Genomic DNA, 54088 nt, shown 5'->3' with positions numbered 1-54088 from the left:
TCCAGCGAAGGGGATCCCACCACCTCCCTAGGCAGTCGGTTCCATTGCCGAACCGCCCTTACTGTCAAGAAGTTCCTTCTAATGTCCAATCTGAATCTACGCTCCTGCAACTTAAAACCATTAGACCTAGTCCTACCCTCTGGGGCAGCAGAGAACAAATCTGTACCCTCCTCTATGTGACAGCCCTTCAGGTACTTAAAGAGTGCAATCATGTCACCCCTCAGCCTTCTCTTCACCAGACTGAACATGCCAAGTTCCTTCAACCTTTTCTCATAAGACTTGTTCTCCATACCGGCTATCATCCTCATCGCCCTCTTCTGAACCCGCTCTAACTTGTCTATATCTTTCTTAAAATGAGGCGCCCAGAACTGAACGCAGTATTCCAGATGAGGCCTGACCAATGCAGAATATAGTGGGACTATTACTTCCCTTGACCTGGAAACTATAGCTCTGTTTATGCAGCCCAAAACCGCATTTGCCTTTTTTGCCGCAGCATCACACTGCTGGGTCATGTTCAACTTGCGATCCACTACAATTCCAAGGTCCTTTTCACACGCACTACTGCTAAGCCGGGTATTTCCCACCCTGTACCCGTGCATTTTGTTTTTGTGGCCTAAATGCAGAATCCTGCATTTGTCTTTATTGAATGTCATTTTATTAATTTCAGCCCAATTTTCTAGTCTATCCAGGTCCCTTTGGATTTTATTCCTGTCTTCCATTGTGTTAGCTATCCCTCCCAGTTTCGTATCATCCGCAAACTTCATAAGGCTTCCCTCCACCCCATCGTCTAAGTCATTGATAAAAATGTTGAAGGGTATCCGCCCCAGGACAGAACCCTGCGGCACTCCACTCGAGACCTCCTTCCAGTCAGAGCCACCAACGACCACTCTTTGAGTACAGTTTTCCAATCAGTTGTGAATCCACCTGACAGTATTTTCATGTAGTCCGCATTTGACTAGTTTGCTAATCAAAAGGTCGTGGGGGACTTTGTCAAACGCTTTGCTGAAATCTAGATAGATGACATCTACAGCATTTCCACCATCTACTAAGCTAGTGAGCCGATCAAAAAAAGAGATGAGATTAGTTTGACAGGATTTTTTCTTGACCAACCCATGCTGGCTCCTTCTAATCACAGCATTGTCATCTAGATAGTTGCCAATGGACTCTTTTATTATCCGTTCTAATATCTTTCCCGGTATTGAAGTCAGACTGACCGGCCTGTAATTCCCTGGATCTTCTTTTTTACCCTTTTTAAAGAGCGGGATGACGTTTGCCCGTCTCCAATCCTCTGGCACCTCTCCCGTTCTCCAGGATTTCTCAAAGATGATGGCAAGAGGTTCCGAGAGTACATCCGCTAGTTCCTTCAATACTCTGGGATGCAGTTCATCAGGCCCTGGAGATTTGAACTCATTTAGGTTAACTAGGTATTTCCTGACTATCTCCTTATCAATCTCGAACTGCAGTCCCGACCCCTTACTGAGATTGCTACCGATGCAAGGTTGCACACTGTTCCCTTTTTGGGAGAAAACGGAGGCAAAATAGGAGTTGAGCAGTTCTGCTTTTTCCTCGTTATCTGTCAACATTTCACCATCCTCATTGAGCAGCAATCCCACTGTTTCCTTGGTCTTTCTCTTGCTTCGAACATATCTGAAAAACCCCTTTTTGTTGTTCCTCGCTTCCCTCGCCAGCCTCAGCTCATTCTGCGTTTTAACTTTCCTTACGCTATTCCTGCAAGCCCGAGCCGCTCGTCGGTACTCTTCCTTGGTGATGCATCCTTCCTTCCATTCTTTATACATGCTCTTTTTTACTTTTACCTCCTCCACCAGTCTTCCGTGTAGCTACATTGGCTTTTTCCGATGTCTTCCATTTTTCTTCCTCTTTGGAATTGTTTGCGATTGCGCTTTTTGTAATACCTTTTTCATGAACTCCCACGCGTCTTGGGCTCCTTTTTTCTTTAGTCTATCTAGCCACAGGATCCTACCCAGCATTTCCCTGAGCTTGCTAAAATCGGCTTTCCTGAAATCCAAGGTCCATGTTTGACTATATTCTTCTTTGGCTTTCCCCAGAATCATGAATTCCAGCATTACGTGGTCACTTTCCCCCAAGGTACCGACCGCTTTAATTCCCGTGACCAATTCGTCCCTGTTAGTTAAGATCAGGTCCAGGATTGCCGATCCCCTTGTTCCTCCTTCTACTTTTTGAAAGAGGAAATTATCAGCAAGGCCCATCAGGAATTTGTTGGAGGCTTTGTGCTTCGCAGAGTTTGTCTCCCAATAGATTAGTAATCCTTCCAAACATATACAAAATGGTTGAAGCATCAATGTAATTGACATCACGAAGCGGTGTTATGTGTATACAGGTGTTTTTCTCTAGGTATGTAATAAGAAGGTGGGGCTAAAAGACAAAATGTACAATCGCAGAAGTTATATAACAGAGCCTTCGCAAATATTACAGTTGAAGAAGAGGGAAAATAAAAAACCAGCACAGTAAAGCTTAATGGTATTAGGAATGAAGACATGTGGTAATAGCTTGTTAGTGAATTAGCACATGCAACTGACCACAAACTTGTTCTTGATTCTACAACTTCTGTTTTCTGTAGCCTGACCATTTTGTAACTATGGGCACATCCCAGTGGGAAATTCTCCTGTACACACTCCACTTAAATGGATGGGAGCTGCTCAAGAGCACCATTGTGCTGCTGCCCACTGTGCAGTTTCTATTGGTCTCAAGGGGACCTGGTGCAGGAAAGCCTCCCAGTGGGTGTTCTCCTGAATTTCTTGGTTAATGTCCAGAAGGAAGTGGTAATTCTTACTTTTATCGGATGCTTCCACAGAAATAAGCTGCATACGTCCTGGTTCCCAAATTGCCAAGTTTTGGCAGAAAGTCTTAATGTTACAAAAGATATTACTGGTTACAACATCCCAAAAATCCTTAACATGATATTGGGCAGTATTCAGTGCAATGACTTTTAGCTGTGCAATGTAACTTCCCTACCCTCTCCTCTCTGAACCCTCCAGAGCAGATGTAGGGGTCATGTGGGGGGTGTACAGGGAGGGGAGAGGGCAGGGAAGCTACATTGTACAACTAGAAGTCATTGCACTAGCGTAACTATTCAGTTTAATACTGCTCACTATTTGGATAGATCTGGATTCACGATGAAGATGTAAAAATTTATTTATTTATTATCTGATTTATATCTCGCCCTTCCTCTCAGCAGGAGCCCAGGGGGGCAAACAAAAGCACTAAAAACACTTTAAAATATCATAAAAACAGACCTTAAAATACATTAAAACAAAACAACTTTAAAAACATTTTTTTAAAAAAAGCTTTTTAAAAAAATAGCAACTGCTTTCCTGCATGTGACTTGTTATCACCCTAAAGTGGAAATCCTCTAAGATGCTAGATACGCTCCAATGGTCCAAAAAAAGGGGGGGGAAGGGCTTTCTTAACAAAGCTCACTTATATTATAGAAGACACAGAGAAAGGCATGGCCCTAATAAATTTATAGAAAGGTAAGACCCTTTTTACAAACCATTGGAATACACAATTTCAAGATACAGTAATGTCCACTCTCAACTTTATTTTCACTAATATTTGTTTATTTTTATTTATTTATGAGAGTTATATCCTGCCCTTCCTGTCAGTATGAGCTCAGGGCAGCGATATGACTATATAGAACCTGATCTGTTCATAGAATTCCCTGGCTTATTGGTAAAATTATAAATATATCTCTAAGGAAATTGTATTTTAAGCTTGTGTGGGTATTCTTTTTTGGTAAAAAAATGAGGTACTGGTACTCATATATTGATAAAAGTGTCATGATAAAATAGCTGCTGTGAGCACCAAAAAGAGAGGTGGCTGTGTGTGTGTGTTCTCTTTTTCTTTTCTCTGTTTTCTTCTTTCTCTTTTAATGCTTTTTGAAATATTACACTTTTAAAAATATGTATATATTTTATAATGGCATATTACAGTATATTTTCTACAGAATAATATTTATCTTGTTTATTCTCTTGTTTGTAATGTTGAAAAAGACAAAAGTCTCTACTTGAAAAACTAACACATGAAAGGATAGGAATGATATTCAACAACCCTGCAGGAAAGAAAATGAAAGGGAACAAAGTATGAATTAAAATTATGTTAATTTCACTATGGATAATCAAAATGTAATCTTTACAAGCAATATGATTATGATCTACATAGTGTAATATTTTGGGTTTATTTTGTTGATTATGTTTATATTTTGTTTATTTTGAAAATTAAAAAAAATAAGAAAAAGCAAAAAAGAAAAATAGGAATGAAGCATTTTGCCAGCTTTTTAAAATGCAATTTTTATTTGTCTAGTTGTTTACATGCTCAGCCTAAATTAATTTACTGTGTATGATCAGCTTGCTATCATACTTGTTCTACCTTAACTCTGACCATGCTTTCCATAGTGGATGCTCCAAAATGTGGACCAGTTTAAATCCTGAATATAAACTTGTCCTAATTTTAAACCAGGGATCTTTTTTATAACAAATCTTAACTATTATTGCAGAAATGGCTAACCATATTAACAAGCATGATGGAGGATTTTGGGAAGCAAACATAGTATCTTCTGTGACTCCTGAACCAAAGCAAGAGTAGCACAGTAATTACTATGACAGTATTATGGTGAAATGTCCAAATTCTCTGTTGAAGATATAATTTATAGTCAAGAGTTGGATGGCCTGCTTGGGAGAAATTTGAACTGGTGTTGAAGTGCTGACTGATATCCTGGTGAGAGGCACAAGGTGCAGGAGGTGGATGGGGTTCATACAAGCAAACTATAAAATTTGATGGCAGGCCCTTAGAAATGAATCTTAGCGTGTTTGTTTCTGGTGAACCTGTGCTAAACAAAAGGAAGCAAGTCTTATATATACAGAAATAAAGGGTGTTGCCCAGAGACTGTAAACTAAATTGGAGCATACTCATGAGCCCAAGTCCTAGTGTGATGATATCAGGAGTTGTGGTCCACCCATATAGACAGTGTGGTCACAGCAGTACTCAAATATCAAGGATTCAAACCAAGAACCTCATGGTCTGATGCTGGGAGGGATATTGTCTAGTGCAGCCTTCCTCAACCTGATGCTGTCCAGGTTTTTTTTGGACTACAATGTTCATCAGCCCCAGCCAGCATGACCAATGGTAAAGGATGATGGGAGTTGTAGTTTGAAATATCTAGAGGGCATCAGATCGAGAAAAGCTGGCCAAGTGTGTTGTGTGGTACTGGCACAGAAGGGAACAAGGGTGTAAAGCAAGAGCCCCTGCAACTGGCAGTTGAAGCCTCTGGATTGGCTAGACTTCTTGTATATACTAAGCACCTGGCCTTCCGCCTTTGCCTGGGCGGTCAACAACCGGATGGTCTGCTTATTGTATTTCTTGCTCAAGTCATCAATAGTCACTCCCAGCCTCCAGCTCCAGTAACTGACCTCAGAGACACAGGCCCCATCTTAGCAGAGCTTGGAAAAGTTACTTTTTTTGAACTACAACTCCCATGAGCCCCAGCCATCATGGCCACTGTATTGGGCTGATGGGAGTTGTAGTTCAAAAAAAGTAACTTTTCCAAGCTCTGCATCTTAGGGTTGCCATATGGCCTGGTTAGCTGGGTTTTACCCAGATTCTAGTCATGCTACCTGGTGCCCACTTAGCCCATTAGGTGGTCCAGATTCCTAGCTTTCATTTTTTTTAAAAAAGTCTCTTATGGATCCAGAGATGCAAGGCAAAATGTGGAGGCAGTTTTCTGCCCATTTTGTGAGGAATCAGACTACTCCTGCCTTGCATTGTTCTTAGCCAATGGGGGACACCACAGCTGTCCTGGGAAAATCAAGAATTTTCGTCTGCCTGTCTGTTGCATATGCAGAATCTAGGTAGTTTAGAAAACTGCACGTGCTCACTTGATCAACAGGTGCAGCTCCATCCATTTTCCATAGACTTTTTGGTTGAGTCAGCAAGGAGAAGCAGCCTTCATCTCAATTGCCTCTGTGTCTCAGGGTATGGGTCTTACGTGGTGAATGCAATGGGAGGGTCTGCCTGCCATCATAGAGAATGAAATAAAAGGGTTTGAATTCACCAAACGCTCCCTCCCCTGAACAAATGCAAGATATAACAACAAACCTTTCTGAGTCTGTAGAAAAAGGCTGAGGTATTAGTTTGCATTTTTCAGCCCTGCCCCCACTATATTCAGTGCAGTGAGAGGTGTTACCTTCCCCCCTTAAGACCAATAGAAATGGAACAGCTGTCTTGTCTAATGCTAGCACAGCATGCCACGTCTCTAGAATTCACTGCATTTAAAAAAGATGCGCCAGCACTCAATTCTCCATCAAGTTCCAGCCTTTATCACTGAAGGCTGTGTTTCCCCTCTCCCTGATCTGGTATGTGAGAATCAGTATACTAAAGACACTTCTCACATGCTCAGACACTACTCTCTTTAGATAAGATGATTAATTGAACTCATAATATTGAAATCTTGATTTCTATCTGCATTACAATTTGTAGTGGTGTGTTCATTTCACATTTCCTAATTGTTGATACAGGCAACCTCTTGATCACAATATTAGTTTTAATTGATACTTTGCTGGCTTTTTGTTTTATGCTGGATTTTTATACTGCTGCACTGATTTATTTTACGTTGTTTCTATGTTGTGATTTTATTATGTTTTTACATTGATTATGCATTTTAATTGTTTTATTAATAAATAAATAAATATTTCATAGTGTTGGAAATCTCTAGGCATTTAAGGCTGAAAATGTGATTTTTTAAAAAAATTCCTCACAGCCTAACATCCCAGTTTTTGTGATAATAACTAGGCACAAAGACAACTGGATAATGCAACCTTTAATATGCTTAATTTGCATAATATGCAAATTAGCCTGTCTGGATTTGTGGAAATGAAATATGGCAACCCTACCCCATCTGTACTCTACATTTAAAGTAGTGTTACCACTTTAAACAGAAATGGCTTCCTCCAAAGCATTCTGTATGGAATGCTTTAAAAGAAATGGGGGTGCCACAGCATCTGATTGTCCTCATGTGCAACCTATAATCTGGACAAGAGGCCAATGTAAGGACAAAATATGGAGAAACCGACTGGTTCCCAATCGGAAAGGGTGTGAGACAGCAGTGTATTTTGTCACCCTATTTGTTTAATCTATACATAGAACATATCATATGGAAAGCAGGATTGGGCCAAGACGAAGGAGGTGTGAAAATTGAAGGGAGAAATATCAATTATTTAAGATATGGAGAGGCGCATGCGCGAGAGCGAGAAGTCGGAAGCCTAACGGTAAGCTCCATCCCCTCCCAGATAATTATCAAACTTTTGCGTTCGTCTAAGGCGCTAAATTTACAGTGTAAAAGAATAATACTGTTTGTGATGCTCCCTAGTACATTGGGCGGAAAAAAATACGGAATTACAACTTTCTTTAAACCTATTTCTGAGCGATGTCGAAACAGTACTGTAACTTACGACACACCTACAATGGCAACGGCGAAAAATGCTAAGACAACTACAACTATAAAAGATCAAACTTCTAATGCAGAACCTCTAACAGACCCTGTGGCATCCCAGATAGCAGCTTTACAAGCTAACTTGTTAAAAAATGGGATGATAGTTTTAAACTACTCGAGGAAAATATTACCACTTTAACGGGGAAGGTGAACGAGATAAGCAAGACAGCAAACGAGGGTTTGGAGATCAGTATCCAAACCACAGACATGAGTCGACATTTAGTAAAAAGCCAAAGAGAGTTGCAGGACAGACTGGATTACCAGGAAAATCGTGGGTGTAGAAGAAATCTTCGCATTCGAGGTATGAAGGAATGGTCAGATAATATAAATATTGCGCAACTCTTAATAGACTGGTGGAAAGAGCTCGCCCCAGATTTAGATGTATCTACAGCTGATATTGAAAGGGGCGCATAGAAGTCTTCGCCCTAGATCAAAGGACAACAACCCACCAAGAGATATTATTGTTGCTTTTTATAATACAGCTAAAAAGGATGCCCTTGTTAAAGTCTTGCAAGAGAAAGGTTCAGTGGAATATGAAGGACAGTCCATTTTATTCTTGCAAGATCTTAGTACAGAAACATTAAGGTGCCGCAAATCCTTTAAGCCTGCTACAGACTTATTGAGAGAAGCCAGAGTTAAATATAGATGGGGCTTCCCCTTTGCACTGATAGTTGAGACAGATGGAGAACAACACAGAGCAATTAATAAGGAAGAAGCTACTTGAATTCTGGCACTATTTAACATCGCCTCTCCATGGGATGAAGAAGAGCTGGAGTCGGAGGACTTAACCTCTACGGTATCAGCTGGAGGGGGCTGGAAAAAGTTTCCACAAGAGACTAGACGTCGACGTCATATACGTATGGAAACAGCACAACCTAGTGGCTTGACAACATGACAAACTCGATCAGCTGCTGCAAAGAAGAAATAGTGCTAAAGCTTTAATATTAAAATGTTTATGTTTTGCAATTACAGTTTAATTTTATGAGGTTTAATGGTTTATTATGACGTTGCAAAAGTAAATTATGAAGGAGTTCTTAATGGGAGGGGTGGAAGCTGGCTGTTAGTGGATTGCAGTTATTCTTCAGGGATGGTTGTACTCTGGTTATATATGGTTATATTCAACATTATATTCTTAGCTGGCTTAATAGCTCCCTTATGGTTCAACCCTTATAGAAGCAGATGGATGGTAGGATTCACCTGCAAGATTGGGATACATTCCCAATGTTTTCATATTGGGTACATTGGGTTAGGGTGGTATATGGAGGGGGAAGGTATAGGGAAGGTAGCGGGGATCACAGAGGACTACTTATTTTATCTGAGCTGGTTAATAAATTAGTGTCATTGGTTGAAGAGATGTGTTTCTACTTTTCTTGTAATACTTTGGATATAAATATATATATGCAGATAGCTCTATATCTTTAGCTCGCTAAGTTTTAATGCTGGGTCTTAGTATTATGACTCTTAATGTGAGAGTTATAGGAGATGTGATTAAACGTCGTAGGGTTTCCGATTATATTCGTACTCGTAAGCCATCTATTGTTTTTTTTACAAGAGATATATAAAGCAGGAATTAATGGACGTCTCCTTCCTCATTCATATTTTGGAACACAATATATTGCCTCTGGAACATTCCACTCAAGAGAAGTTGGAATAGTGTTGGCAAATCATATGGATTTTAAAGTACATAAAGTTCTCAAAGATAAAGATGGCAGGTTTATATTTATCTCTGGTCTCTTGGCTAACTGTCAAATGACCTTAGCATCAATATATTTGCCAAATTCTGGCCAAAGGAGTTTTTTAATTAGAACATTGAAAAGACTTACTAAGTTTGCAACAGGGGATATTATTTTGAGGGGAGATTTAAATGCGGTATGTAATATAGATTTGAACAAGAGTACTGTTAGACCTTTGGGTTTATTTCAAGGAAAAAGTGGAATAACAGATATTTTATCCCAGTTTAATGTAATAGATGCTTGGCGTAAGGTGAACATATGGATTAAAGATTTTACATATTTTTGCCCCGTTTTTATTCATTTTCCAGATTAGATTATGTACTCATGTCACCTACTTTAATATCTGCAATTACTCGCGATCCACCAGGTGGCGACCATCGGAGCAACAGGGTAGGCTGTGAGTTCTGCTAACCCTGCAGCCTTTTCTTTGAAAAAAGGCTTGACACAAATTACAAAACTCCTCTTAAAAATATCTGACGGAACCAGGAATACCTCCTGCAGAGTTAGATCAACAGCAGTACTTCTCATCTTGACAAAACAACCTCTCACTGGACACATCGTGAATCAAAGCAACCCGAAAACATTAAAATGGTGGTGAAAACATCAACATCATCAAAAAGTGAGTTAATGCAGCCCTTAATCCCTGATTCACAGCAAGACCCAGCTACAAGCCTCCTCTCTATGCAAATTGCCTCCTTACAAAGTTCACTGTTTCAAAAATGGGACAATAGCTTTAAGATCTTAGATGAAAAAATCTCATCCATGGCAACCAAAATGGCCGACGTTGCTAAAACTGCAGATGAGGCCTTAGATTTAGGCACTCAACACACAGAGGTGATCAAACACATTATTCTCAATCAAAAAGAAATATTAACCCACGTCGATGACCAGGAAAATTGAAGTCATCAACAGAATTTAAGAGTGCGTGGGATTAAGGAATGGACTGATAATAAAAATATTATTCAGGTTTTAATATCTTGGTGGTCAGCAACCATGCCAGAAGCAGGCATTATTGCATCAGACATAGAACGCGCACACAGAAGTCTGGGTCCTCGCCCCAAAAATAATGCCCCTCCTAGAGACATTATAATTGCATTTTATAATTTTGCAAAAAAAGAAGAACTGCTACAGAACTACTAAGAAAAGAAGGCATCAAATATCGGTGGGGCTTCCCATTTGCTCTAATAACAGAAATTGATGGCATTCAACATAAAGCATCAACTAAAAAAGACATGCTAAATTTACTGGCACTATTCAACATCAACTCTCCGTGGGACGAAGAAGAAACAGAATCAGATGAGCTGTTCAATATGTTACTTGACTGTGACAACTGGAAATCCTTCCCTCATACCATGAGACGCAGAAGACGTCCAAGAGTGGACACAGTCAGCAACTCAATGACTACTCAAAGAGCACTAAGATCCACATCTACAAGAAAGAAATGAACATTCACGGATGGATCACTATAAGAATCAACATACAAACAGATTTCTCAAGGACTGAATCACAAATTTCTAATACGCACAAAGGCTAAGTTGGTGCAATTTATCACAGGCCAGGGTTGGCAGAAACATAATGAGCTATTTAGTTAAAAGTTTTATCTATTTGCTACTATTCAAATTTATACTATCTTATTCTTCTCAGAGGTAATAAACCTCAGAAATTCGACCGACTAATATAACACCTGTAAGCAGAGTAAGCTTACTCTGTCTTTTATTAGTCAGGTACGGGGGTTACATGTTGGGGGGGAAGTTATGTTTTACTTGGGGTTCTCAGAGCTACACATTCAATATATGTTATAATATATGGTTAAATACAGAAATGTTAAGATGGAAATGGTACAAAGATAAAGGATATTGGTATATTCAGGTGATCAAAACAATCAATGTACTTATCTCTAATGGTTGAACTTAAAATACTAACTCTAAATGTAAGGGGCATGGGAGACGTAATCAAAAGACAGAGAGTTTTGGACTACATCAAAAGTCAACAACCCTCAATTATATTTCTTCAAGAAATATATAAACCAAAACCTAACTATCATCTTCTTCCACATAAATATTTTGGTAAGCAATTCTTAGCTACGGGAGGAAATCACTCAAGAGGAGTAGGAATTATTTTTGCTAAAACATTAGATTTTCAGGTTCAAAAACAACAAATAGACCCAGAGGGCAGATATATATTCCTTTCAGGATTACTACAAAATCATAATTACACCCTAGCTTCAATTTCCTAATACTAATCAGCTAAATTTTCTATCTAAAACACTCAAAAAACTTCAGAAATTCGCCTCAGGTGAAGTCCTTATAGGCGGGGATTTAAACATATGCAGTGACCCTATACTAGACAAAAGCATACGACTACCAAAATCGCTTGCAAAAACGTCATCTCCCATACAGTCTCTACTACGAAAACACGGGTTAATAGATGCATGGCGCCACATGAACGCTAATATCAAAGATTACACATATCAATCACCCAGATTTAAAACTTTCTCAAGACTAGATTACATCCTAGTATCTTCAACACTCCTCACTAATATCACCAAAGCAGAAATATACCCCAGATTGGTATCAGATCATGCTGCAGTAGGAGTAAATTTAAACACCCTAAAATATACTCCATACAACTCAATATGGAGATTTGATTCTTCCCTTATTACTGATCGATCAGTCACTAACATACTACAAGAAAAATTAAAAGAATATTTTGAATTCAACACTACCCCTGACATTACAATGAACATTTTATGGGACGCAATGAAAGCAACAATGAGAGGTCACTGTATAAATGAAATGGCCAAAAAGAAATGTCACACCGACCCAATTAAAACCCAATTATTAAAAGAAGTGGACAAATTAGAATCTCAACATAAACAAAATAATTCAGACACCACATTAGGAGAACTACAACAGAAAAAAAAAGAATTAGAAGCTATAGATTCTATGAAAATAGCTAAATCTCTCTGGTATACTAAACAAAAATACTATGAATGGGGAAATAAACATTCCAGATTACTAGCTCATGCTCTAAAATCACAATATACAGCTACTACAATTACAACAATTTCACATCAAGAGAACATAACCTCTATTAAAGAAATTAATAAATGCTTCATGGATTTTTATAAGAAACTATATAATACCACACCTATTAAAACAGAGGAACTCCAAAATTTTCTCCTTGACTTTTCCCCACCCACTCCTTCAGATGCTCAAAAAACACTTCTAAACCAAGATATAACAACAGAAGAGGTTTCTATGGCAATCATAAACCTCAAACACAATAAGGCACCTGGACCAGATGGCTTTAATAGCACATTTTATAAAATCTTCAAAGACATATTTACTCCACACCTCACACAATTATTTAATTATATTTGGTCAGGTGGAATTATCCCAGACACCTGGAAAACATCCCGTATAATAGTTATACCCAAACCAAATAAAGATAAATCAAAAGTGGAATCCTACCGCCCAATAAATCTTCTTAACCAAGATCAAAAATTATTTACTTCTATATTAGCAAATAGAATCAATTCAATGATAACTGATCTTGTTCATGTAGATCAAACAGGATTCATTAAAGGAAGACATATATCTGATCCCATTAGAAGACTGCTTAACATCATATATCATGCCAAAACAAACAAAAAACCATTAGGTATCTTATCGTTAGATATATACAAAGCCTTTGATTGTTTAAACTGGAACAACCTAATTAAAGTACTAATAATCTGGATTCTGACCCCATAATAATACAAAGGCACGAAACAAGGATGTCCTCTCTCTCCATTACTATTTGCTCTGGCTCTGGAACCTCTAGCCATGAAATTACACTCACATGCTCAAATACAGGGATATAAAATTAATATGACTGATGAAGAACATCTATTAAATTTATATGCAGATGACATGACATTAATGTTAGGAAACCCATCACAATCAGCCTCACCACTTAAACTGATGCTTGAAACATTTACAGAAATATCTGGTCTTAAAATAATTTCAGCAAATCCTCTATAATGTTTTTTCATGTTGGCCCTCAAGACCAATTGACCACCCGCAAAATACTGGGAATTAATATATGTAACTCTGCTTTTAGATACCTGGGAGTTTTAATTCCCAAAAATACATCAAAACTGTTTTATATTAATTATTACCCTTTAATACGAAAAATGAAACTAGATCTCAATAAATGGAAAAAACTCAATATAACCATATTAGGCCGAATAGCGACCGTTCGCATGAAAATAATCCCCAGATTTCTTTATTTATTTCAAGTACTCCCTCTTCTTATTAAACATACCACTATTCGCAAATGGCAAACCATGATAAATAACTTCATCTTTCAAAATAAAAGACCAAGACTAGCAATGACATCTTTTTACATACACACCAATTCTGGAGGTTGGGGTCTTCCGAATTTACATTTATATTACATAGCATTTCAACTTCGCCAATTTAGTTTCATCATAATGAAATCAAAAAAATCTTGGATTAGATTAGAAGAAAATATGTTATCGAAAGGCAAGATTTGGAATCTACCCTTCTTACCAATCACCCACACATGGATTAAAATTATTAATAATCCATATACAAAATCCACATTCTCCATCTGGAAACAATGGCAATTAAAATTATCTTCAATATACTCCCCTTTAACTCCTTTACCTGCTCACCCGAAAGCAGGAGATGACTTCTTGAAAAAATATATAGAAATAGGAGAGGAGAAAAATTATTTTAGATTGAGCGATTTTTTCCCACAAGGTAACCCAATCACTGTTCAACAATTAAAAATTGATATTCCATCTTGGAACTTAGATTGGTTACATACATACCAATTACAAACTACCCTAAAGGACCCTCAAATCAAAACATACGCTACTAAAAATATCACACAATTTGAAAAAATATTACTAGATAGTGGTCGCTCTGGTAAAGGAATAGTCTCTAACCTATATAAAATATGACTAGAAATTGATATGGGAAAACTGACAGGTCTGAAAAACCAATGGGAAAAAGATCTGGGATATCAGCTAGAAACATCTGAATGGTCTTCAATCTTTCATTCTAAACACAACAAAACAATTTCTGCAACACATAAAGAAACTATGCTGAAAACAATTCACAGATGGTATTATACACCAGGACAACTCTCTCATATATCTTCATCAACATCTCCCTTATGTTGGAGAGGATGCAATCAGAAAGGAACATACTTCCACCTATGGCGGAGTTGCCCACAGATCAAAAAATTTTGGACTTCAGTACATACCGAACTTCACAACATTACGAAAGAAAAAATACACTTAACACCGGAACTGTTTTTATTATCTTTATTCAAAGATGAAAACAAAACATTAAAATCAAAACATCTGCTATGTAAACTACTCATAGCAGCGAGACTAACAATATTACAATATACTGGAAAAATCAAGATGGACTTAACCTGCAGATTTGGTTCAACAAAATATGGACGATAGCTATACTGGACAAAATCACGCTGCATCTTCGATTTCTAAGAGGTGCTGCAAAACCGGAATTGTTCACGTCAGTATGGTGGAACTACATGGAATACACCTCACAACGAGACCTACATACCCAGCTTTCTTCATCTGCAAAAACTATCTGGTTTTCCTAAACGAATAATAATACTCCTACCATTTTAAACCATCTCATGTTAATATTGTATTTAATTTTCATTCACTACAATAATCACCTGTATACCAATACTTATCAATATACTTTCCACAACATAGCACATAAACCGAATCAAAACAGGAATTGGCTCTCAAGTGGGGGGAGGGGGGAGGGTATTAAAGTTAAATTGATGTCTTTTTGTATCATTATATTATTCATGTTAAATTACTATGAAATCAATAAAAACAATTTAAAAAATATCTGCAATTACTCAAGCTAATATTCTTCCCAGGATTGTATCAGATCATGCTGCAGTTGAGGTTTTTTATTAATATGTCCACAGATAACTCATTTAGCCCTTCCTGGAGACTTGATTCCTTTATATTGAAGGACCAGCTGGCACCCCAAGCCTTGGCTGGAGCTTTAAATGATTATTTTTCCTTTAATATTACTACAGAGGTACTTTTTAATACTATATGGGATGCAATGAAAGCTACTATTAGGGGGCATTGTATTGCAGAGGGGGTAAAACAAAAAAAGACTGGATCTGATTAAATTACAACTATTGGAAGAGATTAAATCCTTGGAACACCAACATAAAATTACAAGCTCTACACAAATTTATACTAAATTATGTAGGAAACATAAGGTATTAGAAGCTTTGGACTCTACTAAAATAGACAAATCTTTATGGTTTATAAAACAAAAATATTGTGAATCTGGTAATAAAAGTTCCAAATTACTTGCAAGTGCATTACACTCTCAGTGCCAATTCTCACAAATACCGGTAATTCATATGGAAGGAGAGAATCTTACTTATGACCCCAAAGTAATTAATTCTACATTTACTAATTATTATCAAGAGTTATATAAATTCACGCCCAAGAAGGAAAATTCGGGTGCAGATTACCTTCAAGGCTTCTAGCCTTCATATTTATCAGAAGACCAAATATTAAGTCTTAATTCACCAATAACAATAGAAGAAGTGGCTATTGCTATTAAGAAATTAAAACAAAATAAAGCCCCTGGCCCAGACGGGTTTGGTAGTTCTTTTTATAAAAAATGTAAAGATATTCTTATTCCACATTTAGTTCAACTATTTAATCTTATATGGGAAGGTGGATCTTTACCGGATACATGGAGTCTGTCTCGTATAATATTATTACCAAAACCAAATAAGGATAGGAAAAAAGTGGAATCATATTGACCTATAAATTTATTAAATCAAGATCAAAAATTATTATTTACATCTATTGTAGCAACCTGCCTTAATACTATGATTTCAAATATAATCCATCCAGACCAGTCAGGCTTTATTCCAGGAAGCCACATCTCAGACCCTATTAGACGGCTTTTGAATGTAATTCACCATGCAATAACAAATAAATATTCCCTGGGAGTTCTTTCACTAGACATCTTTAAAGCATTTGATTGTTTGAGGTGGGACTATTTAATAAAAGTCTTTAAAAAATTTAAATTGGGCGAAACTTTCATATCAACAATATCACAACTTTATGTCCCTACTAAAGCTCTGATTAGGATTGGCAAAATGGACTCAACCCCAATTACTATTGAAAGAGGAACCAAATAAGGGTGTCCCCTTTCTCCTTTGCTGTTTGCCCTCGCCCTGGAACTGCAATTATGTAGTAATGTTAACATGGTGGGGTATCAGAGAGCGGGAGATGAACATTGAATTAATATGTACGCTGACGTATGGTATTATTGTTGGGGGATCCAAAGTCAGCAGCACAATCACTTAAAGAAGAGTTGAATAAATTTGCAGAGGTAGCAGGGCTAAAAATCAATTATAATAAATCATTATTTAATTATTTAATTAATTAATTAATATCCCGCCCTTCCACCCAGCAGAAGCCCAGGGCGGCAAACAAGGCACTAAAAACACTTTAAAACACCATAAAATCTTAAAATACATTAAGACAAAACAGCGTTAAAAACATTTTAAAAACTTTTTTTAAAGGGTTAAAAACATTATTAAAAAATCTATTAAGCAATTCTGACACAGACACAGACTGGGATAGCTCTCAACTTAAAAGGCTTGTTGAAAAAGAAAAGTCTTCAAAAGTCGCCGAAAAGATAGCAGAGATGGTGCCTGCCTAATATTCAAAGGGAGGGAATTCCACAGGGTAGGTGCTGCCACACTAAAGGTCTCTTTCCTATATTGTACAGAATGAACCTCCTGATAAGATGGTATCTGCAGGAGGCCCTCACCTGCAGAGTGTGGTGATTGACTGGGTATGTAAGGGATAAGACGGTCTGTCAGGTATCCTGGTCCAGAGCTGTATAGGGCTTTGTACACCAAAACTAGAAGCTTGAACTTGGCCCGGTAGCAAATGGTATGTTTTTTCATATGCTACCTGGGCATCAATTAGAAGTTCGTAAAGTATTGGAAATACCAATCTGTAATACTTCATTTTGTTATCTGGGAGTGCAAATTCCTGAAAAAATATCTCAATTACTTTGTACTAATTATTATTCATTGATAAATAAACCTAAAAAAGATATAAATCGATGGTCCAGACTTAATCTTTCTATACTAGGAAGAATAGCCTCCATTCGTATGAATGTAATTCCGAGATTTTTGTATCTCTTTCAAGTTCTTCCCATCTTCCTCCAGCCAAAACAGATTAATAAATGGCAAAATATAATAAATAGATTTGTGTTTCAAAAACAAAAAAACCTCGGTTAGCAAAAAGTGTATATTACACACACAGAGATGAAGGGGGATGGGGACTCCCTAATCTACAGATATATTACTCAGCCTTTCAACTTTGTCAATTAAGTTTTATAATTATGAGAACTAATAAAACATGGATTCAACTGGAGGATCATATGTTACATTCCAGACCATTGTGGTCATTAGCATTTACAAATTTACAATATTCCTCCATACACTCTATTAGTAACCTGTTTACAAAAGCTACTTTTTTAATCTGGAAAAATTGGCAATCAGAAATCTCATCATTATAAAGGTAAAGGTGTCCCCGCACTTGTAGTGCAAGTCATTTCCGACTCTTAGGGTGACGTCTTGCGACGTTTACTAGGCAGACTATATATATGAGGTGGGATTGCCAGTTCCTTCCCCGGCCTTTCTTTACCCCCCGGCATATGCTGGGTACTCATTTTACCAACCATCCTATCCTAGCGTTAAAGATGAAACACTTAAGAAATGCATTGCAAAATGGGAACAGTATGGTTACTTTAGGCTTAAAGATTTTTTCATACAGGATTGTCCAATTACACTGGAACAGCTCAGAGCAAACATTCCGAATTTAAAATTGGGATGGCTTCATATATTCAAATTGACTCATATTCTTAAAGACCCTGATATCAGAAGGTGTGCCACTCGCCCACTAACTGGATTCGAACACACAATGTTATCATTGGGGTTTAGAGGTAAAGGTATCGTGCCTGCGTTTTATAAAATATTATTAGATTTACAAATGGAACAACTCAAACAAAGGGCTCAAATTTCAATGGGAACAGGAATTAAATAATAAGGAATGGAAAAATATTTGTTCGTCTAAATATAATAAATCTATATCCGCTACCCATAAAGAAATTAACCTTAAAATACTACATAGATGGTATTTAACTCCAACTCGTTTGTCATATATATTTTCTAATATGAGCCCACTTTGCTGGCGTGGATGTTCTAATAAAGGTACATATTTTCATTCCTGGTGGACATGCCCTAAAATTGTCCCATTTTGGAATTTAGTGCATAAAGAACTTATAAATATTACAAAAGAGAATATTATATTTACTCCAGAATTATTTCTTTTATTAGTGTTTAGAGATGAAAATGCTAAATTAAAATCTAAATTATTGATCTCTAAATTATTAATGGCAGCTCATCAAACGGTGGTGCAAAATTGGAAAACACTAGAAAATCTGGAAAAAATGACATGGTACAGAAATATATGGAATTTGGCCTTATTAGACAAAATTACCCATAACTTACATTTTTTACAAGAGAACACTAAATCCGATTTATATATGGCTACATGGTCGTCATTTATTGAATATGCAAATAAATATGGTTTACATGACCTTCTGTCATCTACAGGTAGATCCATATGGTTCTCTTAATTTTTGGTAATTTTACTTTTGTTAATTAATTTATAAATATGGAACTGTATTTTAAATGGCATATCCATAAGTTTATTACATCTCTCTTCCAATGTATTGAAAATGATGCTTGTTACCTTTTTGTTCCGTTCTATGTTATACATATATATTCATCCTCAGTGACCTGGGCTTGGGATTGTAGCTTTTGTTCATGTTGTTGTTTTGTTGTTTCATTATTATATATTCAATAAAAAATTAAAAAATAATTTAAGATATGCAGACAATACCATACTACTAGCAGAAACCAGTAATGATTTGAAACAAATGCTGATGAAAGTTAAAGAGGAAAGCACAAAAGCAGGACTACAGCTGAACGTCAAAAAGACTAAAGTAATGACAACAGAAGATTTATGTAACTTTACAGTTGACAATGAGGACATTGAACTTGTCAAGGATTATCAATACCTCGGCACAGTTATTAACCAAAATGGAGACAATAGTAAAAAAATCAGAAGGCTAGGACTGGGGAGGGCCACTATGAGAGAACTAAAAAAGTTCCTCAACTGCAAAGATGTATCACTGAACACTAAAAGTAGGATCATTCAGACCATGGTATTCCCGATCTCTATGTATGGATGTGAAAGTCGGACAGTGAAAAAAGTGGATAAGAGAAAAATCAACTCATTTGAAATGTGGTGTTGGAGAGCTTTGTGCATACCATGGACTGCGAAAAAGGCCAATAATTGGGTGTTAGAACAAATTAAACCAAAACTGTCACTAGAAGCCAAAATGATGAAACTGAGGTTAACATACTTTGGACACGTCATGAGAAGACATGACTCACTAGACAAGACAATAATGCTGGGGAAAACAGAAGGGAGCAGAAAAAGAGGAAGGCCAAACAAGAGATGGATTGAAGGTCTGAACTTACAAGATCTGAACAGGGTGGTTCATGACAGATGCTTTTGGAGGTCACTGATTCATAGGGTCGCCATAAGTCATAATTGACTTGAAGGCACATAACAACAATAACAAAAAAAATTCTGGGAACTATAGTTTGTTAAAAGTATAGAGAGTTGCTAGGAGACCCCTGTTCCCCTCACAAGCTACATTTTCCAGAGTGGTTTAACAAAGAACCCCTCTTTCCAGTGAATACTGGGAATTGCGGCTCTATGAAGGAAACAGGGGTGTCCTCTCAGCATCCTTAACAAACTACAGTTCCCGGGGGGCTTGTGTATGTCATGACTGTTAAAAGTGGTATAATACTGCTTTACATGTATAGTGCAGATGGGGCCACACATTCCAGGTCTGGATTCAGTTACAATTAATTAATTAATTAATTTATATCCTGCCCTTCCTCCCAGCAGGAGCCCAGGGCGGCTTCATGTATCATTACATCAACATAGCTCTGATTTTGATGGCACCAAATGTGCAACAACACCAATATGTGAATATAAGGATGATGAGTATGATGCTGTCAGTCTTGGGTCTTGTCTGCTGTGTTGCACAGTACTCCCAAAGTTGTGTGTGAGCAGCCTCTGGAATGGAGTTTGCTACAGTTAACACAATAGATGGGCTGCCCAAATTATGCCTGTTTATAATCTTTGCCATGTTACTACGATCTGTCTGTGTTGCCTCTGCCCCCCCACCTTCTCTCTTAGTTCTTACATGTTTTCGACCTGATTTCGACCTGAATCCCTTCATCCCTAGACTGAGGTAACGGAGTCCGCAGCAGAATGATTTCATGTTCCAAGACAGCACTTATGTAGCATGAATAATATAATATCTCAGCAATAAACTATAACGTATTGTGGGCTAGAAAGATCCTTGTAGTAACTAAGCAGCTTCCAAATGTACGGTTCCTGTTCAAAGCAATATCACCACATGGGAGCATTTTTTAACTGAGGTTCTAATTTTTGATTGGGCCATCAGGTGGTCTTTACATGTCAGACTTAGGATGTGTATCGTTCTGTAGGATAATTCTTTCTCCATTGGGATCTTTTGCTGGGGGTCCTTGAATAAAATTGAAGACACAGGCTTGGAGTAAAAGGTAGGCCTTTATTCTTACAAGCATATGCAGAGCCATATGCAGGGCCAGCCCCTCAGAAACATCCAAGAGAGACTGCATTGAGGCACTGTGTGCAAGCACTTTTATAGAATACAGTTACAATATGTGACAATGATTTCACCAATCTCATGAGTCCTTGCCCACATAACATCATTCCAAACCAATCAGAAAGCATTAGCAAACTCCAGTGGTGATTCCAAGATTCTGTCCACCTTGTTAACATCTCCATTGTCCTACTGTCTTTTCAAGACTAATGAATTTTGGTTCTAGTTGGAACAGTTACTATTGTGAATATGCTTTCAAGCATACTTACATTCCATATGCCATTGTTTCCTGATGGGTCAGGCTGACTCAGGTACACCGGAGAAATTTGGACAAGTTCCCTTGAGTTAAGTTTTGCCTCAGCTCAGGGTGTTTGTGAATGTATGAGCACCCCCAGTTCTATTCCTTTCCCATAGGGGATTTGTGTCCTTATACTTTCTCAGAAATCCCATTTCCTTACTTATAAAATACATAGCTCAAGAAAGAGGATTTTATTTAAAAACCCTGAGCTACATTGTGAAACCACACAGACTAAGGAAAAAGCTGGATGACTTTGGCTAACTAGTATCTTTCAGTCTCAGAGATATAGAGGCAGGCAAGCAAGCCACCCCAGATGTACATTTTTCTTAATGAAAACACACTTATAAAGTTGTAAATATTGTTTTAAACATTATTATAAAATCTCACTATTTCTCTTCATTAAACACTTTGATTATGCTGTAAATATTTTTCCCTCTAGATGGCATCATTGCTGTATTCAAGAATCAAACATTGGCAATTCCCACTTATTACATCAATCACAACTTCTCTCACAGGTCAAATGCTCCTTGATTCCAAACAATAGGGTAATTAATCATGCATCAGCTGGGTCTTGGCACTGGCCTATTTGGCAAGAACCCAAGAGTTCAAACTAAGTTTGTCTGCTTTTTCTATAGATTTTAGGATTCTCTTTGAGCCTGTTCTCAACAGGCCTGCAATTCAATGCTTATTCCTTATGATTATAAAACATATACCTTCTTAATAGTTATTATACATGTATGAATATATAAAATTCCCCATTAGTTCCTTCCCCACAACTATATAGATTTCACTTGCACGTTTGCTCTTCATATGATACATATCCAAATCCAGTAGTCATTTCCTCTTCATCTCCACCTCTTCTCACCATGCTTCAGGAGGGCTTTCTGGGTGTCTTCCAAGCTTTTCTGATTAAATCTTTGGTACCTCATTTAAAAGTATGGAGGCATAATAGAAGGTTGTGCGTTTGACATAGAATGGTATGCACGGTTTGACAGCAGGCTCACATAACACAATATCCTATTCACACTTGCTTGGGAGGAATATTAAAAGGAAAAAAAACATGAATTTTATTTTATCATTATAATTATATCATAATCATAATAACAACCTAATAGCTGTTTTGTTTTGATGGCATTTATATGTCATATTAATTAACCTTTGGAAATGCTGCAAAAAATTATGCTACTTGAGCGCCTCCCAATATACTTAACTTTTTAATGGCAAAGGTTTGTGCAGAAAGAAAACATGGTGTTCTATTAAGTGTACAGTATATTTTCCTCTGCTCGGAGCAGTAGCACTCACGATACAATCTTATTTTTTTATAGAAGCTTAATAAGAAGTTTGTTTTCCACACCACACTTTCCATTCAAATTAGATGTTTTTCACTCCCCCACTTTCTTGAGTAGCAGGAGGTCTCAGGGTGTAGCTTTTTACATGGTCCATTTCTTTTTTTAAAAAATAACCGTATTTGATTTGATTTTTTACAATCTACAATAAAACAAATAATAAACCAACAAAACATGGAGTACAGCATATATAAAAATGATATCAAGATTATATGTCAGCTACAGAGTTCTAACAGTTAGTCGAAGTGGCATATCATACATTCCAATAGCCATCTCTACTCTCTTTACTTATCTATGTGTAGCAGTGTGGAAAATTTACTCTCGCCACAGTGAAACATGAGATGGAGGTGGGAGGACAGAGAAAACTCGTAGAGTCCTGTTAACTTGAGCTATAAATGGGTACCATGTATCATCAAATTTGTCTTCTTTTTAGATGCCATGAACTTTTCTATAATGCCTCATCAATTTTTTCATAGAGCGCTATTTTCCACACTCTGCCCATCCACCTTTCAGCTGAGAGATTATCTGCTAGTTTCCACTGAAATGAAATTTCCTTGTGGGCCGCCACTAATAAGAATATGATCAGGTTTTGATATATTATCGGCATGTCTAGGTGCTCTGTATAAGACAAAAGGGCCAGAGCAGTATTTGGGATCAACAGTTGCCCCATGATATCTGAAATGTTTCCAATGACCATATTCCAAAAATGTTTGACTGGTTCACAGTTCCACCACATGTGGTGGAATGAGCCCACGACATCACATCCCCTCCAGCACAATGGAGATAATGAGTTATTGATACGATACAACTTCAGAGGTGCTCAGTGCCAACAAACAAGCACTTTAAGTGCTGCTTCTTGGATTTTGGCTGAAGCAGTTTTTAAAGGGGGCTTAATGCAAAACTGGTTCCATTGCTGTTCAGCTATTACAATACCTAGTTCCTCCTTCCATTTCATTCTGAAACCTGTGGTGTTGCTCATTGTGGCCTCTATAAGCATTCTATATATGAACACTGCCAGTCCCTTTCTTTCTAGATCTGAGCTCGTGCACAAATCCTCAAATGTTGTAAGAGAGAGTTTGGTGTCAACCTGATTTCCTAACTTGCACACTAACAAGTGTACTTAAGCTATATGTAGCCAGTTGTAGGTTGTCTGCCCCAATTTGTCCCGTAAAGAAGCATCAAAGCACAGTTTTAAGTTTGGTACACCCAAACCTCCCATGTTTCAAGACCTGAATCTAGTAAGTGTTTGGTATTTTAAAAATATATGTGAAATAGGAATAGTTTCATGGTCCTATTTCTTAGCAGAGATATAAATGCAACCAGCGGGATGAGCATCAACCAGTCCACGCTTTCCCTCAGACACAAATAATTACAGGCACAATCTTCTTAAGTAAAAGATAAAGAATGTTTACTCACAACCTTTCATATGTTCAGGAAACATAGGCTCTAGCTTAGGTGAAAATAGAAGGAGTCTCAGTCCATGTTAACGGTCATCTTGGAAGAGAAGCCATGTGGATGCTTCTCTCTCCTCAAGCTTAATGGAGAATATACAAAAACTACCAGACAAAGGAGGAGGAAAAGAAGCTAGGTAACCCCACCCTTTAGGAAGTTACATCACTGGTAAACAGGTATATGGGATATTTCCCAAATATCCCTTAAAGGGAATGTGCAAGTTTGCTTATTCTAACACTCCTCCTCAAACTGGCATGCAAGAATACAACAGCCCCATCTTGACACGAAGTCTCTTGGAGAGATAGAAGTTTAATAAATAATAATAACAGTAAAATAATAACATCCAGCAGTGTTTTCAAAAGTGGTAAATATTTTTCAGATAATATTTCTGCCACTGTATTAACTCTGAAGGAGAATGATTATTCTGTACCTACGATGGAACTGCATTTATTTTTACTGTAAGGTTGCTCAGACTTTTCCGTCCTGTTTTCTTAATTGTATGGTAACAGAACTGTTGTCTGCCAACTCTTGCAGTCATTCTAATCAGCCGGAATTAATGTGTGTGCGCGCACACACACACACACACGTCTTAGCCCAGGGCAAGCTGATGCCCAAGGGCCCCGGCATTCCTGGAGCCGGCCCTGCACGCACACACACACACACACAATTTGTGGGGGGGCTGGTGCAATATGTATTTTTTCAGTGTACCAGTGTAACAGTATTATCAGATAGACACATTTATTACTACCTTATTTCTGCAAGAACTTTATGCAATATCCGCTGAAGCACAGGCAGAGCAATCCAACTCATAGGAAACCATCGGAAGAGTGTCAGCAGAGGAGGGGCTGGCGGGAAGGTCCGTGGCATCCAATTGCTGTTTGGGAGCCTCTGGGCTGGCTGAATGCAGACTCAGCCAGGAGCTGCCTGCGGGGACTGGAAAGTAAAAGCCAGCTCTCATGAATACCCCTAAAGGGGTGTAAGCACTCTCCATAGACTTCCATTGTAATTATTTCTTAGACTGACCTTTTTCTTGGCGTAACTTGGCCCAGATTGGATCCCATAGGAGCACTCTGAACAGGAGTTGGATGTTGTGTAAGTCCCCCCCATCCCTTCCTCTGACACCCCCTGAACACCCCTTTCTTGGGCCTTACACTGGCTTACACCAGCACCCCCTCCACTGGGCTGGCTTCCATGGCAGACCCCTGGCTGAGCCACAGCTAAGCCAGGATGAGGGACTTCAGCCAGCAGAGCCCAGCAGAGCTGGGATCCTGCCGGCTCAGCCGGGAGTCCACCCTATCCAACTCCCCTCAGCCCTGTGTAAATACAATCTCATCCTAACTCTTTCTCTTTCGATCAAAATTCAACTCAGGTAGGTAAGTAAGTCTAAGTAATAACTGCTACCTATTAACTGATAAAAAATCTGCTTTCATCTCATTCTAACCTCATTTTCCTCTCAGATGTTCCAGGCCCCATCTGCAGCACCAGGATAAGACTCAATTGCTTCTCAAGTATACCCACAGACGTACATAGCCACTTGGAGGTGAATGCTGATTTAATTTAATAAATTTAATAAAGGGCATCCAAACTCTTATAAAAGTGCTTTTTTTGGTCCCCTCACCACCCTCAGAATTTGCGTAAGTTTCTTCAGTAATGCAACCTGCCAAACTTTTTACACCATTGTTCCAAATTTACTTGGTTGAAATCCTTCCAGTTCTGTGCTATCACTGTTCTTGCAGCTGAAAATAACTGGTCCAGCAATTTCTTATGTTTTAAATCTCTTTCTATGCCCTCAAACAAACCCCAAAGTGCCAGTTGTGGAGCAGACCTTATCCACTGTCCAGTGACTGAACTCTCTTCCTGAAATATTTCCATCCAGAAGGCTTGCACCACTAGGCAATATCACTGCATATGTACATACATGCCAATTGAACTGCAATTCCTCCAGCACCTCGGAGTTGCTCTGGGACACATTAATGGAAGCCACCTACGGGTGAGGAACCATTTATGAATCACCTTTGGAGATTGTACTCTAACCCCTGCTGGAATTGATTTATAGGGATACTTTAACCATATTGCAGTGCTTACCCTGAATTAACACCAGCCAGATTGAACAGATCTTTTCCTATTATTTTATTTTTCCTTGAAATCCCTGCAAATGTTTTGCTTTGAATTTTATTTTCAGTAAAAGCCCTACAGAAAAATCTATCCTACAAGAATTACTTGAATAATGAAATGACGATCTCTTAGCTGCAAATTATATTACAGCTCCCCCAAGTGGATTACTGCAAACAGTGCTGCTCCTTAGGGATAGCTATCACTACAGAGCGATGGGTAAAAAGCATCATTATATGAAATGTTGAAATAAAAATATGGTGATTTCATCAAAACTTTTATGTGGACATCTGGAGGACTTATATTAACTTATATGCTTAATTCAAGATGCATCTACCGATGGGCATTATATCTGTAATGTAAACTGTTGGTGGTTTATTAGCAGTATTATTAGTATTCATATATTATTTTTCTTTAATTTTATTTTTATATTTTGTACCTGCAATATTTTTGTTTATTTTATTATTATATTATTTTTCTTTTCTTTCCTTGTGAATTTTCATATAAACATTAATTAAAAAGTGTGACTATTATGATTTTTATATGTTCTTCTTAAAACTATGCTTTATCCAAATATACTATGCTAATAGTGAACACATTCCTTATGTGCACATAATAACACTCACAAAAGGGAGGTATGTATCAGTAGGCTTGGAGTAACCCAGAGGTTTGCAGAAGTACAAAAAAAATTGAGGGGAAAAAACCCTTAAGGGATGAAACACTTCAAACAGCCCAATGAAGACTGAGCATGCTCAGTGCTTGTTGGGGAAAATAAAATAAAAAAATCAGGAGAAGGTTAAATGGAATGGAGTATCCTGGAAAAGAATGCAGCTGACTGGCTGAAATCCTGAACAGGTCCCACTTGTATTTAAAAAATATTTTTAAAAGTAAGGATATTGTGAAATCAAGGCTCAAAATAGTAAAGGTATCTCCAGTGAAGGGGTCTCATTTATATTGGAACGCACACACACGTTTAACAAAAATACGAATATAATTCATATATATATATATATATATATATATATATATATATATATATATATATATATATATATAAAAATAATCTTACATGGTCATAAATAACATAAAAACAGAATTACCAAACTTGAGGTATCTGTTCCTTTGAGGGGACATTTACAGTAAACATCCTAATCCTGAATTAAGGGTTCCTAGCATTGTATTGACTTATCAAAGTTAATTTTCTCTTTCCACATATGTACATAAATCTAATGAAAAACACTATGTACCCTTCTAATGTTTAGCAATATTACTTTTTCTATTTTTATATTAAAATAATTTTGTTATGTTTATGGCTGCAACAAATATGCTTGCATACACATGTATACTACAGATATACTCCTTAGAAATCCAGGACTGAGGGTGTTTCCTTGGTGAGAGTACTAGTGCGCACATCCTCACCCGAATCAACAGTGCTTTTTTTGGTGAAAAATGAGGTGCCGGTACTCATATCTTGACAAACGTGTCATGGGTGCCAGCACAAAATTGCTACCATGGGCAGCGAAAAAAGAGGTGCCAGCAGTAGTGGCTGGTGCCCATTGAGCCTGGTGGGGCAGCAGCCAGGGAGGCCAATGGTAGGTGGAGCCAGAGCCAATGACAGGCAGAGCCAACTGTTTCTGATTTTGTGCACCCTCCTTCTCCCTGCTGAGTTCTACAAGGGCAACACGGAGACTAAGGAGGAGGCCTCTGATAGACAGGACCATCCCCTGGACTGGTTGTAGGAAAGAAGATGGGGGGGTGGATGAAGGAAGACTGAAGTTGGTGGGGCATTGTCCCAGTTGCCCTAATGGACCAGCTGCCACTGGGTGGTGGCACTCTGTACCAGTGAGCAGGGCTGGCTCCAGGCATGCTGGGGCTCTTGGGCTCCAGCCTGCCCCGGTCCCTGGCACACGCTGCCACAGATCGCACCGCCCACCTGTTCCCTCACTCTGCCTATCTTTCTGCCCTGTGTTTTGCGGCTCCACACGCAGTGCAGCACTTAACCAAGATGGCGGCCAAGGTTTCGCTAAGGGTGTGAAGCCTCCACTGCCATTTTGGTTGATGGATTGCATGCGTGCTACGCATATGCAGGGCTGCCATCAACGAAGATGGCGGCAGACGCTTCAGCCTCTTAGGGAAACCTCAGCCACCATCTTGGTTAAGGGTAGCGCTGCACAGGCAGCCACAAAACACAGGAAAGGTAGGCAGAGCGAGGGAACAGACAGGCGGTGCTATCTGTGGCAGCTATTCTGCTGCTGATCGCGGAAGGGGAGCACTACTCCCCCACCCTAAAGAGGGGTCCTTCAGGGGCCCCTCTGGGCCACAGGGCCCTTGGGTAGGGCCCAACCTTGCCGCCCTTTAGAGCCAGCCCTGAATAGCAACATGACCCTTGAAGAGTTAAATATTAGAACTTTGTATTATGGGCTAAAGTTAGACACCACTCTTTCGGACTTTCCTTTCTTCTGCTTTTCAGTTTCAGTTTCACTTGTTCTCTACCCAGCTAGCAATAAAGAAGCATGTTTCTTTGCCTACAATAAGAAGCAAAAGTTTGTTTATTCTGTATTATGTTGAGTAGAGCAGGATTGTGTGCTTATTGCTTAAGGGTGAAATAAAGATGTAACTTAAAGTGATCTGAAAAAAGTATCTATGCTAAGTTACCCTTTAGTCTTTTAAACTCCCTGCTGGGAGGAAGGGAGGGATATAAATTAAATTATAAATTAAATAAATAAATAAATATACACTCACTATACTCACAACTATAGTGGCTAGTGCTTTTTTTCTTTGAGAATTTCCCTTTCTTTGGTATTCACTTTATCCTCAACATCCTTTTTTCTCATGAAACAAAAAATATGCCAGTCATTTAAATCCTGTTCATACTAAATTTTCTGTTAGCTTGACCTCTACATAGCCTATTATGCAAGTTAATAAACTCTCTGCATAGTGGAGGGGAAAGGTCAATGACTTTCCCTTCCCGTGGCTTGGCCCTCATATCCTCTACACCAGTGAAAGGGGGGGATTGGCTGGCGCTGTGCACTCCCCCCACCCCCAAAAATGTCCCATCTAGAAATGTGGTTGCCCCACCTAACAAGGAAGGCTGGCTACAGGACTGTAACAGATGAACAGTTAAAGTGGATCCTGCAAGCCCTTATATTTGCAAAGAGACATATACTTCAAGGCTGAAACGATAAACACCCACCAGTTACTACTTAGTGGTCTGAAGATCTGACTGCCCTTTCTGCATTTGAACACATGTTTTATAGTCAACTCATCAGTCTCATGTGGATTCCTATTTGGACTTACAGACAGCTTCTATTAATATAAGTCAGGAGTGGTAGATTAATTTTATTGTTAATGTGAGCTAATGATATTTCTTACTTTTTGCTATATTTGCAAAATTAGAGAGAAAATTGAGCCTGCAGGATTACCACCAGTGACTGATTTAAGGCAGCAGAAACAAAGGGAAGTCCACACAACAGTAATATTTTATTGGCTTTTTAAATCCACGATTTATAAACAATAAGTTAAACAAAGTAAAATTATTAAATAACAGTTGGGGTTCCAGCCCCCCCATATATATATATATTATATTCATTGAATAAAACCACTTTTTATATATATTAAAAAGCTACTACTAGGAGTCTTAGGAAAATAGGTAAACTGACAAGCAATATTTACAAATGTTCTTGATGATGAGGGGCCACCTCATTTGCTGACTCCTGACCCTATTTCCTCCCAGTTCAGAGTACAAGTATGTAAGACTCTGCAAAGTCAATACGGGATAGTGGAAAGATTTTCAGAAATAGAGACTATGTGGGATATCCCTGAGAGAACTTGATTGTGAGACAATGATCATATTTATATCACCAACTTACATTGGTTTCATATCACCTTAACTGTCATGGCTGCCCCCCTCTCTGAAAAATTCTGCAAGCTGTAGGTTGGTGATAATTATGTTACAGATGCCGCCCCCCCCCCCGGTTCCAGGACAAAAGTTTTTCTGAGGAAAGGCAATTTGTTCAACCAACTTAACTCTCTCACCAAGCTACTGGGGAAGAACAAAGGACAAATCGAGTAGTGCTGTGACTAATGATGCAGCTGGGTCAAAGCCAAAAGGAAGCCCAAAGGCCGATGCACACAGATACGAAAGGAGAGTCCAGAGTTGTATGACGCACACAATAAGAACGTGAGGAGCATGAAGCTGGAAAAGTTAGAAATTGTGAAGCAAGTAATGGAATGCATCAACATTACAATACTTGGTGTGAGCGAACTAAAATGGATGGGAATGGGACATTTTCAGGCAACTACAAAATATTTTACGCAGGAAATGAGAAATTAAGAAGAAATGGGGTTTCTTTAATAGTGAGAAGTGATGTAGCAAGAGCAATTAGGAGCTACAACACAAGGTCTGAGCAAGTTATATCAATGAGATTAAACAGGAAACCTATCAACATAAGCATCATCCAAGTCTATGCTCCAACGGCAAACACAGAAAAAGAGGAATTGGAAAGATTTTACACAGAAGTACAGGAAGAAATTGATCACACACCAAAGCAAGATGTGCTGATAATCATGGGGGACTGGAATGCGAAAGTAGGGAACAGAGAAGAACTAGGAATTGTGGGGAAATGGGGCCTAGGAGACAGAAACAAAGCAGGAGAAAGACTTATTGAATTCTGTGAAGCCAATCATTTGTTTCTTGCAAACACATTTTTTGAGCAACCGGAAAGACAACTGTACACATGGACATCACCAAATGGTCAATATAGGAATCACATTGATTATATAATTGGTAGCAGAAGATGGAGAAGTTCCATACTTTCTGTGAAAACAAGACCAGGAGCAGGCTGTGGTACAGATCATGAACTGGTCGTATCGAAAATCAGAGTAAAGCTAAAGAAGACCAACAAAGCAATCACAATGCCAAAATACAATTTAAATAACATCCCAGAAGCATGTAAAGATCAAATAAGGAACAGATTTGAGGCTTTAAACTTAGTTGACAGAGAACCAGAAGAACTATGGAAGGAAGTCAGAGACGTTATGAGGGAAGAATGCAAAGAGAGAAAGACCTCAATGGATGACTGAAGACACTCTTAAAATAGTTAAAGAGAGAAGGAAAGCAAAACCAAAAGCAGATAGAAACACGGTCCGAACCCTAAATGCAACAATACAGCGACTAGTACGTAGGGACAAAGAACTATTACAATAGTTATTGTATAGAAATATACAAAGCATCCAAACTAGGAAATGTGGTAGTAATTTCAACTACCCAGACATAGACTGGCTGCATATGTGTTCCAGTCATGACAAAGAAGCAAAGTTTCTAGATATTCTAAATGACTATTCCCTAGATCAGTTGGTCATGGAACCGACCAGAGGGACGGCAACCCTGGACTTAATCCTCAGTGGGGACCGGGACCTGGTGCGAGATGTAAGTGTTGTTGAACCAATTGGGAGCAGTGACCACAGTGCTATTAAATTAAACATACATGTAACTGGCCAATTGCCACGAAAATCCAACATGGTCACATTTGACTTCAAAAGAGGAAACTTCACAAAAATGAGGGGATTGGTAAAAAGAAAGCTGAAAAACAAAGTCCAGAGGGTCACATCACTCGAAAATGCTTGGAAGTTGTTTAAAAACACTATATTAGAAGCTCAATTGGAGTGCATACCACAGATCAGAAAAGGTACCGCCAGGGCCAAGAAGATGCCAGCATGGTTAACGAGCAAAGTCAAGGAAGATCTTAGAGGCAAAAAGTCTTCCTTCAGAAAATGGAAGTCTTGTCCAAATGAAGAAAATAAAAAAGAACACAAACTCTGGCAAAAGAAATGCAAGAAGACAATAAGGGATGCTAAAAAAGAATTTGAGGAGCACATTGCTAAGAACATAAAAACCAACAACAAAAAATTCTATAAATACATTCAAAGCAGGAGACCATCTAGGGAGACGATTGGACCCTTGGATGATAAGGGAGTCAAAGGTGTACTAAAGAACGATAAGGAGATTGCAGAGAAGCTAAATGAATTCTTTGCATCTGTCTTCACAGTGGAAGATATAGGGCAGATCCCTGAACCTGAACTAACATTTGCAGGAAGGGATTCTGAGGAACTAAGACAAATAGTGGTAACGAGAGAGGAAGTTCTAAGCTTAATGGACAATATAAAAACTGACAAATCACCGGGCCCGGATGGCATCCACCCGAGAGTTCTCAAAGAACTCAAAGGTGAAATTGCTGATCTGCTAACTAAAATATGTAACTTGTCCCTCGGGTCCTCCTCCGTGCCTGAGGACTGGAAAGTGGCAAATATAACGCCAATCTTCAAAAAGGGATCCAGAGGGGATCCCGGAAATTACAGGCCACTTAGCTTAACTTCTGTCCCTGGAAAACTGGTAGAAAGTATTATTAAAGCTAGATTAACTAAGCACATAGAAGAACAAGCCTTGCTGAAGCAGAGCCAGCATGGCTTCTGCAAGGGAAAGTCCTGTCTCAGTAACCTATTAGAATTCTTTGAGAGTGTCAACAAGCATATAGATAGAGGTGATCCAGTGGACATAGTACTTAGACTTTCAAAAAGCGTTTGACAAGGTACCTCACCAAAGGCTTCTGAGGAAGCTTAGCAGTCATGGAATAAGAGGAGAGGTCCTCTTGTGGATAAGGAATTGGTTAAGAAGCAGAAAGCAGAGAGTAGGAATAAACGGACAGTTCTCCCAATGGAGGGCTGTAGAAAGTGGAGTCCCTCAAGGATCGGTATTGGGACCTGTACTTTTCAACTTGTTCATTAATGACCTAGAATTAGGAGTGAGCAGTGAAGTGGCCAAGTTTGCTGACGACACTAAATTGTTCAGGGTTGTTAAAACAAAAAGGGATTGTGAAGAGCTCCAAAAAGATCTCTCCAAACTGAGTGAATGGGTGGAAAAATGGCAAATGCAATTCAATATAAACAAGTGTAAAATTATGCATATTGGAGCAAAAAATCTGAATTTCACATATACGCTCACGGGGTCTGAACTGGCGGTGACTGACCAGGAGAGATACCTTGGGGTTGTGGTGGACAGCACGATGAAAATGTCGACCCAGTGTGCGGCAGCTGTGAAAAAGGCAAATTCCATGCTAGCAATAATTAGGAAAGGTATTGAAAATAAAACAGCCGATATCATAATGCTGTTGTATAAATCTATGGTGCGGCCGCATTTGGAATACTGTGTACAGTTCTGGTCACCTCATCTCAAAAAGGATATTCTAGAGTTGGAAAAGGTTCAGAAGAGGGCAACCAGAATGATCAAGGGGATGGAGCGACTCCCTTACGAGGAAAGGTTGCAGCATTTGGGGCTTTTTAGTTTAGAGAAAAGGCGGGTCAGAGGAGACATGATAGAAGTGTATAAAATTATGCATGGCATTGAGAAAGTGGATACAGAAAAGTTCTTCTCCCTCTCTCATAATACTAGAACTTGTGGACATTCAAAGAAGCTGAATGTTGGAAGATTCAGGACAGACAAAAGGAAGTACTTCTTTACTCAGCGCATAGTTAAACGATGGAATTTGCTCCCACAAGATGCAGTAATGGCCACCAGCTTGGACGGCTTTAAAAGAAGATTAGACAAATTCATGGAGGACAGGGCTATCAATGGCTACTAGCCATGATGGCTGTGCTCTGCCACCCTAGTCAGAGGCAGCATGCTTCTGAAAACCAGTTGCCGGAAGCCTCAGGAGGGGAGAGTGTTCTTGCACTCGGGTCCTGCTTGCGGGCTTCCCCCAGGCACCTGGTAGGCCACTGTGAGAACAGGATGCTGGACTAGATGGGCCACTGGCCTGATCCAGCAGGCTCTTCTTATGTTCTTATGTTCTTAGGACAACAAAAAGGGTAGAATAAGAGCCCTATTCCAAAAGATTAGAGAAACGAAAGGGAATTTTCAACCAAGAATAGGGATGTTGAATAATCCACAGGGGAACACACTGACTGACTGAAATGAAATAAAAGGAAGATGGAAGCAATACACTGAAGAACTCTATAAAAGAGATGCCAGGATGACAGATTCATTCACGGAGGAACCGTATGATGAAGAACCAGAAATTTTAGAATGTGATGTGAAAGCTGCTCTTAAAATACTTGGAAGAAACAAATCACCAGGAATAGATGGCATACCAATAGAGTTGCTACAAGCAACTGAGACCGAATCTGTAAAATTTTTGACAAAAATCCATCAAGAAATATGGAAAACTAAACAATGGCCCACAGACTGGAAGCGTTCCATATACATCCCAATTCCAAAGAAAGAGGATCCCAGGGAATGCAGTAATTCTCAAACAATTGCCTTAATATCCCATGCAAGTAAAGTAATGCTCAAGATTCTACAACAAAGGCTCTTACCATATAGGGAGAGAGAAATGCCAGACATCCAAACTGGATTTAGAAAGGAAAGAGGCACCAGAGATCATATCGCAAACATACGTTGGATAATGGAATGGACCAAGGAATTTCGGAAGACAATCACCCTGTGCTTTATAGATTACAGCAAAGCCTTTGACTGTGTAGATCATGAAAAACTATGGAATGCTTTAAAAGAAATGGGGGTGCCACAGCATCTGCTTGTCCTGATGCATAACCTATACTCTGGACAAGAGGCTACTGTAAGGACAGAATATGGAGAACCCAATTGGTTCCCCATCGGAAAGGGTGTGAGACAGGGGTGTATTTTATCACCCTATTTATTTAATCTATACGCAGAACATATCATACGGAATGCAAGATTGGACCAAGATGAAGGAGGTGTGAAAATTGGAGGGAGAAATATCAATAATTTAAAATATGCAGACAATACCATACTACTAGCAGAAACGAGTAATGATTTGAAACGACTGCTGATGAAAGTTAAAGAGGAAAGCACAAAAGCAGGACTACAGCTGGACGTCAAGAAGACTAAAGTAATGACAACAGAAGATTTATGTAACTTTACAGATGACAATGAGGACATTGAACTTGTCAAGGATTATCAATACTTTGGCACAGTCATTAACCAAAATGGAGACAATAGTCAAGAAATCAGAAGAAGGCTAGGACTGGGGAGGGCAGCTGTGAGAGAGTCCTCAACTGCAAAGATGTATCACTGAACACTAAAAGTAGGATCATTCAGACCATGGTATTTCCGATCTCTGTGTATGGATGTGAAAGTTGGACAGTGAAAAAAGTGGATTAAGAGACAAATCAACTCATTTGAAATGTGGTGTTGGAGGGGAGCTTTCCCCATACCATGGACTGCGAAAAAGACCAATAATTGGGTGTTAGAACAAATTAAACTAAAACTATCACTAGAAGCTAAAATGATGAAACTGAGGTTATCCTACTTTGGACACATCATGAGAAGATATGATTCACTAGAAAAGATAATAATGCTGGGAAAGACAGAAGGGAGTAGAGAAAGAGGAAGGCCAAACAAGAGATGGATTGATTCCATCAAGGAAGCCACAGACCAGGACTTACAAGCTCTGAACAGGGTGGTTCATGACAGACGCTCTTGGAGGTCATGGATTCACAGGGTCGCCATAAGTCGTAGTCGACTTGGAGGCACATAACAAAATTTTGCCTTGTACACACCAGTGTCAGAGGTTTTTTTAGGTGCATAATAGAATTTAGTCACCTTATAATTAAAATTGACAGCAGAAATCCTGCCATCATTCTATACAGAGAGTTGGACAAATATGGTAGAATCATTCCTTAAGGAAGGAACTGGGGAGTATGAATGCCAAAATGGAAGTAGGTACTGATGGATTTTGTTGAAATACATTCATTAATTAACAATGCTAAAATACACTCACTCTTATCTTAGTCATTCATCTCAGCAGCTCCTGTGGAACTGCAAGTTGAACTAAGCCAGAGATAACTAAATCCTGGAACAAAAGCCAAAATGTTTTTTGTTTTAAAGCTGCTTCTTTTAAAAGAATTTTCCCCATCACTCTTTTTCAAAGTTCATAACTAACATTTCTGTCTGTAGTAAATTAAAATGCCAGAAATGGTTTACATTTTAATTCCCCTTTGCCTTTCTTCCATCATGGAGCTCAAGTGACATAGATGTGGTTCCCACACAGTTACCCATCAAGGCACTGACCAGACCTGCACCTGCTCAGCTCCAGCAAGGTTAGGGTAGCCTCACGTACCTCCCTGCACTTCAGTGACTGGAGAACTTCTGTGTAGATTGCACCCCTACCCCAACGTTACTTATCAAGAAATAACCTGCTGTATGGCTCAGTGACTAATGTGTGAGGTTAATATGTTGGAGAGCTAGCTTGCTGATTTGCCTTGGACAACCAGGGCTGGCTTGATTGTAGAAGCAATCCAAACTGTGAGTTTGGGGTGACATATCTCAGGGACACCAATGAAGCAGCATGCAAACGTTTCAGACTGTATGGCATAACCACTTGGGAATGAGAATATATCTTGGGTTGGTTCTGTGGACAACCCACTGATTCTTGACCTGAGTGATGAATACCCAGTAAGCCCCCTGGGATTTCCCCTTTTTATTACCCTGAGATCACAATGGCCTGTATCTCCAACATGCTTTTTAAAAATGTAAAGAAACCCAAATTTAGATTCATTTTTTCAAAAATCTGACACTGCATCCCACAGAGAGCACATAATGCCATTGAAATCAATATGCCAGAATATTTGTCCTTAAATCCCATTAAATTCAATGAGACAGCTGTGTTTTTCTGGGTAGCACTAATTGTTAGTAAATTAGTAGCTGATTTCAAAACCTTACCAAAAAAACCCTACTGGCATAGTATAATACTGACTCCTGTAGAAAGTGCCACATGTACATTACACTGGCTGAAGTAAACACTTCTCATTTAAATGTTAAATATTGTAGGATTTTTCCCCCATGGGAGAATGTGTGTTGTTCACAGTGCTGGCTGTAGGTTTTTGCTTCAGACATAACGACATGAGCATTAACAAATTAATCTGATGAAAGTCTAAGAAACGTAGCCACTAAAGAGGAAAGGTCAACTCCAAAACAAGGCTTGGAGTTTCCATCCACTGCAATAATATTTGGCTCAGTTTTCCTGAGTTTGGTATGATGGTTAATGCCATGCGTCAGCCCCATGCTCCACGGAAAGCTCCCGTCTTCATTTAGGAAGGTGGTAACTTTTGAAATGGACTCCATTCATGTGTGTTTCGATCCAGCGAAGGTATTCTGTGACCCTTGTGTAGACTCCAGGCTTCTCTTTGTTAGCACAGCCGTCACCCCAGCTGACAATCCCATATAGGACCATCCTGTCATTGCTCACACAAACCAGGGGACCACCAGAATCTCCCTGATAAGTCAAAACATAGGAATGATGGTTATCTTTCCCCAAAATCAGTATAACTTAGCCTAAATCAGGGTGTGGATACTAGCAGTGAAGGTAGTTTCATATAAAGGGAAGAAATGCATCTTGGGAATTCTGGTATCACTGCTTATGTGACTGCACTAGTGACCTCTTTTTACAATAATAGAACACCATGGAAGGAAGGAGCCACAGCCACTTCAGGAATATCGTCAAGGAATTCATCCTCAATAGATTCCAAATCACAAAGGAGCTGGGTTAGCCCATATTAATAAATAGGATTATATTCTTGTTGCAGAAATATGCAGCCCATCTGCAAGATGTCTGGGATTGGGCTGGGGAAAAATGAAACTCTAAATATTCTAGCTACATAATAGGAGTATTCTACTGACAGGGGCTGCATCAGCCAGACCATTACATTGTCATACAATGTATGAATGGTGCATAAACAAACTTACTTTGCATGAATCAGTTTTCCATGTTGGATCCCCAGCACAGAACATGTTGCCATTCACCTTGCGACCTTCATAGTATATCTGACACAAAGACTGGGATATCAAGTTCACATTGGTCGATTTCAGGATCCTTGAGTAGTAAATGGCAGCTGCAAACAAGAGACACAATATTTGGCTTGGGATTTTTCTCATTGTGAAAACAAAGAAAGAGCTTCGGTCTGCCTCACTGAATGTCCTCATGCATGATACACTCCTAATCTTCACTCTAGCGGATAACACCACATCAGATAAATTATGCTGATGAAAATTTGCAAAATTTATTGTGCACATAGAATATTAATTTGTTTGGTACAGAATGGGAGATGGAGGAGAGTGTTTGGCACAGAGAAAACACACAACCTTAGCTGCCGGACTTTAGCAAGCTTCGAGAGTAGGGATGGAGAACTTGTGACCGTTCAGATGTTATTGGACTCCAGTTCCCAGCAGGCCTAGCCAGCATAGCCAGTGGTCAGGGATGATGGGAACTGTAGTCCAGCAACATCTGAAAGGTTTCCATCCCCGCTCAAGAGACTGCCAGTCACACCTGCCACGCAACAGGCACTAGTGTGAAATGACGGGAATGGAAAAGGTGCTCACTTACTTTTCTTTTCTTTTCCATAACCAGAAACCTCACATTGGAAATTGTCTCTCAGTAATAAGTTTTGAGATGGCAAACAGATGGTTTTCACAGTGTCTGACTCTTCTGCACACTGGCCAGAAGACGATCGGATTCTTATTAGGGCTACAGAAGGAATAAAGAGTACATGTTATATAAGGAACCTTCCACCATTGATTCCGATTAAAAACAGAATAGATATTCAGAGCTACCATTCCACTTCCTTTCCAGATCACATATAACTGCATTCACTCACATTCACAGCCCCTCCCTGATGACCCCCTTCAATTTAGATTGTAAGCTCCGACAAAAATGTGTGTTGAAAGGGACTCTTTCATTTTACTAATGGACAGTAATTAATACATTATTTTAATAATAAAATGTATATAGATCTTGTTAATATGCAACCTTCTGTCCCCCTTCCCCTCATCCCCGTTTTTACCTAGTTCACACACAGAAGTGGCATGACATGAGCACTGCCAGGAAGTTGAAAGTCAGACAGGGATGTGCTCCAAATTAGTGTGAATGTGTCCAACACTTTTGTTCACTGGATTGTTTTGGCTGTCTCTTGACCTTCCCAGAGGAAAGCACTTTCTGGAGACAGGATAAATGATGTTTTGATTCTCAAAACATTTCCTGTACAATGGTCAGATAGAACACTCCCCAGAAATGTTTGGTGAAAGAAGGGAGCCCATTAGTACCTATATCTTTCCCCAAGTTATCACCTGCATTCATCATCCCCATATTGTTTGCAGACATTGAAATATGTGGTGGTTTGCTCTAAGACATTTCCCACTAAAATGTGCCCTTATTTTGCAGCAGGACTCAAGTAAAATACTTGTGCCTCATTTTTTTTACATACTCAGGTAAAACATGGCAATGATATAGAAACGGAATTGGAGATGTCACTTTACCAATGTCATTATCATAGTCCATTCTTTGTTGGGAGTATTCCTCATGAATAACAATCCTATCGACATTGAATTTTTGCTGCCTCGTATCATCAATATACAATTCAGACTTTCCAAGAATGACAGTCAACTTGGATGGGTCAGTCCTGAAAAGAAATGTATCCATGAATTCAAATAAATCTCTGAAGAGGCATACTTTCCCACTCTCTTGCAGTCACCTTTATTCTCTGCCTCATGATATTTATGTTGCTTCACTATTATTAATAGAAAAAAATCATAAGTGTTATCTTGCAGTTTTCTTTCTTATTTGGACCTCATTGTTTTGCTAGATGAAGGGCAAGATTCAAGATTTTCTATGTCTCTCAGCTTTTGTAGTTGTTCTGTCTTAAAAACACAAACACACAAATCTGAGAACGTCTAATTCTGAACCAGCAGAACACAAAAATATATTAACACAAAACTTATAATAGAAAAAGATTGCTTTTTATAACAGTCTGTTTCACATCCCAACAAGTTCTAAAGCATGTCTAAAATCTATTCATTTTACATATTTCTTGTTGAACACAGATATACCACTTTGCTACTTATTTAAAAGTAGCAAAATCCCACAATTTAATAAACTTTTAAAACCTTGGTTGACTTTTATTAGGTTTCCCAGCATTTAGGCTGCAATCTTGTGTCTACTTCCATGGGTACAAACTCAGTGGGTCTTACTTTTGAGTAGCATACACTTGGGATGGAAAGATCTGTCAATTTCATTTCTCTCAGATCATCATTTCCCAGTCTTAAATTTGGTTCTCCCCTTTTCTGTAGCAATTTGAGGGTTTATTGAAAAGCTCCTCATGAAAATTCTCCAGCATTTTAGTAAGAAGTTCTCCTAATAAACACTTTTTATGCTGTTTTAACTAATGTACACATTTTGCAAGCAATTTCTCATCATATAATGCATTTTGTATTTTATTTTCACAAATATATTTATTTAATTTTTATGCACATTTTCCCATAATATATGCATTTTTGCAGACATTACTTAGTTGGAGAACTGGATTAGTGCAAATTTCAAAGGATAGCTGTTTTTTAGTTCTCATGCTGTTTTGGAAAGTGTGGATTTGATAAATTCAGCATTAAATGCGAACTGAATTGAATTTCTCCCCCATACCTAACATACAGAGTTTTGTACTTAACCAGATCTACTCAGAACAGAAATAAGATCTGTTGAATTCAATAGGGCTTATTCCCAGGTAAGCAGAGTTAGGATTTCAGCCTTGGTGTATCAGAATCTAGAGTTGCTACAATCATTTGGAATAAGAAATTTTTCATTTTTCTTTCTGCCTTACTAAAGCATTTCAGGATTTGAGCTGAAATGTGTTTGTACAGCACTGTGAAATTTTAGCCTATGAATTGGTTTTATTACATGAGTAAAAAACTTTTTGTCAAGTGAAAAGGTACACCCCCACCTTTTTAGGCAGCCATTTTTTAAAAAACACAAGTACTTATTAGTGATGGGCTCAGTTTCTGCAACAATCAGATTTGCCATTGGATTAATTATTATTTTTGATATTCTCTATCATTGTGGAGAGAATTTTGAAGTAGCACCTCTCTGCCTCTGGTTTCCATTCTTTTTTTCTGATTATTTTTTAAAAATTCACTTTGAAATCATCAGTAGTGTGAGTGATATTTTTATCGATCTGCTTTCCAAGTAAGCTCTTCAAATGTGCATTCCCTTTCACTGATGTCAGTGGAGTGTTGATTGCAACTGACAGCCAGAAAGCAGCAGGGAGGAATGAGGATTGTAAGCAGCAGAGGGGAATGGGGTGTTGATTTTAAGCAGCAGGGGGAAAATACTGACTTGATTATCTGCCTTAATGTGCTCTGCAATGCACTTGAAAAGGAATGTAAACAGGCAATCATTACAGAGTTCAGAATAAAGATTGAGACTAGTGGAGACTCATGAATAAATAGTGATATTGATAATATTAATAATTCTCTGCAAAGCAAAAAAACCCCAGAGATCAGAAAAATGAAAAGATATTGGAGGAAAAAGGAATCAGATTGTTAATGACCACTAGGGGGCATACTTAAAAATGAAGTATAAAAAAGGAGAGGATTCCATCCCTAGTACTTATGAAAATGTAGTTTGTGGGCCTGCTAGTCAGACAGATTTCATTGTTTATAGTCAATGGCCATTACAGTAGAAATGACAAAACAAAATATATGTAAATAAGGCAATTAATCCAGGAGAATGTTAACATAAGCTCCTGAGAATTCAGTGGGGCTTACTTCCAGGTAATTGTGTAGAGGACTGCAGACTTGGGCTGCAATCCTAAACCCACTTACTTGAGAGTAAACCCAGCTAACTTTAGTGAGATTTGCCCCTAAACATTCCCAAGATTGGTCTATTAATTGATTCAGATTTCTTCAATCAGGTAAAAGTCCTACTTTTAGGAACACAGGAAGCTGTCTTATACAATGAGACCATTACTCCGTCTAGCTCAGTACTGTCAATATTGCTGGGAAGCAGGTCTCTAGGATTTCAGACAGGAGTCTTTTCCCAACCCAACCTGGAGACTGGACATGAGATCTTTTGTACCCAAAGCATATGCTGTACCAGTGAGCAGCAGTCCCTCTCGTTCACAGTTCTGTGCACTTAGTCTATTAGTCTTTCACAGTTGATAACAGGCCTTGATCTAGAAAATGACTATTCAGAAGTGGAGAATTTTAAAAAAGATGTTTGTGAAGTACTTACTTGCTTTCAAAACAGTGTGCGGCTGTAAGGATCCAACATGCATCTATGAGGCTACCACCACAAAGAAACTGATTGCTTCCTTTCCTATCGGATTGGAATATGGTTGCTATCCAAGGCTGAGACTCAATAGCTGCCTTGTGCCCACCCACAATCTTAAAGTACTTGCTAAAGCTCCTCTGGCCACATGTGGGTTCTGTAAAAGGAAGAAAGAACCTCAAGGATTTGCTCCAATGAAGAACATACATAGTATAAATAGAACAGAAAAGCCCTCCTGCTTTAGCTCTTCCCAATAGAAACTAGGTTCTTAGCAGTAGCAAGATCCCCATGAAAATCTGCACAGTTTGGCTCACCCTCATAAATGTCTAGGCCAAGATTTATACATTCAGCCAAATCATATGGAAATGTTCTTCCTGAATTGGACTGCAGCTGAGGAATTGCATTTTTAATGTTTCCTCCACATAGAAAACTCTTCCATCAGGGAAGGTGACCAAGTAAGAACCCTTCTACCCATTATGCCAACTGTCTATTGGCAAAACATATTTGTCTAGTTAATTTGCCAAAGTCAGTACCTACCCCAGAAAGAATACACATTTCTTCAGCGTCACAGTTCTTCTTCAACATGACGGCAGCATGACAGAGGAAGCATTGCCCTCACTCTGAACTGGCTTCATTTCTCCTCATTTATAACTAATTGGCTATGTGATGACAATACTATTCCCACAAAGATGATGACTGGGGTAAGGAAAAAATTATGCAGAAGCAGCAACCATTTGAGGAATGAATAGGCTGCGAACAAAATGAACGAGGTTCCCACCCAGAACATTTTTATTCCCCTGAAACTACTACCTTCACACCCTAATCATGTTAGAAACAATCCTGTGAGTACTGTCTATCTCTATTTCTACCTCCCCTCCTCTGCAACGCAATGAGAATACATCTTGTAAGTTAGATACTTGTTTGCAAAATTGGCTCTCAGGAGCACAGAATATTTTTCTTCTTGAAACAAAATTTGAATTTATTGTAATGCAACTTGCCTTGATTTTGAGGTTTATAATATCTGGCACTCTAAATAATAACTTACCTTTTTGACACACATTTATATTACAGGGTGTTGAAAACATTTGAAATCCCTTCCTAATGTAACACCATGGTTTAGATTGGCCATCTGGATTTCTGGAAAACAGTGAAACATTGCCTTCAGAAATACTGATCCTCAGTAATATTAACACCCACCTGTAGGGGTCAACAGAATCTCTCCATCAGTATTAGTAACGCTTGTAAAATACTCATGCAGGGCACTAATCCTGCAAAGCACCTAGTATAACCATTTACAACATTGAATAGGATTCCTGAACCTGACATAGTTGCCTAAAGAAGGAATTTCATTAGGTGAGGCCTGCCAAAATTCTCTTTTACTCAAATATTAGAAGCACAGTTATATCTTGTGGTAAGGGGATAAATGAATAACAGAATGCAACTGGACTTACAATGTTATATTCTGTTGCATTTCAGTTACCTGCAGTAGTTGTGCTTTCCTAAGCCAAGTTTCATGGCATCCTCCATGCCCTCATTATAAGGCTGTCTCCGTAGCGAAGGGGAGTCCCAATCCAGGCACCTTTCACTGTTCTCATTCACTGACTCAGTCCCTCTGTAGTCTTCTCCATTGCCGGTATAACACTGACTTTCAGAATCTGGAGAGAAGACCAGAGGGTTGTCAGTGCTGATTGACAACTGTCAATTGACAGGTTCAGCGCTATTTCTGCTGGACTGAATTGAGTCAATTTTTTTTTATCACAGTGACTTGAAGGCAGTCCATTTCCATTTTCAAATGTGTTCATTGGCTTACCAGTGCCAGGATGTCTGTGTTACCAAATGTTTTTGTGAACAATCACAGTTAGCTATGTAATTATCACTGTATTCTTCAGCATTTCATTTCCCTCTGGCCTCACTGTTTACAATCCTACCCCCTCCCAAACCATGTATATACCTGTAACTCAGAATAACACTTCATGCATCTCACGGAGTAGACTATAGTTCACCCAAAAGCTTATGCCAAACGTATCAGTCTTTAATGTGCCATATGACTCTTTGTTGTCTTGCTGCAACAGACTAACATGACTACCCCTCTGTCTGCCTTTTATATGCCAGTTTTCAACACTCAGAATGGCTTACAATTTAATAAGCCTCCCTTTCCAATCCCTTGTTACTTTTGAAAAAGTGTCCAGAATAGCTTTGTCTAATTTAGATAACTGGAGGGTTTTTTGGTGTCCTTTCGTTTCTCAAGACTGTGGCCTGTTGGATAAAATTGAAACAGCTGTGAAGTCATCACATACCTATTTCACAGTGATTCCCACTATATCCTTTAGGACATAAGCAGCGCTTAATTTGAGAAAAGAGCTGATAGGAGACACAGGTTCCTCCATTTAAACAGTTACAACCTGTAAACAAGACATTGAAAAAATATTTGTATAAAATGCACAGCTATGCAGTAAACACTACACAACATGTACACTGTGGGCCAAACATCACATTGCATGCAAATGTGTGTAACAAAACTCCAGTGAACCTTTCTTTTAAGACAGCTGTCCCCAACCTCGTGCCCTCCAGATATTTTGGACTACAACTCCTATCAGTCCCAGCCAGAAGGCTGTTCTAACAAAAAGAAGCTTTGGGGAGAAGAAACTTGGAGGAAGAATTTATTTTAAAAAGTATTTAGATAATTTATATACTGCTTAACATTTCTGGAACCAAAAAAGAAAGAGGGAAGAGACTTTTCTACTGTAGCTTTTCCATCGGCTGTCTTTCCTTCCATGGGATTTGAAAAGTATCTGGGAGAGGGGACTTGCCACAGAGAGGGAAGGTGTTGCCGTGGAAAAGCAGTGGATGATAAAAGAGGTAGGTGCACTGCCCATTAAAACCTTTGCGGCAAGTTGTCCTGTCCTGAAGCTTTTTCCAAGAAAGGGACCTTCAGGGGTTTGTTACATGTGTGCAACAAGTAAATTGGCTCTTTGTCAAATAGCAAGTTTTCAGATGGCAACAAAAATATGCAAAGGGTTCTTTACCTTTATGTTCATATTTAGTTTTGCTTGTTTGCTTGTGCCCTTTCTGCCAGTGGTGAGTCTAAGAGACAACGATAACAGATACAAGTTATTCTAAAGGAATGATGGAAATGTAGATGTTGCAAATCCTAGACAACTTTTTTTCAAAACTATTTTCCTTCACAAGAACCCTGAGAAGTAGGCCACTGTTTCCATACGATAGATGGGGAAATGAAGGCTAGAAACATCCAGTGAAACAATTGATGTGCTGCAATTTGATCTTTCTTAGGTCTGTGTGTAACACCTAACAACTGCACCACAAAGGGATGAACAAGGTCTTTTCAAGGTACTACAGCAGCCTGTAAGATGCAATAACTTAATAGCTCATAGGCCTAAACTGCAGAGATTCTAATTGTTCTAAATTAGAACTGTCACTTTTCCTGGAGAAAGGACTGAAATTTCACAGATTGTGAGCAGTTTCTAATTGTACAGATGTTTTCTCTAAACTTTAGACCCTAAAGCAGGGGTAGTTAGTGTGGTGCCTCCAGATATTGTTGGAACACAACTCCTGTCATTCCTGGCCATTGGCCATGCTGGTCGGGATGGATGAAGTTTTAGTTCAACAACATCTGGAGGGCACCATATTGGCTACCCGTGGTCTAAAGCATAGCAGAATGTATCTGTAGAAGCCACCATATATATATATATGTTTGTGTTCTATTATGCACCATATAATTTTGTGGAGAAGCAGCCTCCTGCAGTGATTGGCTAAGCTGCCCTAATGTCACAGGGCAGGCAGAATCATATCTAAGCTTCTCTGGTCCTAGAGAGAAGCAGACAGAAGGACGCAGGGAAGGAGGGAGTAGAAGAACTAAGGGGACTAGAAAAGAAGTAGACTATGGCTTTAAAAAGCAAGGGGAGGAGACTGACCTGGAAAAGGCAGATTAGAAGAAGGAGCAGTCTAGGGAAATGAAAGGAGCAGAAAAAGTCAGAGAAAGAAATCTAAAGTGTCCGCATGTCTGTGTTTGTGTGCATGTGTAGTGGGACTAAGAGAGGGAATGGACAGAAAGGAAATATACACGCATGACTGGGAGCAAAAGAAAACCTAAAGGCTACATATTGCTTTTAAATAAATATGTAAAAAGATGTGGCAGGTAATATCCCAGGACACAGTTGGCTACATGTACAAGCAGGAAACAAAAAAGAAAAGAGAGAAGTTGCTAAAAATAAGCTTGGTCCATGAGCAAAAGAGGAAGCTTTGCATTTATGGTCAAACATGGAAATAAGCACAAGCAGTTGTCAGTCAGAGTCTTTGCTAGTTGCAAAACTTACCGATGCTATGTCTGTGATGAGAACACTGAGCATTACAAAGATGATGATGACAAGTAACTTCATTGTGTTGGGTAAGAGGTTCCTATTTTCACCAGTTTGGTTCAGTTCCTGGGGTCTTCTTTTCCCAGGTTTCTGCAAGCAAAAGAATAACTTCAGGCTAGTAATGTGGGGCAATGATTGGAAAAAATTGTTTTTGGACATGCCATAACTTGAATAGCCTTGCACTGGAGTGGTGGTGATGCTGTTTATATTTGAATACTTTCATCAGCTTTTGAATGTTAAAGAAAGAATTTTGTCTTGAGCTCTCTTTTGTCAGAAGTGTGATAGAAGATCTTTCTAACAACTGGATAATTTAAATACAGTATGGAATTCAAACTAATCAAATACCCCTGTTCTAAATATGTGATATGAAAATGTCCCATTGATTTCTGTTGAACATACTTTTGAGTGTCCTTTTGGATTGTTAAACTGCAAGATAATGCCAGTATCAGAGGAAAGCATGGATTACATTCTAAACACATTTACCTGGGAGTAAGTCCCACTGAAGTCAGTGAGACTTATTTCTGAGTAGACCTGCATATTTGATTGTGCTGTGCATGAACAAACATTTCAGTGCATGCTATGTTCTCTTTTACCTGAACAATGAAACCATTTGGTGTGTTGTTGATTATCAGCAATTTGTTAATATTAGAGTAATATTGTTACTTTTTAAATCAAAATGCTAGGTTTGTCTATCTCTTAAAAAAAAAAGTGTTCACACATACTAGGAGGTTGCTCCATTAAAAGCCAGCACCTTTACTTTGCAAAGCAATGAACTAATTCTTTATAAAGCCTGGGGTTATTTCATCTCTGCATGTAGGGACACAGCACAATGTTTCATGGAGGTATTGGGAAATAAACGAGCATATCATGTTCCTGCTGCCAAATTAGGTGACAAACCACTACCGTCTTGATTCAGGCAGCTCTTTTGTTGAAACTGAGGATTAAAGAGTAAACATTGTAATAGGCTGATGATGGAGACTTAGATATAAGTTTCAACCCAACCCCCTCCCCCAGTTTGCAATTGAGCTTGGAAAAGTTACTTTTTTGAACTTCAACTCCCATCAGCCCCAGCCTGCATGGCCACTGGATTGGGCTGATGGGAGTTGTAGTTCAAAAAAGTAACTTTTCCAAGCTCTGAATTTAAACAAGAAAACAAAAGCATAGAGAAACAGATTCCCACTGACCAATGTGGGACTTACTTCTGAGTAAGCAAGCATAGGATTGAGCTGAATGGCTGCAATTCTACACACACTTACCTAGGAGTAAGTCATGCTAAATATAATGATGTATAGGATTGGTCTGTAAGACAATTGCATTAGGAAATAGAATTTATAGGGATTCAAAGACTTGCATAAGGATGTCCTGTTGTGTGGGCAAGTTCCTACATCAGGATTGCCTATCGGCTTTGTCCTGACTTTACAATGCATTTTTCTAAACAGACTTCAAGCAGCCTTCAGTCTTTCTAGTGATCCAGATGGTGATCTTTGTACAGGTGTCATCTTTTCCCTCTGCCTTCTCTGGGTTGGTTTTAGCCTATTTGACTACTTATACCCACGGCTGTGGAGTCAGTACGCCAAACCTTCGACTCCTACTCCGACTCCTCTATTTTTCTACTGTCCAACTCCGACGCCACCCAAAATTGCTTCCAACTCCACAGCCCTGGAAAGGACTGTAAATGTCTTTTTAAATTGGAAGCTCTCATAGGAGCATTTTTATCGCTGCCTGAATATGCGCTGATCTTGGCATCACAGCATTTGTCTTCATCTGGGTCCTGTGTCATACACTGACACACAAAATGTTTTCCATCTTGAGTTATGGTGACTTCATGGGAAGCTTCTTTGACATTTTTGATTGACAAATTTTTTAAAATATAAATTCAAATTTATTTTGAAGCCGGAGTCAGAGTCGGTACATTTCTACCGACTCCGACTCTGACTCTGACTCCACCCAAAATTGCTTCCGACTCCGACTCCACGACTCTGACTCCACAGCCCTGCTTATACCCACATAGACTTGACACCCTATTCAGAGCAATCCCTGATCTGGATGTCTTAAGAGATGAACACCCTGCACTGGCATCTGATTCAAACCATTCTGCACTATCAAGGGCTGGAATCCTGACAGGACCCTTTCCTTGGAGGCAACTTTCTTACAACAGGTAAGTGGCAGCTTTCCAGATCGTATCCAGGGCCGCATTATCCATTAGGCTTAGTAGGCTGAAGCCTAGGGGCCCGGAGCTCTTGGGGGCCCATACAAGAGCTTCCGAACCGCCCGCCATCCTCCCGCTTCACTTACCTTTTTCTCCGCTGTTTTTTGCGGTTTGCCATCAATCAAGATTGCGGCCGAGGTTTCCCTAAGGGGATGAAGCCTCTGCCGCCATCTTGGTTGATGGCACGCATGTGTGGTACATGTGCGCATTGCTGCCATCAACCAAGATGGCGGCAGAGGCTTTAGCCCCTTAGGGAAACCTCGGCCACCATCTTGATTGATGGCAAACCTGAGCACGCAGTGTATGCAGCCGCAAAAAAAGCAGAAAAGTAGGTGAAGCGGGGGGAATGGGATGGGATGGCGGGCGGCTCAGAAGCTCCTGTCCTGCAATCCCTCCTGCGGCTGTTTCCATGGATCTGCCTAAGAGGAGAAGGGCCCCCCAAACACCAATCAGCCTAGGGGCCCTCCTCAGCTTAATCCGGCCCTGATCGTATCCAGGGCAGGGCACAGCTTCACTGAAACCACCTGCTCATATTAAAACGTGATTGCTCCTTGTTGATATTACAACCAAAACAAAGCACCCACAAAAATCCCAACCATTGCTCATTGGTACATGTAAATTGATTTCATTATGTGCCAGTCAAAACCTGTTCAATGAATATCACACAGACCAAATCCTATCTAGAGAGCACACATTGGCTAAGTATCAAGATGTAACCCATTCCCTTTTCTAATGTAGTTCTTCTCCTCCCCTCATCCCAGTTAGTCTGGTTTTTATGCCCATCAAGCTCTCTACAATAGATACAGGGTAGGTATTTGGATGCCTTATGTGTGAACGGGAAGTATAAATACTGGCTTTGCCAGTACTCAGTGGCAGGTTGCCCACTACCTTTACTATAGCCATTTCTGCCATGCTTATTAGTTGGCTGCTGTTCAAACGGTGCTGGTGTGCTAAGCAACAGTGCTGTACTGACAGCTCTCCTAGGTATTTCCCAGCAGCATCAGCCCAGTGCCTGACCCTGCCTGCAGTGCAGATGGTCCAGATGCAGATTGGATATGTGACCCAGCAAAGCACATTGAATCAAATCGGTGCATACGGATGCTGCCTTAGTGCCAGCTCATCGCCTCTTTCAATGGGCTGCAGGATTGAATTTTTTCTTAGTGCAAGTAAAGAAGTGCCAAAACCCCAGTGAAATTTGAGAGGCAGAGTTAAATGCAGAATTGATGCTTGTTAATTAATGATTGCATCTGTGCCTTGGTGTGCAAGCGCATTTAACTCCCTAAGCTAGATCCTGCCGGATGGTCACAAAGCGGCAGCAAGATGTCGAAGAAGACTGGAAAAACAGCTTTTGAGTCCTTCATCTACAGTTAAAACTTCAGAATAGAAACAAAAGAGGACTACACCATTCTAAATGCATTCCCCGTAATTATGTGAATGTAAATCAAAAGCAATCTTGAGCTACAAGCAATGACAAAACTGCCTGGATGGCAATCGACATGTAAGGACACACTGAAACTGAGTCTTAGCCAAAGGGAAATGGCTTAGCTGCTTCACAAAACTTTAAAGGAACCCTCAAACATTCACATTTTTCCTGCAATTGGACACTGTATCCTAAGATCTACAGTGGGGTCTAAACCAAAATAGACTGCATAACATAGCACTATATAGCAGAAAGCAATTTAATAAACAAAAGTATTAAAAATACAGCAAGACACATTTACAGAAGTATAATCATAACATACTATTCTTTTAAAATTTCCAATTCTTGTTTAGAAAAAAAAAACCTTGCAAGGCTTTTTGCATGTACATTCAAGCCCGTCACAAAGAGGTTTTTACTGCTTTAAAAAGGAATATTACCCTGAAGCTTTGAGATGAGTGAAAACAGAAAAAGTCTTAGATGATTAAAAAGTTCTAGTCATTCAACTGGGCTGTTTAAAAATTGCCTGTGGGTAAGTTAGTATTTAATATAATTAAGATTTAAAGGTCTTGAACTTACCAGTTGAACAACAGTGCCAAAACCGTACTGAATTCTGTGATATTACAGCAATAGCAGTGATAGCAGCAGCAGAAGGGTTAGCCTCCCAATCCCAACAATGTGCTCACTTTCTGACTGTTCTGCAGAGGAAATATATCTCTATATAAACCCTCAACCTGAGCCCTGATTGGATGCCTCTAGCCTATGATGCATTCCAGCTTGATGACAAGAACGATATCACTCCATGCTGCCTGAAGCTTTGCACCACTAGGGGGATTCAATAAAACAGACATTTAACTCTTTGCAAACAAAATCCCTTACAAGTGATTAAGTGGGGGAATTCTAAAATGTTGTGGATTGCAGTTTCACTACAGAAAGGTGCATAATCTCTGCTGTTGTATGTGTCTGAAGCAAGATCTTTATGCAGACCCTTGTCTGCACACTTAAATTATCAATTTCTGTTATTGATTACCTTGGAAATGCAGAATACATCCCTTGCTGGAAGAGGAAATGAATAATTAGTATTGGAGCAGTGTGGTCAGGGACAAAAATAGAAGTGTTAACAGATTGTTTTCATGTCTACTGCATTCACGTTTCATTTAAAAAGGTAAAGGTGTCCCCGCACTTATAGGGCGAGTCGTTTCCGACTCTTAGGGTGACGTCTTGCAACGTTTACTAGGCAGACCGTATATATGGGGTGGGATTGCCAGTTCCTTCCCCGGCCTTTCTTTACCCCCCAGCCTATGCTGGGTACTCATTTTACCGACCACGGATGGATGGAAGGCTGAGTGGACCTCGACCCCTTTTACCGGAGGTTCGACTTCCTCCTTCCATTGGAATAGAAGAGTTCAAAGGAATCCTTTTATTTAGTTGAAAAAAAGGCACCAGTAAATAAGACTACAGCAACAGACCAACCCTACAGACCAAAAGATGAAGTGGTTGCCTTCAGGCGGCTGATTTTGAGTGTCATGAAAGGAAGCAAACTGTTAGTTATTTACTTTATTATTATAGCATTGCTGCTGCTAGGAAGGGGGAGAAGCCCTTACATAATCTTCTGCCACAGGTGCCAAAATAACTTGACCAGCCTTCTGTAATATCATCAGGTGACATTTGCTGCTCCAGCTCAGGCAACAAAATACCTCGAGCCATCTCTGAAGGCACAGAAGCTAATCTTCAGATAATTCAAGGGATTCAGTTTGTTTCCTGAATAGATGCACATTTATCTCTCAAGGAGTCTCAAGGAGGCAATAGTGAGACCTCTTTTAAAGAAACCTTCCCTGGACCCAGATAACTTGAACAACTATAGACCGGTGATGAATGTCCCCTTTTTGGGCAAGGTCTTGGAGCGGGTGGTGGCCAGCCAGCTCCAGGTGCTCTTGGATGAAACCGATTATCTGGATCCATTTCAATCCGGTTTTAGACCCGGTTTTGGCACTGAAACAGCCTTGGTCGCCCTGTATGGTAACCTCTGTCGGGAGAGGGACAGGGGGAGTGTGACTCTGTTGGTTCTCCTTGATCTCTCAGCGGCATTTGATAACATCGACCATGGTATCCTTCTGGGGAGACTTGCGGAGATGGGAGTTGGGGGTACTGCTTGGCAGTGGTTCCGCTCCTACTTTGCGGATCGTCGCCAGAAGGTAGTGCATGGGAACATTACTCGACACCCTGGACTCTCCATTGTGGAGTCCCTCAGGGGTCAGTTTTGTCCCCCATGCTTTTCAACATCTACATGCAGCCTCTGGGTGCGGTCATCAGGAGTTTTGGAGTGCGTTGCCATCAGTATGCTGATGACACGCAGCTCTATTTCTCCTTTTCATCTTCTTCAGGTGAGTCTGTTGATGTGCTGAACCGTTGTCTGACTGCGATAATGGACTGGATGAGAGCTAATAAACTGAGACTTAATCCAGACAAGACTGAGACACTGTTGGTGAATGCCTTCCCCGCTCAGATGGTGGATGTGCACCCTGTCCTGGATGGGGTTACACTCCCCCTGAAGGAACAGGTTCGTAGTTTGGGGGTTCTTTTCAACCCTTCCTTGTCTCTTGAGGCTCAAGTGGCCTCGGTGGCACGGAATGCGTTTTACCATCTTCGCTTGGTAGCCCAACTACGCCCCTATCTGGATGGCGATGACCTTGCCTCAGTTGTCCATGCCCTGGTAACTTCAAGATTGGATTACTGTAATGCGCTCTACATAGGGCTGCCCTTGAAGACAGTTCGGAAGCTGCAGCTAGTGCAGAATGCGGCAGCCAGACTATTGACGGGGACCAGTCGGTCATCGCACATAACTCCTGTTCTGGCTCGCCTGCACTGGCTACCTATTTGCTTCCGGGCGAGATTCAAGGTGCTGGTTATGACCTATAAAGCCTTACATGGTGTGGGACCGCAATACCTGATGGAACGCCTCTCCCGCTATGAACCTACCCATTCACTACGTTCGACATCGAAGGCCCTCCTCCGGGTTCCAACTCATTGTGAGGCCTGGAGGGTGGCTACTAGATCTAGGGCCTTCTCTGTGGTGGCCCCCGAGTTGTGGAATAGCCTCCCCGAAGAGGTCCGCCTGGCGCCTACATTATTATCTTTTCGGCGCCAGGTAAAGACCTTTTTATGCTCCCAGGCATTTTAATCATTTTTAATCATTTTAATTGTATCGTTTGAATCGTGTTACACTAATCCTAATTATCTCCTATTTTGTTTCATTGTACTTTTCTTCTTTTGTATTGTATATGTTTAGTGATTTATTGTTATGATCTATGTATTTTATCTCATGTTGTCAACCGCCTTGAGAGCTATTTTGCTAAGGGCGGTATACAAACCCAAATAAATAAATAAATAAATAAATAAATAAATCTCTAGCGATGAACTGGCTAGGACAGGGCTGGGCAACCTGTGGCCTTCCAGATGTTGCTGGACTCCAGCTCTCATCAGCCCCAGCCAGCATGGCCAATGGTCATAGAGTCCCCATGCCTCGACTAGGAGCTCTTGAAGACCAGACTGGATACAGTACAGTATATGGAATCCCTCCTGTGTAATAAAACCACGTCAAACTAAATCCTAGTTCTTCGTTATTGTAGACTGCATTTCATTACAAATTGCAA

At 39.4% G+C, this 54088-nt stretch overlaps 1 protein-coding gene across 4 annotated transcripts; it reads right to left on the bottom strand.

Moving 5' to 3' along the window:
• Positions 1-21120: 21120 nt before the first annotated feature.
• On the bottom strand, positions 21121-51113 carry PLAU (plasminogen activator, urokinase). Of its 4 annotated transcripts, XR_009763891.1 has the most exons (12): positions 51015-51113; positions 46768-46899; positions 45460-45517; positions 44731-44835; positions 43914-44088; positions 43479-43570; positions 42398-42590; positions 39655-39797; positions 38726-38866; positions 38089-38234; positions 24946-25130; positions 21121-22425 (listed from the first exon to the last, which is right to left on the bottom strand). XR_009763891.1 is itself a non-coding variant. In XM_061634830.1 (11 exons), exons 2-11 carry the CDS (start codon positions 46828-46830, stop codon positions 22421-22423), a joined length of 1125 nt encoding a protein of 374 aa, XP_061490814.1. In that variant the 5' UTR covers positions 46831-46899; positions 51015-51113; the 3' UTR covers positions 21121-22420. The 4 variants fall into 4 exon arrangements, 3 of the variants coding, with proteins under 3 accessions (XP_061490814.1, XP_061490813.1, XP_061490812.1); XM_061634830.1 differs by lacking the exon at positions 24946-25130 and having other exon boundaries at positions 21121-22429; XM_061634829.1 differs by lacking the exon at positions 21121-22425 and having other exon boundaries at positions 22457-25130.
• Positions 51114-54088: the final 2975 nt, after the last annotated feature.

Source organism: Rhineura floridana, chromosome 7, assembly GCF_030035675.1.
Source record: "Rhineura floridana isolate rRhiFlo1 chromosome 7, rRhiFlo1.hap2, whole genome shotgun sequence".
Taxonomy (NCBI): Eukaryota; Metazoa; Chordata; class Lepidosauria; order Squamata; family Rhineuridae; genus Rhineura; species Rhineura floridana.
This window is presented reverse-complemented; position numbering and strand designations above follow the sequence as displayed.

Excerpts from the sequence above, each read along its gene's own strand:
- PLAU (XM_061634828.1), bottom strand. The coding sequence starts at position 46,830 with ATGAAGTTACTTGTCATCATCATCTTTGTAATGCTCAGTGTTCTCATC. Across the intron at positions 44,836-45,459 it reads AACTAAATATGAACATAAAG|GTTGTAACTGTTTAAATGGA; the intron begins GTAAAGAACCCT and ends TCTTGTTTACAG. Across the intron at positions 43,571-43,913 it reads GGAAAGCACAACTACTGCAG|AAATCCAGATGGCCAATCTA; the intron begins GTAACTGAAATG and ends ACTGTTTTCCAG.